This window comes from Gouania willdenowi, chromosome 21 (genome assembly GCF_900634775.1).
Source record: "Gouania willdenowi chromosome 21, fGouWil2.1, whole genome shotgun sequence".
Lineage (NCBI taxonomy): Eukaryota > Metazoa > Chordata > Actinopteri > Blenniiformes > Gobiesocidae > Gouania > Gouania willdenowi.
Window position 1 is genome coordinate 8,681,080 of NC_041064.1, and position 62,553 is coordinate 8,743,632.

Here is a 62,553-nt window from a genome sequence, read left to right on the forward strand (position 1 = left end):
AATTATTTTTGGAGTGAAAATAATGTTTTGAGGAATTGGACAGTTGGGATGATATTCTGTTGATAGGTCACGTTAAAGCTACAGGCCATGGTGATTTTTAACATATAAAGATGAGAAAGCCTCATAGATCAATAAATCAAAGATACTGAAATGCAAGGTTGTTTTATGATCTGAAAGGAATTAACAAAAAAAAAAAAATTATGATAAACAATGTGATTGTTGACAAATGAAAACGGCCAAATATGGCCAAATATGGATAGGTGTCATATCGTGAGGAATACCTTATTTACACAAGAAATTACAGCAAGAATGAAGTGAAAGTAACAGAATAAAAGTACTCACGTTACTGTAATTGAGTTGCTTTTATGGGTACTTTTTTTTTGAGTATATTTCTAAATCGATAATTTTATTGTACTTAAGTAGATTCTAAAAGAAGTAATCTGTTACATTTCTACACTCAGCCATTACTCAATAAATTATAATTTTTTTGTTTTAAAATGATCAACGGACATTGTGAAACTACAAAAAAAAATGAAATGACCAGAAAACATTAAAATGCATCACATCATAGGCAACCAAACAGATTAAATGTACTGCACCGCGCCAATGCAGACACTAAACTCTAAAACATTTGTTTTAGTGTGTGTGTATATATATATATATATATATATATATATATATATCAAACAAACTTTCCAGCAGCCATTTGAACATTCTACGTTTATGACTAAATTATCTTTGATTTAGTGATCTATGAGGCCTATTTTATGTAATTTTTTGTTGGAAAAAAATTGTCATTAGCAACTTTAAGCCAATGGCTCGAACCGTTCTCCCGTCAGGATCCATCATCGCTCCCTAATTACAGGCCACGTCCCAAAGATCGAGAAAGAATTTCAATGACTCAGCAATAATAGAGAAAATAACAGTCGGGCAAATTTGAAGAAAATATGTATTTTATCAGCAACCCAAAATGTCAACAGTTCAGAAAGCTTAAAAGAAAATTATTCACCTCTGCACTCAAAGATCAACAACCAAAGTGCATGTTCACGAAGTTGTACATGCAGACCAAACAGTGCCGTCATTCAAGTACTTTGAAAAGGATCCACGACAATTTTTGCCAAAACTCACCTTGGTTTAAATTTAGGATTAAACATTAGTAAAAAATAAATGAATCAAACTAAAAAAAACCTAAAGAATAAATCCAATTCAGAAAAGGAATGCATAACGGATATTATAAAAAGAACAAACTATTTAATCATATACGGTCATGAAAAGACACTGCCCTTTAAGATCTGCTGCATGATTAGGTTTAAACTTCAACTTCTGCTCATTCTGATAGCAAAGTGAACCGTAAAAGTGAAGTAAACTCTATGTAACAATAAACTCCTCCTTTAATTATCTGTAAATAGCTCACTAATGTAAATGTTGCGGATTGTCTGGCCACATTGCTCTAATTCTGTATACACGAACTTCATCATGGCAGCAATTTGCTTTATACATCACCTGAAAATGAAGAGCAATGGGGACCATGTCACCAATTACTGCACTGGTTGTTTAATAGGAAGTAAATCAGGATTCCTGGTGACCTTGTTCATTATGTAAATAGACTCAGGGTCTTTCTATTTGTCACAGTTTGCTTCCGAGGCCTTGTCACTGCTCTACTTGCTTAACAATTAGTCAACAAGTCAGGATTCAGTGTTTGGAAAGTACGCTACTTTCATAATGGAGAGGGGCATGAATATTAAACATATCCCAGCTGCTAAGCTTGCTGCACCTTACTCGCACTTTGCAGTTTAAATGGGTTTGCATTTCATTTGTAGCCTCGTTTAAAATGCAGTCTCTCTCGTGGTGGAACACCTGGTTTTATTAGTACAGTGTGGAAAAAAAAAAATCCACATTCAGCCATCTGCAGCAGTGGTGTCAGCACCTCAGTGGGTAACTATTCCCACCCCTACATCTCACAGAATCTGTGATGTTAGAAGAATGAGGGCTGATGAAGAAGAAGCCGAGGAGAATGATGGATAGAGATGATGAAAATCCCTGCAGGGAGGGGGGATGGGGGGGGGGGGGGGGGTTTACACTGCTCGAGGCTCCCTGGAGAAACAGTCTCTGAGCTGCAAAACCGAAGAGGGCGAGAGTAGTAAATCCTGTGTGTGCCACCTGTTCATTACCAACCAGTAAGGAGCAACCAGCTGTTCATATCCACTGTGCATTTGGGAAGTGTCGTTCTCATTTGCATTTAGGTAAAGCAACAGGCAACTTTTGATAAGACCAATATATAAAAACCCACCGTGGTGCTAGAAGTTTTGCAAAATAAAAGCGATATTTCTAAATATCGACAAAGTACAGTATAATTGTGCTTTGAACGTGTTTCCATTGAAGGTTGTTTTGGGAAGGAGCCTCACAACTTCTGGGAAATCTCATCCGGCAAGACTTTGCCGCAAGAACACGAACACTCCAAACCTCCTTATAACACTACGTATTTCTTTGTTGTTTCATGTCTAATGTGGCACTAATCATTTTAAGTATTGTATAATACTAAGAAATATCCCGGTCTTCTCTTCTGTTTACACGTACCGAGTCATGTTTTCTCGGAAAGAAGTGGTCATGTGACCATGTACGTCACGTTCTGTGGCGTGTATTTTCGAGTGTTAAGTGTTTCCATGGCGCTTTTGTTAGAAATTAATTCTCATGAAAGCGTAAAAACGTTTTAGCAATATTTGAGCATTTTTCCAAAATGTAGGTGTTTCCATTACCAGTTTTTATTGCACTACTTAGATTTTGCGCATTTCCAAGGGTAATGGAAACACATGTAGAGAAAACATAAATCATTGTGTAAAATAAATACACAAACAATATTTTTCCCAGTGCTTATGTTGCCCGCTTGTGTTCACCTTTGTTGGGAGTGGTTTATTGGTGCAGGGAGTGTCACTGGGTGTGCACTAGCAATTAAGCACAGGTGACTTATACAGGTGGGATGGAAGCATCTGAGTGCATTTTGGCACACTTGGACACATTTGGACGCAACCTTTGTTCACTTGGGCGCAACTGGACGGAGCTTAGACGCACATTGGTACATCGTAAAACATACATTAGACGTGGAGTGAAGTCGGAGCTACTGGAGCCCGCAGAGCAAAGCTTTAAGGTGTGTGTGTGTCATCAGTCACGTCCCTGGTCTTAGCCCACAGCGGTTTAGTTTAATTTTGTAAAGGAACAGCCGCAACGGCTTATATTGTGTTATTGCAGTCATTTTTTTATGTTAAACATTGGAAAAACTCAAAATTCTTACAAAACCCTTAAATTTTCCTCAAATGATGACATCATATTTTCCTTTATTAAATAGAACTTGGTAAAAAAAAAAAAAAAAAAAAAAAATCTCGGAAATGTTAAGTGGAGATTCTGTTGGGACTGATATATCACTTATTGCTTGGTAATTGTATTTTATGTATAGGCAGAAGTGCAAACTATGGCCCAATAATGTTGGCTCACTTAAGATCAAACTGCTCCATATTTGACGCCTGAACTAAAATGAGTTTGACACCCCTGGATTAGGGTTTGTAAGACTGATGAGTGAAACCAAACACCGATTAGCAATCAAATAATATATCAAAAGGGCAATTTTTTATCATGAACGTTACAAAAACGGTCCCAGGAAGTGCTGGTAAGCTTTTTGGTCCATACACTTCCATCACTGTGAAGCAGTGCTAAGATTTGTGTCAAAATCCAGGGGGCGTGTTTGGGTGAACTAGACCTTTGTCAATACACAATGTTTTGTAAGGGATACAGCACCGACTATCCAGGTGGAGTCTGGCCGAGGTTGTCAAGAGTTCAGTTTTGTCTCCTGCATGCAAACTGAGACAAGGTGAAAGCGCAATAACTGTATGAATGGAAACACACTGACCAAGCACAAACTGAAATAGTGCAGAGTCAAGAAAGGCCATAAAATTCAACCATGACAGCACAGAGGGGGAAACATGCATTCTGCACTGACACACAGGCAGGACACGGGGAAGGACAAACCCAACACAGACACAGGGAAAGAACTAAACACAAGCCTATCATTGGCTTTAATGAAAGATCGGATTGGCAGATAATTGCTTATCTCGATTGTTCAAGTTTGCATATTCTCCCTGAATGTCCATTAGGGGTTGAACGACTTCATACTTTTTAAAGGTCGACTTTATGTGCATACTAGTCGAGTCGACATCAACAAGTCGATGACGTAACCAAGAGCCGAAGCCGAGCGACAGCAGAGTGCCAGTGTAGTGCCAAAATCTGTGACCCAAAAAAATTTGTGACCGCAGGGGGCAACAGTTCCAACCCCTGCGGCTTCTCGGCTTCGGCTTCCTTCACCGAAGCCGGTCTTGTGCCAAAATCTGTGACCCGAAAAAAAGCTGTGACCGCTGCGGCTTCTCTCGTAAACCTCTTTGAATCTATTAAGGAGCTATTTACTCCCCCGTAAAAATATGACGCTCCGGTGGGAAAGAATTACAAACATGTATAGGGGGGAGTAAATGTCTGCCTAGAAGCCGCAAGGGTTGGAACTGTCGCCACCTCCGGTCACAGATTTTTTCGGGTCACAGATTTTGGCACAACAGTGGTCTTCTCCCGCAAACGCAGCCTCCGTCCTGCGCTGTTGATGTTTTCCAGATCTGCTTAATACACAGACATGTTACCACTACAGCTAATGTTAGCTGTAGTATCCGTCTACCACCTGCAGTTTGAGCACAAACCAGGAAGGAGCGAGAAACGCTTGATGTTGTGCTGCCTTGACGTGCAGGGGTACGAGGACCCTCGTTTGCTGCGTTGCGCCCCGATCTTGGGCAAAAGTCAGGTACTGCGACTAGTCGACGTCACGTGGACAGAGTCGCGAGACAACACTAAAGTAGACTAGTCTGTTCAACCCCTAATGTGCATTAGATTTCTCCAGATTTCCTACTTAAACCATGAAAACATATCCGTGAGGTGTAACGTGTAACGTACACTTTCCCAACTCCGGAATAGTATACGAACAATACAAACGCTGCCTATGTCAGAATTTTACCAGTTTCAAAACAGCTTTCGTGGAACACCAATACAGGTGTTCTGTAAGCAAAGTCTGTGTGGTAATGCACACCTTAAGTAGTCATGGAATGTAATTAAGAGGATGGGATTCATCTATGATAGCACAGAGGGGAAGAGAGAAACATGCATTCTGCATTTATACACAGAATGGAAAGGGAACACCAAACACAAGGAAGGAATCAAACCAACAAATCCCAAAAACAAGACGAAAACCAAACACAGTGTCAATAAACAGGTAGAACACAAACAATAAAATCAAACACTAAACAGTCCGTCATCTAGAGCTTGTTACATGATCTAAACCACAGACACATTCATAGAAGCACAGCATACACAGACTACATGTACTTTGCTGATGTTCCATATCAGGGTTTTACCAATGAAATAAAAGCAATTGAGTGTTTGCATTTTCATTACACGGTCTGATCTAATCCCTTTATTAACTCAAGGGTTGGTTTGGGGCAAAGTAGGATCTTAACCAATCAAAAACCCAGCTTTAACTCCTTTAACGAGTAACATAACAAAATAAAACAATCAGGAAGCACAAGTCTCTGCCAAGCGTCAAATATCCTCTTTGACAGATATTCACAGCTACCTGGATCAATGATCTGATCAGTGTACCATGATCGATTGTATTTTAAAGCTTGTAAGAAATGTCTATCCCTATTAATAACGGTACAGTAGGTCCAAATGTATGGGCACCCCCATTTAATCTAATCCAAAATTATTCTGATTTGGAATCAACTTGATAGGCCTATTGAGGAACAAAAGTGGGTCATTTTCATAAAGATTCATCAATTACAAACCAAAATTTTTACATTTTGTAGATGACAATTGTTGAGATTCATTTTGATTATTTGTTTTAATTGGTAGCCTACAGTACCGATAGGTTTGAAAGTGTCAGCATTTTGTGCTTTTCATAGCCCAAATGGCTCAACACTGCTATTTCCTGGTACAGCAGAGACACTGAACTCACTCCTGCGCTGTATCACGGTGAAGGCCACACCCTCTCCCGAAGGCACACTGCTTATCTGCCTCTGCCCCTCATATCAGTGTATGGATGTGTTTGAGCATGCGCAGTCAGTTCCCCAATATGAAAACCATTTACGTAAAAAGGAAGATTGCCACGCTGCCTTTGGATGTAACCGTGCTATGCTAAATGCTTTAAATACTGTACGTTCACAGTGCATTAGTGAATTGATACAACACTGTCGCTGCTATGTTCTCGAGCTAAAAGCAGGATAACACTACAGGCAAGATGACAGCGCTAGAGATGATAGACATTTTCACAACTTTCTTTTGAGGACAAACGACAGCTTTTAAAAGATGGGAGACCAATACCCGAGCTACCAGACCTTCAGAAAAGGAAAGGTCAGAAAATGTTTTGTACTTTCCACAGTGAATGGTACAAAAGGAAAGATTGTGGATGTGGATGCGGATGTGGATGCACCTCATTGAACCGGCCGTTTTGCTTCCCATATTTGCTGTTTATCATTTTCTCGTGCTTCCAACACAAACAACGGATGCGCTGCCGTGTCATGAGACACTGTATATCTGGTTGGGAGAGAATGGAGGCTACAATTGAATAATTGTTTAAGTTTCTTAAATGGTGTTTCACAATCTTGATTTTGTTAGATTAACACTTGTCAGCAGAAACATATGAAAATGTAATTGGTGTCAACATTGGTTGTCTCGATTTGCAGCGCCCTGTCTACCCAACCCTAGTGCTCACGGCGCATCACTGTCGGGATCACCTCCAAAATATAATGGAATCTTCCATAGCGTAGGGATTGTGACCCCATTCGGGGTCGCCTGGAATTTAAATGTAGTTGCCTGAAATGTCTAGTAATTGAATAAAAATAAATATTACTAATTAAATATGTTTTCTTATTAAATTCCTATTTTTTTTTAATTACAACAGAACACACAATCTCAAACAATTATTCTTTACTTTCACTTTCTCAAATATAAACCGACAGTAGTTCAAATAAAATACAGTATAAAAATGTCTGTCACAATTTCTGCATTTGTAACACTAACAAACGTGATTAAAAAAAATAAAAAATAAATAATTCTAGAAAGTAAAAAAGTATTTGGGGTTGTCAGCAAATTGTGATAGAGAAATTGGGTTGCGATGCAAAAAAGGTTGAGAACCACTGGCGTAGGGTCTATTTTCGGCTACATTTTTGTCAAAATTTGTTAAGTGCTTTTACTGTAATTCTGCTAACAGACAAACAAACTAACAAACAAATGAATAAACACTTTTTGGCAGAGGTAATAAAACTTCTGATGATTTCCAGGTTTAGCAAAATGCATTAAACTCCAGTAAATCTGCCCAAAATCCCTCACTATATAGTACAAACATTAAAAAGTAAGAATATGAAAAAGTACCCAAGTAATGTTTTGGATAATTAATACCTTCATTATTTCATTTGTACATGTTAGTCCTATATTACACCACAAAATCCGGTCTATTGCAGTTAATTTATATGCCAAAGTGTCCCTCCAGGCATGCTCTTCACTTTGGTTCTATTTGCATGTCTAAGGCAGGAGAGAGTCATTAAAACGCAACCAACCTCAGCGACAGTCTCAGCGCTGAGTACCTCCCTGGAGGTGCTGAAGCATCGACAGCCTTTAGAGAGAGCAAATCACGGCCTCTACAGGCCTCCCTGTGGGAGGAGAGAAGAGCTCTTATTCTAAGTTGGCGGAAAATGCCAGCACCCACAGGGGCACAGTTACATTCAGGAGGGACACAAAGTATCATCATCATAGAGAGACCCACAAGCCACCAGTAAAAGCAAGCCTGGCGCAGGAAATTCTTGCTTATTCACCATTCGCCATTGAGCTGACTCATCCCCAAAAGCAAAAGCCCATGAATCCCTTTTCCTGTGCATGGTTGTTTGAATGTCTGAATCACACTGCCACGTAATGCAAGATGTGATGCTTTTAATGGGACTACAGGGGAAAGTGGATGGGATGAGATGATCCACAGCTAAAGAATTGCTTTAAGGACACCCTGGAACTAAAGCACATGTTAAAACCTGGAGGTTGGAATTTATAAAAATGTTTATACTCCTCATCTACATCAATGTTCACACTTTGTCCCTTTTCTTAACTTGGAATTGAATTAAAATGCACACACTGACAACATTGGAGACTAATGCTATTCATTATTTCGTTATTTAGATTTTGTTATGCAATTACATTTGACTTCAACAGGACGACAGTGAATCTGTGTATTGTTTTGTTCTTTGGAAAAAATAAACAGTTTTGTTATTTTTGTTTTACTCATTTAAAACCAAAATGGAATTACAGAAAAAAACAAAAACCAGATAAGCAACATTTTTCTGTTTTAAAGTTAAATTGAGAAAATCACAATTTGTTGTTTTGTTTTTTGTGATCTTTGGGTTTTTACAGAGAAATTATGAGGCAAGAGCTACATGTTATTCCAGCAAGACTTTTTTGAATAATGTGTTTAGGTTTAATTTATTCAAACAACTGTTGCTTAGGAAATCCACTTTGATCTCCAGACATGACATGAGCGATACATGTTTTACACCATGGTAATGCTATCTGAGCTCCACAAAACCTTGGTTGTGCTTGGGCTTTAAAATAAAAGCTTATGGGAACCAGTGGTGTGTTCAGGGACAACTCCTAAAACTGCACAAACTGCACTTCAATGCCGTCATCTTTTTGTGCATTTTATTTACGGTTTAAACTGTACTGGTATAAACAAACTGCCATTGTTTTGTCTTGTGTCTTTATTTGAGGGTGTTAAAGCAAATCAAACGATTCATATTTACAAACACGAAGCACAATCGCCTTTACCCTGTCAAAGCTATGCATGTTTAATTACTTCAATGAAACAAATACAATTATTTTATTGCATAAATGAAACCACCTAAGGAAGGGGAAGAAAAACTTTATTAAAGGGAGAATATAAAAAGAAAAGGCAGTGTTACACCTTGGTGAGGGGGAAAGGAATGGGGAGAGGGAGTCAGGGTAGGGAAGGATCAACTATTTTGATTGTGATTAAAAAGCAAAATGCTACAGTTGTGCATATTGTGTTGTGGGGTGTATTCAATTAACCCTGTCTAGTGACAAATGTGGAGAAATTATTTTACATTTATGTTAGAAACGAATGAACCATTCACGGATTATAGTGGAATCAAAATTTGTGATGACACCGTTTGATTAAACAGATTTCTTAAACATTTTCTTAGTTCCTCAGATTTCAAACATGCTTTCAAATGCTGTCGTTTCATCTTAAAAGATTCATTTATTTACGTTTTCTAAGCTAAATGTAAGGTAAAGCCTCAAAATGATATATCATGGGAATAGATTTTACAACAACAATTTCAACCATGTACTTTTTTCTTTTTGAGCCTACACTATGACTTTATCTAATAAAAAATATCACCTCCAGCAGCTTTAATTTCTAAGAACTTGTGTTAATTTACAGTCATTATACGAGCATGTGTGTCTATGTTGACAATATATTGTTGCACAACTGTTGAGACACAAAGAAAAGTGACCAAAATTAAACAAACATACTGTAAAAAAGGCTGTTGATATCGCCGTAGACACACTGAAGAGTTTAGGGCACACGTGTCAAACTCAAGGCCCGGGGGCCAAACCCGGCCCTTTAAAGTATCTAATTCAGCCCATAGCAGAAAGCTATGGGCTGTCAGAGAAACCAGAAATCATTGTGTAAATTACCAACTTTACTCAGTTGTCGATATCTCCAAATTAACACATTAATTCAATGAAACTCCACAATTATAGCAGGGCTCACATTTATTCCCGCTTATATCACATGATGGCAGTCATTTTTAATCACTAATTATTAAAATAACTACATTTTTCCAAAAACTTGCAATTTTCTTGAAGTTATTCCACAAAATACACTCAAATTACGTAAAAATGGGTCACAAAAAAAATCAAATAACATGAAAGTGAAGATCCTGTCGGGACTGATATCTGTTACTTATTGATTTCATATTAGTGCAAATTAGAGCACAACATTGATTACATCTTCTGCCAAAACTCTGCGGCCCACTTAAGATCATCTGCTCCGTTTTTGGCCTCTGAACTAAAATGAGTTTGACACCCCTGGTTTAGTGGAACCTAATAACAGGTATTCATGAATTCTATCACAAATAAAGAGGCTCAAAAAGAAGCAATAACTGATGAAAAACTGGGCTTTAAAAAGGTCTAAAAAATGCTTTTTGGCTTCACAGTGAAACATGTATGATGAATACCAATGGAGAGATTTTAATTAGAGAAACCTAAAGGGAGGGAAGGTTAAGGAAAAATCCAGACTATCTGCACTTTTATACGTTTATCACATTTTTTAAAAAATGATTGAACGTCTTTGAACGGATTTTGCAGGAATCTTTTGGAAAGTAGTGTGTGGATCAGTCTGAGAGACACGGATTCACATTATTACACAGTCAGATCAGCGGGGGATTGCAGGAGCTCAAGTCAAGGATTACATTTTCACAGGAAAAAAATGTAGCCAACTGCTTGTGCTAATTTCAAATTTAATACTGAGAGAATGAGTGTTCGATGTATAAAATCCCCTCCTAGAGACATTAACGCAAAGTCTTCACTTTATAAAGCCCGGCATTATTTCCATGAAGGAAGAAAAATGTATGCTCCACTTAACACAAGTATTCACTTCCACTTCCTTCTGGCGCTTTCTTTTTTGTTTTTCATTCCATTCTCTTACTCACATTACTTCCTTGTTCGCTAGCATTCAGTTTGATAAGTTAGCATGAATAGCTGTAACTGTCTATAATAGCTAAGACCCGCTAGCACACCATAAATGCAGTGCTAATGGCAAAACCATTATAACATTCGGTGCAGGCTTTGCTGTAGTGAATGTGTTGCTGCAGGAAAACATGAGGTTGGGGGGGGGTTGAGGGAGGTGGAGTGGGTGGATAAAGAGCTCCCTTTCCATTAGCTGATTGAAATGAAAGTCAGTCCACTGCACTGACAATTGTTTGGCTCCCATCAAATTCAAGTGAGATATGAGCATCTCCTCTGGTGGGGGGGAGTGGTGGGGGGGTGGGCGAGGGAAAATGTCATCTGAAAGCATTGTCCCACCAATGACACTAGTTTCCCATTTAGCAGTGAGACATGGGCCAGTCTGTCAACAGGAGTGGTTACTCATGTACATTTTCTCAGACCGTGTGATGGTTTGAATCTTCTATGCCATGTTTTCCATGAGCCAGAATGAAAAGGCCTAATGGACCATAGCGTGGTTGGGTATCTGGACGACATGTCTTCGACAAGTCATCGCACATTAGGATGCAACATTCAGTCAAGCACAACGTTAGCGTTAATAATCAATATATCCATATATACTTTTCCTGACTGTGTTGTGAGAGAATTACAGAGGACGTAATGTTTTCACCAGCGTTTGTTTGTCTGTTGGGAGGATTAAGTACGTTTTGACAACATTTTAACCATATATAGAACTTACACCATGGAATATTCCAATACTGTTTTGAGGGGATGCAGAAGAATAAACTGATTCCGGATTAGTTCCAAAATGGAAATATCTTTATCTGGCATCACAGGCGAAGTTTCAGAAATTAATATCTCGGTTCATAATTGACCAATCTTTATAAAATTTGTCAGGTTGGTTCCTCAATTACCTCAATGAGTGTCATCTGGATTGATCTGGTCTGCGCATCACAATTCATCACAATTTATCAAAAAAAAAAAATGGAGGTGCCAATTCCAGATAGCAAAATTCTTCTGGTCCACATCTGGCCTGGTGAGTCCACACCTGGAAAGTTTATCTGGCCCACATACCGCATAGAATGATGGCGCTTGGGTGATCCGCTCCTGTTTGCCAAAACCTGGCCACAACCAAGTCATCACAATGCCAGATATCAGACAAGAACAGACCAAATAAATATGGTACGACTTATATAAGGATATATAAGAATTAGTCGACACAAATTTGCCGTACATCAGCCAAAACTGGCCCAAATATGTTTCGAGATAACTAGCCCACATGTGCTGCATCAAAGGTGGGCCACTTCAGGCTCACATCTGTTTTGTGTGGGCCAGAAGATTGCCAAAAGTGCAATATAATTGAAGGACGGGTCCAGAATCGTATATGTATATTTGGACCTACTGTATCTTTGTAATTGTGGATAGAAATTTCTTAGAACCCTGTAGTGTAAACAATCATGGTACCCTGATTCAGATCACTGATCTAGATAACTGCCAATATCTGGCAAAGAGGAGATTTGGTGCTTAGTGGAATTTTCACAGTGTGCTCTTGTTTTAAGTCTTTTTAAATGAGGTTAACAGTTAATAACTTTTTGTAAAGGTGGGCAAGGGACGTATAAAGAAGATCTGTAGAGCCATAGATTGAAAAACTTGGAGGGCAAACATAAATTTAGACATCATAAAAAAATATCTCAAACTCCAAATGATGCATACATTAAGCAAACTATTTAATGTCCCTTACACTTACTGGGCTCTATGGTGGGTAATGACGACACAGCTCCACTAGTGGTGCAGTCAATGAAAGCAAGTCAACAGGATGACAGCAGATTGCCCTTTGTGTTTTTCACCTGCTCCATGATTCGTGTGACAAAGTAACTCCCAAGTTTATACATGCAACAAGGAGTTTGACAAGGCCCTGATTGCCACGGGTTCTGTTGTGATTGCAGCTTTGCAAGCGTCTGCATTCCAAAGAACTGACACACACACACACACACACACACGCACGCACGCACGCACGCACGCACACGTCAGTTCAGCTTGCTTCGTCATACAAACGGAATGACTTAAGGCTGTGTTCAGATTTAATTTAATCTAATCACTGCGATCATATACACATTTGGGGCCTTGGAATTCTCTCAAATAAAAAGAAAGCCATTTCATCTAATATGATGCTTTCCAAAAAATAGTTGTACCCTCAGTAGTTAAAAGTCATCAAGTGTAAGGTTTACATCAGTAATGTCACCATACATATGTAAATACATAATTCACTGAACACTTGATCTGTTTAGTAATAAGCTTTAATTCTATGATTTATTCCTAGAGTATAATAATATATATATATGTAAATAATTGAACAGTCTACATTATATCAGTTCATGCTTTATTCTCTTTTGTAGAAGGAAATGTGTTAAAGTCCAACTATCTAATTAGAGAGTAAAACAACCTACTTGATTTTCACACAAATATAAATTATATATTTTGGACAAATGTTGAACATTGTGTATTTCAAGAATGAATTATGTTAAAATATTATTTTCTGGAAAATATAATTCAGTGATCAGCTCAATACAATATCTGAAAAACAGGTTCAGTTTTTGCCAACATTTATTCAATGTTTTATCATCTGAATTACAGACTGTCATCAGTGTCAAATTGAAAGCAAATGACCTGAAATATAAAACAGATATTTTATGAAACAAGACATCCTGGTTGTCAGGATGGAGTATTGGCTTCAACCTATTGGGAGATAGAGGTCTACTATGTAAAAAGTTAAAAAAAAAAATAAAATTAACATTTAATCTATATGTTTGGACTTAACTTGATGCATTTATCATGTGTTCATGTATTAAATGCACATTGCTTGAATATCATATTTCCATAGTTGTGATTACAGGGCTAGTTAGAGGCAGAAATAACACTCTCGAGACTCTTTACAAGGTTTCAATTTCATCCAAAGCAACGTATAACATGAGCAGCTAGGGTTAAGGGGCTTGCTCAACATCCCACAGTGATGACCCAGGCTGGAATTCAAACGGTGACCCTATGCTTATAAACCTGCTTCCTTAACTATTAATCCACCACCCAAATAAACCCAAACAAAAGTAGGCAGGACACTGGGCCAACCCCACGTAAGGTCGTCACATTGTGCATCCAACCTCTAAACTACAAAAACTTTGATTGTTTCTGATCCAAGGGCGACATTATGAACATTCATGTCAGCATTTAGAATAATGACCTCTAAGATAATAAATATTGGAAAGAACAGTTTGTGTTTTTGTTATTTCTCATACATTTTTGTGTGTTTTTGTACACTTTTCTGTCATTTGTTGTTTTATGTATGTAGTTTTGCATATTGTTGCTGTTTTGTATGTTTTTGAAATGTCATTTTGGAGCTGTGCAAAATTACAACAAGCACCACATGTGGCCCCTTGGTCACTAGTTTCCAAAGTCTGCTCTGAACCTAAATGCACATGAAAACAGGACTAGCAACCAACTCCAGTCCAAACTATAATAACAAACTCACAATAAGTTGTCTTCTTCTTCTTCTTCTTCTTCTTCTTCTTCTTCTTCTTCTTCTTCTTCTTCTTCTTCTTCTTCTTCTTCTTCTTCTTCTTCTTCTTCTTCTTCTTCTTCTTCTTCTTCTTCTTCTTCTTCTTCTTCTTCTTCTTCTTCTTCTGTTCCTGAGCTTTATATATATCCACCTTTCCGTCCCTCTCCACCTGATTACTGATTTAAATCAGGTGTTGAGGTGAGAAAGGAGAGAGGAAGGTCAGACTGAGAGCAGGCACAAGCAGATTAATACAGTGTTGCATACATATACAGCAGCATTGATTTATTTTATGGTCAACTGGAACGCCAACAGTTCCTACATCAAATATAATGTTAAAACAACGACTTTTAAAGTGATAGAATGATTTTTTTTTATATCCAAAAAATGATTCCTACCTTAACCTTTTTCTGTTGAGTTTGCATGTTATCTCTATGTTTGGAAACTCATCACTTCCATCACCAAACCTATACATGCTTGGGATATTGTGTTGGCAGAAAAGTACATTCATTGACCACTTTGTTTCTAACCTTTAACTCCAATGGACAGAATCATGTGGAAACCCTGAGCTTCTCCTTTAAAGTCAGGAGCATCTTTCTGTTAGCATTCAGCTATAGCAACATCCAGTTAAGATGGACAAATATTTACCTCGTCTTACTGGTTTAGAACCATTACAGTGGGGAGAGAAGGCAGCATTACCTACTGTATGTAATACTCCTGTGTAACAGAGAGTAAAATCCAACTTCTTTAATCTGCTTACACTGGTGTGAAGAGGAGACAATAATAATAATGATAACCACTTCATTTATAGAGCACTTCTCAAAACACTGTTACAAGGTGACATTTGTAAAAGAGGGAACAAATGATGGGTGACAAAAGCTATCAAAGAACAAAGAGGGATTCAAAACCAAAACAGAAATAAACAGACAAAAAGAATAATAAAAAGCAATGGAGCATAGTTTAAAAATAAGGTTTTTTATTATTTTTATTTTTGGAATATAAATGTGAAGGTGTGATTTAAAAAGAGGTCAGTGATTTGGCAAGCCTTAGATTATCAGGGAAGGGGTTCATCAAATAAGCAACAATATTGTCAGACCTTCAAACAGAACTATTCCCAATTCTCTTTGTGCTGGTTTGAATGGTGATGATAGGCAGAGGTGTAAAGAGTACTGATATATATCCTACTCACGTAGAAGCGCTGGTACTTGATTGAAATTGTACTCAAGTACAAGTACAAGTAGGTCATACATAAAATACTCAAGTACAAGTAAAAATTTGATCAATTAAATAGTACTCAAAGTAAAGGTTACTAGTTATTCCCCCCCCCCCCCCCCCCCCCCCATGTTTATTTCTGGTATTAAATCTGGCCACGGGTCCCTTGCATACAGTAAACATCTCGTGTATAAACTTAAAAAGGAAGAGACCAAATCCACAAAGGCATCTGTATAAAATAAAAGGTTTGTCAAAATGTACAATTGTTTTTGAAATAACACCAATAAACACCATTCAAAATAAAATCTATCAACTCTAAATCTGAGAAAATAACCTCCATTCAATGTCTGTTTCGGTGTGGTACATTACATTTAATCTGGTTGGTTGGCTATGATGTGATGCATTTGAACAAAAAGTAATAATTTACACAGTAACGGCTGGGTGTAGAAATGTAACAAATTACTTACTGGTTATAAGTTTAAAATAGTAAAAAATTACCCACAGATGTTACAAAGTGATTAAATGCATCACTGGAACTGCATATTTGTTAATCCCAATAATGGTACAGCAGGTGTCGATGATTATAGGTGTAGATGTTATACGTTTTAGTGAGAATTCAACCTGCACCCTGGGCAGTGACAGGTGTTTAGAGCAACATATGGTTCCTATAAAAGGTCCCAATCCTTAATGACAAGCCTGGAGTTGATGAGACGTTGATGATTCCCTTGTGGGGATTATATTAATGAAGTGATGGGATCGACTTCTGTGTCTCACCCAGTCATCTGTGCTTAGACCATATGTGTCAAACTAATGGCCCGGGGGCCAAATTCGGTCCTTTGGAGCATCCAATTCTGCCCGCACAAAAAAAGTAAAAATAAAAGAGAAAACATTCAACATTAAATGAAACTCAACAATATTTGCAGGGTCTCACAGTTTTCCCGGTGCTTATGTCACATGATTGTAGTCAGTAACAGTTAGAAATCAGAAGTAGATCTGTCAGGGTGCCAGAGCTTAAAGCAAATTTGAGTGAAAAAGAAAAAAATCAATGCAAGTTCAAAATTAAAAATAAAATCCAAAGTTTCGGTCTGACCAAAAGCTTGGAAATGAATGTTAAACAGTTGGAAAAAACTCAAAATTCTTACAAAACTCTTCAATTTTACTCAAATCATTACATTATATTTCCCTTATTTTAATATAAATTGGTCACAAAATCTAGGACATTTAAAGTGAAGACCGCGTTGGGACTGATATCTCTCACTTATTGCTTGGACATTGTCGTTTTCTTACATTTTATGTATTTTATGTATACGTAGAAGTGCAAACTAGGGCACAATAGTGTTGAAATGACTTGATCAAACTGCTCCTTATTTGGCCTCTGAACTAAAATGACTTTGACACCCCTGGTTTAGACTCTGCAGACAGAGAGAGGCAGTGCAGTGGCCCCTATGGGCTTCCATCTGTAAAACAAATCCGACCCTCATGCTCTGCAAAGCCAGGAGGGAGAGATGTCACTCTGCCTTTTGCACAATAGAATACAAATAGGTTTGTGTAAACAGTAATGACTGAAGTGGGGAGTTATAGCTGCAGGTCACGTGTGAAGACTGCACGTATGCATATGCACGTTCACCGCCGACATAATGAGACAACCGTCCAGCAGGAAGGGAGAGACTCCATCCTCCATGTGACATATCTACTTTCCTTCCCTGACACTCATTTTGGTTGTTGTTTTTTTGTTTGTTTTTTTTGCTCTTAACTCGTGCAAGAGAAGTGGATGCGGTGCACGGATCGTGCGTTGTGTCCGTGCGTGTCAGAGCAGAGGGGAGGGGAGGGGAGGGGAGGGCGCTGTGCTGTGCGGTGCGGTGCTCGGTGCAGGACGCAGGAGACAGTCGCTCTCCAAGGTGCTGAAGTCGGATCTCTCTGTCCTCTCTCTCTCTCTGCGCGCGATCAAACCACGCGTGTTCCTCTTCAGTGTAACGGGTTTTATTTTTGGAGGGGTTGATTTTGTTGGGGGGGGGGTTTAACACTATCCAACTTTCCTCTGTGTGGATTTGTCTTGGATGTATCACGCACTCAACGTGTGCAACAAGAGCGACTACGTGCGTGTCCAATACTGACCTGCGACATTGACTGCATGTGGATTCTCAGGGAACGCTTTTAAATAAGGATTTCTTCTTTTCTTTCTCTTTTTGCCTCCTCCCTCGTGCTTTTGGACATAACTGCGATTTTACCAGACAAAATGTGATCGAACAGACCGACTTTGGATACTATTTTTTTCGAGATGAAAGAAGGGATTCAGATCCTCTCAAAAACTGGTGTTTCGATGCTTTTTGGGGGGGCATATGGGGGTATTTTTTATGGAACCTGGAGAAATGTGCCGTTGGTTTAAGTGAAGTCACCAAAGGCACATGCAGCTGTCTCCATTCTGTCTGTGAGGGGTTTCTTGGGAAATATCAAGAATATTGAAGGTGGTGAGTCTTTTCTGGCATTTATTTACCCACTCATCATGACCTAAAACTGATATTTACTATGGCTGTATATGATTACAGGATTATGATAGTGATTGGTGTTTCCTGCCAATGTAAAGCGACGCCTTTTTTTGCGCATTTTAACCAAGCTTCAGGGCATGAGATGATAAAATAGTGGAAGGTATATTCCTCTATAAGATAACGCCCAGTGCTACCTGTTGTCCTGTGCGTGAAGTTTTTTTGACATGTGCATGTTTGTGGGTGTTATTGGTAGCGACGAGACCACCCCACCCACCCTGGATAATAAATGCTTAGCATAACCCCTTCTTCTGCTGTTAAAGGTCCAGCTGTTGCTTTGACTTTGGAGGAAACATCTGCATGATCCGATGCACCACCATCACCACTCAGACACATTACAGTACCACCTTTTATAAGATTGTAATGTTAACTACAGGGTTTATTATTTGCTCTCAGGAATAATGACATTTACCTGTCAAGTAGAAGCAGAAACGGACTCAGGGGATGAAGTGATGATGAAGGTGGAGCTGGTTTATGCAGATGATCTAAACTGTTTGATCATCATTCTCAATGCATTTCACACACTTTCTTATTTATTTTCTCCACTGCAGTTCGTTTACCTACTTGATGATGGTGATGGTGATGAAGGGACACCGGACACATCCATAGGGAGTCTGGTGACGATGACATCCATGTGGTCGTGTTAAGTGTGGAGGAGGTGAATGTCGCGGCGGAGGATGGTCCGCGGTCTCCTTTTGGCCGCCCTGCTCCTGCTGTCGGCCCTGGGCTCTGCGTCTCCGGCCTCGGTGGGAAACTCTGAGGATTACACGGTGGACGAGGCGGAGCGGACTGGCGGGGACAACATGGTGTTCGATGACTACCGGGGCAAAGGCTGCGTGGACGACACTGGCTTCGTTTACAAACTCGGGGAGCGGTTCTACCCGGGCCACTCGAACTGTCCGTGCGTGTGCACGGAGGACGGGCCGGTGTGCGACCAGCCCGAGTGTCCCAAACTACACCCCAAGTGCACCAAGGTGGAGCACAACGGCTGCTGCCCCGAGTGCAAGGAGGTTAAAAACTTTTGTGAATACAGGGGGAAGACCTACAAGATCCTGGAGGAATTCAAGGTAAGAAATGACATTCTCCAACATGTTCATATAAAACAACTGATCCAGGCCTGTTTGCTCACTGACAGAATCACCTTAAATGATCAAGACTTCTAGTTCAGTGTTTCTCAAATGGGGGTACGTGCACCCCAGGGGTCGCCAACATGGTGCCTGCATGGACCATGTGAGGTGGCGTCAGGCCTATTCTGGAGCTCTCGTCACCAATGAGCTCCATCTAAAGCTTCAAACCCACACAGATACATACAGATGACAGATGTAGTCAGAGCCTCTAATGAGAGAGTATATTACATACCGCTGCATTTTTTGTATTAAATTACCCATTTTTAGAAAACAAAATTCACTGAAACTTGACGTGTTTTTAAGTGTCACAGATTTGGACGAGTATATGGGTTGTGAACGGTTCAAGAACGCAAAGTGGATCTTCAAAAAAAAAAAAAAAATTACGTAATGGTTAAATTGTACAAGTAAAAACATGTTGCATGTTTTACAATTATTTAAAGTTATTAGTGGCTCATAAAATAGGAACGTGAGGATTTCCTGCGTGTGAAACGTAACGAAAATGAAACAATGACATAAATAAGGGGAAATAAATTGTTGCAGGTTGAAACTTAAAGTAAAAACTTAGTATTTGATAAGTGCTTTTTAAAGTGGTAGCCCTTTGGACTATGAACTAGCTTAAAAGTAGCTTGCCATTTCAGAAAGGTTGGTGACCCCTGCCCTAGGGGTACGTGATGGCACTACAGGGGCTACTGCAGAGAGTAAAAGTGGAAAATTAACAAATAAATCATATATTGGTTGTTTTTAGGTTAAAAAAATTATAATCATAATGATGATGATTAAAATTATCCTGTTCTCCCTGTGCTACGTAGGTTTCTTCCGGGTACTCCGGCTTCCTCCCACACTCTAAAAACATGAGGTTGATTGAAGACTTTAAATTGCCTGTAGGTGTGAATGGTTGTCTGTGTTGCCCTGTGATGGAATGGTGCCCTGTCCAGCGTGTACCCCCGCCTAACTAACGCACTTTGTTCAATCCTGCTGTTAAAGTGGTGCTATTCATTATTATTATTATGATTAAAAAAGGTATAGAGACTGGGTTTTTATAGCTCTTTTATTACCATGGAAGCGGCATTAATATCAGCCACATTCACCCATTCAGACTCTATGTGTGACAGAACTGCTGTGCTGTCACATGCTGAGATGCTGATCTACCATTTGGAGGCATAAGGTTCGTCATTGGAGTCAAAACTCCAACAACTAGATCAGAAGGTGATGCTTCGAGCTATGGTCACATATTACATTTATTGTAGCATTAAGTTGGAAAGGAGTCTGGTTTCTAAATCAAATGAACTCATCTCATGTCTACAGTTGAGGAGCCCATAGTAACAGATATACTGTGCTCTACTAAAGGGAGCTCATTGGGATTCAATAGTAAAGATTATTGTGATCTATTCTTATTCAAAAACAAACTTTGAATTGTACACTTCAAGAAACAATATGTGAGTCACGGTTCCAAGGAATAATGCACATCATAAGTCAGTCAGTTATTCAGACTGAGATTCAGCACATTAACGTGCACTACACTATGTAGTGTTGACCTATGAGGGCACATTTTCACATTTTCACATACATATTTTAGATTTTCACATGTATTTTTCCAATTGTCACATTTTTTTTTTTTTTTTTTTTACATTTTCACGTGTTTTTCAGATTTTCACGTGTGCTTTCACATGTGGGGGTGGTGCTTTCCACACAGGTGGGTCGGGACCTCTGTGTGTGTGAATCTGAGCAAAACTGCGTTGTGTTTGTGTCAAAAATAGATTCATAAGCCGGCTGATCCACAGACTCAATACTTTACACAATTCACAGGAACAATTGAATCATGATAATTCATGATGAATACACACGCGCAAATTATAAAACACATGTGTAAATTGTGGATATATTCCTGGATTTGAAAAACACATGTGAAAATCTGAAAAACACATGAAAATCTGTAAAATACACGTGAACATTGTGGACATATTTGTGAATATTTTTGAGACAAATCTCACCCCATACTGTATATGCCGAGATGGTAAAATAAATAAATAAATATATAAAAATATATAAGATTCTGTGGAGAAATAGCAATATTTTTTCATATTGTCACCCAATAAAGCACAATATTTTGTGAGTCAATATTTTTTTTCCACCCTTATTTATATGGCTTTCATTTAGTCATTCATTCTGCATTTATAATTACCAGTAAAATCACACATTGTGTCTCCTAGAGCTGATCCTAGTAACAAACAGGCGTAGGGCAACTAGGTTCACATTCTACAAGATGCCAGTCTGTCATGGTTGAGGGTTCAATCCCAGTCTATACCTGTCTATGTGCCGAAGTGTCCTTGGGCAAGACACTGAATCTGAAGTTGCCCCCAGTGAAGTTGACCAGTGCCTTGCATGGCAGCTCAGTCCCAGTGGTGTGTGAATGAGTGGATGAGCTGATATGTAAGCGCTACATAAATCAAGTCCATTTACCATTTTACCATGGAGACACTACAACATGCACACGCACACGCACACACACAGATCACTGTTTTAATTTCAACAACTATTACAACAAAGCAAAGGAAATGCCTTTTTTTTTTAATCCCACACACACTTATCTTGTTTCATAATGTGTATAGTTGAGCATTTATTGCACATGTGTAATGCTGTGTTAAACAATGGCAGGGCGAGCAGCCATTCACATGACTTTACAGTGTTGTTTTACGATACTGTAAAGACGTCATTTATTGTTTAAGGGCTCCAAGATGGCTGCCTCCCAATGTGATGTCATCCCCAGTCTGAACATTCAACATCATCATTAACATGACACATGGGATAATAACAGTTTCTTTGATCCCATGACTGATGAACGCTGAGTCATCTCCGAGCAGATGAAGTATCCCTCTGTCTCGTGCACAGGGTCACAGCCCACATCTAACATTAGAGCCTCAGTGGCTGTTATGGAGCATATACAGCAGCTGCATGGGCTGATTATAAATGACACCAGGCAGGAACGTCTGTTTAAACTGTTGCTGCCGCCCAGAAGGAGAACTCCTCCTCATTCAAAGGCTTCACAAGTGTGGCGAGACTTAAGGTGATTGAAATGAATGATGACACATTGTGGCCTAAACAAGAAAATACAGTAGCTCTGGTGTTAAACGTGGCATTAATAGGATTTTCACCCCAAGTCTGTGGCCGAAAGCCTCCGATTAAAGGCATCTTTAATCTGTTATCAACAATATGGCTGCTGGACATTCATTTGATTTGATTTTGTTATTTAATGTAATCATTTGATTGATCTATACCAGCGGTTATCAAACTTTTTTGGCCCAAGAACCCCCTTTCTCTTATTTCTGAATCCAAGTACTATACCCCTTTGTCCGACTACAACATTTTGCTCAGAATTCTGTGAAAAACACACATTTTAAAGAATCTAATTTTGTAAATAAGTGGAATGAAACAGTATTTAGTGGCTCCTAAATTGATTTATTTCTATAGTTTTTATCATTTATGGTAATTTCCTGCCTGATGTGGGACCAAGACTGATCCTCATATTTTCAGTTCATGTTCTAATCAAGATCATTTCTATCATATTTTGTGTTTTTATTGTTGCTGTTTTTTCTTTTTATTATTCAGTATATTTTTCTTTTATTTTGTGTGTTTTTGGTATTATTTAAATTATTCTCTCTCCTGTGTGTGTGTGTGCGTGTGCGTGTGCGTGTGCGTGTGCGTGTGTGTGTGTGTGTGTGTTTGGTGTCGTTTGGTTGTTTCTTATGTCGTTTTGTATGTTTCTCTGTTATTTTTGTGTATTTTGTTTCGATATTGTGTATCTTTCTTTCACTTAGTGTGTCTTTGTTGTTGTTTTGTGTGTTGCTTATAATAGTAAGTATTTTTCTTAGTGCCCGTGTTTTTGGTGCAATTGTGTGTATTTTGTTGTTGTTTGTCCTTTTTATTAATCAGTATATTTTTCTCTTATTTTGTGTGTTTTTGTTGTCGTTTTGTGAGTTGCTGGTAATATTTACTATGATTATTATTTTTAACTAAAATAAACATTTTAAAACTCCATATTTTGAATGCTTTCATTCGTTAATTTTGCTCTCTGTCTCTCTTAAGTACCTCCTGTGGTGCCATCGTGTGTCCCTATGGGTACACATACCCCCATTTTAGAAACACTAATCTATGTTATTGTGTGATATCATTGCAGCTCTGCACATTTACACACTGCAATGATGACATTTGTTCAAGTTAAATTGAAATGTATCTCCGATTGAGGGAACAAAAATACGTTAATTAATAAAGCCCAATAACTATAGATACTATGCTCACTGGATCAATAATATTTTTAATTTTTTCTTTTTTTATTCTATTTTGTTTGCAATGAAAACAAGTTTCTGTTATTTAAGAATAGGAACATAAAATGCATGTATGTTCAATTTTGACAAAAGTGTAGAGTACGTGAGGTCAGCAGTTCATTAAAAGACCATTAAACGGACATAATAAAAAAGATAATCACAAAAAATTATAGTTTACTCAGTAATGTTTGGGTGTAGGAATGTAATGAATTACTTTAATTATTTTAAAACGGTACATTTAGAAACAGAAAAAAAAAGTTAAAATACAACTTAAAATAAAAGCAACTCAATTACAGTAACGTGAATACTGTAACTCTCAATTTCACCACTACATCAAAACTTCTGAAAGATTTAATTTGTATTTTTATTCAAATAAGCATCCAACTTTGCAGCACATGAAATCTACTTGATCCAAGGGCTGCTCGGTACCTCCTACTTATTAGGGTTGCCCCACTTCTGATACGGTACCATCATCGCTTATTTTGTAGTGTGGAATGTGTTCAATAGTCAACATTATGAGGAAAAACTGACACATTTATTAGAAGTGCTGTTTGTTGAAGTCTGGAATAGAGTGCTTTTATCTGAGATTTGAGATGCAGGCGATATCATCTGATAGTCATTTTATTTTTTGCTCATATACAACAAACATCCAATATCAATATCACATCGAGACACCCCTACTAATTATGGGTGAAACTTCTTTTATGGAAATGGCATATGTTTTAGGTTAAACCAAGAAAAGAAAGTCTGTCACACACACAGATAAACTACAACCAATGTCTGTTAAACTGACGTTTTCAAAATAAAACTAGCATAACCACTAATATATATTTCAGTGCTATTTTGGCTTTCACCTAAAAAGTCTGGCTCACATTTTATCAAAACACAAAGTGAATAAAGTGTTTTTGGACAGTGGGAGGTCATGTGGCTCGTAATGTGTGATGCATAAAGAAAGTCCACCACACAAACTATAAACTACACTGAATAGCTTTGAGATAATCCAGTGAAACCTGCTAATTTATTTGTTCAAAGTCGTTAATGCTAATGACTTGTATAACACGACGGCCACATTGACCTAAATATAGATGAGATCACTTTTGACTGTCAATTCTTGAAGACATTTAAAAGGGTTTTTCTATCTTGTTGTATTTGTTAATTATTATTATCATTATATGGAAGATTGATTAAAGCTCTTGATAAATAACAGTCTATAGAGCAGATGTGTACATTACAATCAAACACAAGTGATGCCCGTATAATATCGCATAAACAGAATACATATAATTATTAGGAATTAAGCTCAAGAAAGGTTTATAATTATGATGATGATAAATCATAATGTGTTGCAGAGCTAAACTCCTCAAATCACGTGTTGTTTTTGCTTTATTTTAATGTTAAAATTCACTTTAAAATGTGAGATTTAATAATTTCGTTATAATTAATGGAGCTGCTTCACAGAAATAATGCCACAAGTTCAAATTATTTTAGCTTTTAGTGCAGATTTTTATGTTTTCATAAAAACTAAATTTGTTTCTTGGGGCCAGCAGCATACAACAAAATAAATATTATTGGAAATATAGTGTTATATAAACATATTACAACAGAAATAAATAATTCTCCTATATTATGCATGTTTCCATTCAAATTAGAGAGGAATTGTCTATAGATGTATGGATGGTTGGATGGGTTTATATCCATATTCAACGTCTGAATAAAACAAACAGATGAAGACATTCCGTTCATTTTAATGGTAATACTTCTGCTTTATGTACAAAAACAGACGGACAGTCATAAATTGGTAAGCAATTAAAAATCATCCAACAACATAATCACTTCCTGCTACGTTTAACCACTTGATGATGTTTAAAGTACTTCAAAATATGATAAACAAACTGATAAGGTGAAAATGTTCTTTTACACTGGTGGGAAAATGCAAAGTAAATTTGACACTATTTGGCCCTGGTTCATCACCATAAAAGCATGATGAATAATCTCTGAGGTGCTGCCCTTTAAAGCTTGTATACCTAATATGTACAGATACAGTAGGTGTGTTTGCAGTGCACGTTGGACACAATCATTCTCAGTTCTGCAATGGAATGTTGTGAGGGAAAGCTTTTATAAAACATTGATTACTTCTCTCAAAATGATGTGACAGAACAAAGGAGGGGGGAGGGTGGGGGGTGGGGGGGTGTTTCGTTGATTCATAATAATCAGCTTCTGCAAGAAGATTTGTGAAAGTAAAGATTGGGAATCTTTGGTGACGACATGAAAGCCCTGAAACCCTGCAGCGTTCAGGGAAATCAAAGGCCATCAGCATCTGCCATGCAGACCCCTGTTTAGAGATGCCGACAGGTTAACCTTTGGTCTGGACTTCATTGGCATTTCCTTTGCTGGGAATGTGCTGCATTGTTCGGGAATTTACATTTTTGTTCTCTATAGCTTTTGAGAGGGAAAAAAGTCTGACCAGGAATAGTTTGAACACACCGAAGCTTCGATCCATGCGCTTTAGAATAAAGGCACAGTAACCTACATGTTGAAACGTGAGATTTGTCATTAGCTTAATTTAATTAAAGCTGCTGGCGATGAAAAGGCCTCATAGATCAATAAAATGAAGATCGTTTACTTGAAAAACAATGTAAAAATTGAAATATTACTGCTTGAAAGATTGTTTTCATCTCCACCGTAAACACTCTCTTATTGACATTGGCTGTGTTTGAAATGGCACACACGTACTATACACTAAAAACTCAATAAATACAGTCTACCATATGATTAGGATGATGACCGTGCCCACTGAAGTATACTTCAAACCTACAATGACAAAAACCTGAAGTTCACTGAGGCAAAATGACTTTGAAAGTTCTGAAAGCATTTTAAGTGAGAAAGTGACCAAGTAGAATATCAACATGTGCTCATTTCATCATTAAAACTCGCGGAAATACATTTCACTCCGACATTTTGGAGATTTTCAGAGACCCTTCATTGTGTTACTGACTAAACTTCCGGTTAACTTCAAAACAAGAGCCCTATTTACAAAAGAGTTAAAATTTAAAAACAAATGTAAGACAAGAAGAGATGCTTTTGTTTTGAAATTAGGATGTTTGATTATTAGCTTGAAGCCGGTCCCAGGATGATTTTATATTCCAGGACTACAAATCCCACAATGCAACTTTTCAGATTATGTCAATAAGCAGTGTTTACTATGGAGATGAAAACAAAGTTTCTAGCGGCAATTTCAACCTTTTAAATATTTTTTCACACAAATTATCCCCAATTTATTGATCTACGAGGCCTATGAATTTATCTGATGCAAAATTTATGCAAAAGACCATGACAAGGGAGCATTTCCTATTTTTAAAACTAGAACTAAACAATTTGACAAATTGAATACTGTATACCTGCAGATCAATATAAAATTAAAGCTGCAAGCAACGATGAACGGTATCACACGCATGTCGGAATGTGGCACACGTTGAGATGTGTTGCATGTCGCGGTGTGGCAGAAATGTTAATTTCCATTTTTAAGGATTATATCACAAAATTTCCTGCAGTGTTCTATGCAAATATGCCTATGATTTCCTTTTACCAATAGGTGGCGCTATGACTAGGAATGATGGTTGAGTTAAACCATAACTAATTTTTTTGGAATATAAATGAAAGCTCCTGTAATTAATTCGCATCTACTTACTGTAGCTCTACAAACTCTTAATAACTTCCATAAGTGTAGCACATCATCCAAGTAAACAGGCTGCTCAGAGGACTATTTCAATCTATAAAGATTCAACTTTATTGTCAAGATTGTTTTATAACACAAACAAATAAACATGTATGTTTAAAATAAAAACATGAATGTCTGAAGTACTTTAACAGTGCAGTATTGGATGCAAGATGTATCTCTCTATAAAAGCAAGGAATTTCTGTCTGTCTGTGATGATGATGTCATCACTGTAGAGAGTGATGAATTTCCTTTCATAACTCTTGATTTTTGAATCAATACCACTTGGGTGTGATAGCACTGTGCATAATATTATGTCTGAGACATTGTTTCAAATTTAGTACGTCAGTTGGAGACTTTGTGTAGAATGTCGTGCAAATATTGGCCTTGTGCGCAATATTGTTGTACAAATGTCAAACATGTTTTTTATCAGCTTGCATGTCTCATACTGAAATTCATCCCTCTTATTTTTGGTTCTGGATTTCTTGTCTACTGGTAAAATATTGTTTTGACTTGAACAATGGCAGTATGCATTTTGGCTGTCAAGCTCATTTTCATCACTCCTAATAACTGCACGGATAGCTTTCCCGTGACCCTGCTGTCCAGCCTCCAAGCCTTTTGCATTTGCCATTTAGCCCACTGAAGGATGTTTGACTAAGGCTTCGTCTCCATCTGTCTCTTTGTGACAAGTCGATTCACTTTAAAGCCCAGTCGAATAAAAACAGGGACAACTGGAGCCTTTTCTCCATCCAAACATCTGGCACTATGTCCAAAGTCTGTGCTGCCACACTGTTTTCTCCTGAGTCTGGGCTAAGGCGTGACTGATGATGTTCATGGTGGATCTCAGTGTAATAAATCCTATGCTGTGTTAATCAGTAAACAGTGTCGGGATGCATTAAAAACACTGAGAGCCTCTTCTGTTTTAAAATGATCTATTTTAAAGATATTTTTACATTTTTAGCCAGGGAAGGGAAAAATATCATTAGTGACTACCATTTTTTTTTAAGTAACAATAGTTAGACTATGACGAATCTAAAAAATGCATATGAACGAAAACCATCTTAAAGTTTCTTTTCAGCAAGGTATCCAATGAAAACTGTTGTTGGGTGGAAGGCGTTTAACAAGAAATGTAACAAGACCCGAATCGTTTTTTAAAAATCTAATGAGACCCGAAATGTAATAACTGGTCAATAATGTAACAACTTAAAAAAAGTTTTATTACATTATGGGGCAGCCAAAAATATGTTTTACTTAATAGTGTAATAATTTTATTAAATCATAAAGTGAGTCGATGATTTATTGATTAAAAGACTAATCACATCAATGTAGAGTAGTATCATACACAAACGCGTATATGTATGTATATATATATATATATATAGATTGATAAATGGTAATTTAATCTTTAAAAAAGCATAATGCACTCTTACGTTTTATGTTTTAGTCGACTATATCTATAATAAATTTAGTTGACTAAAATCTTAATGTCATTTAATTGACTAAAACTAGAGATGTGTATTGCCTGGCATCTGGCGATACAGTTTGTATCTCGATACATAGGTCACGATACGATACGATATATATCCTGATATTAAAGTATAAGGCGATTATTGCAATTTTTTTATATACATATATGACTTAGAAAACAATGAATCTGTAAATGTGTACACCTTCATGAGAACATTATGTATGAAATATATTTTATTGGCATATTTTACACGCAAAACGTTGGCTTTAAGATGTCATGTGCCAACAACTTAAAATAAAAAATAACATACAATCTGCCTGTGGCTTTTAAACCAACTTTAACTTTAGTGCAACACATTTTAGTGCAATTCAACTGAGGTATATGCAAAAAAGGTTAAAAAGTTAGTACTTTCGTTTTAGATTTCATTGAAAAAACACAAGCTTGTCAACATGCCCAGGTTTCAGCGAAACTTCTTTGTGCAGTTACAATGTCTGCTGCAGTGGAAAAGACTTTCCTGGTTCATTAAAGGTAAAAAAATATATATATATATTTTATTTTATCATTTTTAAGTGATATGGATGCATTTTGAATCGATCCGAGAATCACGCGACGTAATTTCACAATATATCGTCAAATCAATTGTTTTCTTCACCCCTAACTAAAACTATAACTGAAATACTCTGACTAAATGTTGATGACCAGTAAGTGGCATTTTAGTCAAAAATCTGTGACTAAAACTATATAAAAAATGTTGTGTCAAAATGATTACTGATGGCATCACTTGTCTTTTAATGATACATCTTTCTTCTCCAACTTACCCCGTCATTGGATGGCTTCTGTCCTAAACTGCAAGGTAACACCAAGAAGATGAAAACTCCACACAAAAATGTCCCTGTTATTGTAACATAGCAATGTCATCCACATTATAAAATGACTCATTCACACTAAAGCACAAAAGAACAATATAAAAACTTCAATTTGTGTCCATTTTTTACCTTTTAGTAATCAATTCTTCAAGCCACAGTTGTTAAGCAATTTACCTGGAAGCTTGCGTCAAACACAGATTCTTTGTTAATGCACGCTGGCACAAAACCTTCTGCCTCTACTTAGAGTTTCAAACTGACACAATAAAGTAATAAATCAGGGCTGTAAATGGAATATGTGCTTCCTCATCTGTATGGTACAGATATTTCTTGATGACACCTCTTTGAATTTTTGTTTATCTGAACAACTGATGAAATAATTTATATTATCTGACATGAAACTGCAACCTCAGTCTAATTTATGTTGATTTAAAGTGTTTGTCTCCACTTATATTTAGGATAAGTCATATTGCTGTATATTATTAATTTTTTGTGTGTTCTTATTCAACCTTGGTTTAACTTTTCCCCTTTTTGTGATCTAGTAGCTTCTCTCTCTGCATCTTTAAAGTGTAGATTGGTGTTAAAATGTCACAATGGTTTCTACCTATTCTGAGATTGTAGACATACTTATACAGTATGTAATTCATGTGGGAGCAAGAAAAATATCCTTCTCTATATTGTTACTTTTGGTTGTTTGCCGTCTGTAACACATTATGCTTTCTTTGATTATAAGAGTACAGGTACATCTAAAAAACATTTAATATCACGAAAAACTTGAACATTTTTTGTCACTAATCTCAGAAAGTGAAACCCGTATACGATATAGACTTATTACACATTGAGTGGAATATTTCATGCCTTTATTTCTGTAAATTTTGATGATTAAAGCTTACAGATAATGAAAACCCAAAATTCACTGTCTCAGAAAATTAGAATATCACACAAAAAAAACAGAAATGTCAGGCTTCTATATCATATATGGGTTTTACTTTCTGAGATAAGTGGGGGTGAAAAATTTAACTTTTTCACAATATAATTTTTTTTTTAGATGTACCTGTATTACTAGGATTACATTTACAAAAGTAAGTGCTTTTTTCTCCCTTCCATAATTAGCTTTTCCAGTCTTTTGTGAAAATGACAATATATTGCTCGTGGGTTGTTCAAATCAAAACAATATTTTTTAGTAACTGTTGTTTCGTTTCAGATGATTTCATGTGGAATAATCTGAGCAGTTCTGTTTCCACAGTCATTCACATACATTTCAGCAGCAGCTGCAGCTTCTTCACGAGTTAAGATTGAGCCATTTTTTTTCTCCGTCTGCCAAAAACGTTCTCTTCTCCGTTGTTGGCTTCTGTATCTTATCAGCAACAGTAGCAGACAAGGCTAAGAAAGTAGTTTATCAGACAATTGTGGTCGAATTTCATTGGAGCATTTAATCATTTTTTGTGTGTGTGATACTGAATAACTGTATTTTGGAGCCGATGGATCACCTCTATTCATAGAAAATGAGATAAAAACAGGACACGGTCCAGTTTCTCTGCTTTCGAGGATCACAGAATCATCCCAGGTTTCCTCACTACTACGATCGGTAAGCGGCAATCTGAGTTTTTTTCCCAAAAGGTCATCTCTTCAGGTTTCCCTCATGCGATGCTCACAGTGCATGGTTCACTTTGCAGTCCATGTTGCATACAGTAGTCTGTGCACGCAACTGCTGCCATACAAAGGCTACGCACAGTAAATGAGCACACTGTTTACAATGTACACCCTGTAGTTGAACTTGCGATGAACCAAATACTGAATATATTCAAGTATGCAGCAAGCAAAGTGTAACAATATCAAAACAGATCAAAGGTCATATAACATATTCACAACTTGATGATATTTTGTCCCAGGGAAACAGTCTAAAAGTTTTTAAAATATGTCTAACCAATTGTTTGATATTGAAAGTCTATAAAAATAATCGATGCATGAAGAAATAAAGTGTACTCACAGAATACAGAGTCAGAATGTCAAATAGTTAAATAGTTTTTCCCTGTAAATTCAGCTTAGAAGACAAGGAACTATGGGTGAATGATGATTTAGTGGTGCTTTCACACCGGTTTAGTCCCAGACTCAGTCCAATGGGTGGAGGACAGGTGATCATTGTATCACCTTGGTTTGGCTCGGTTTGCGTTCAGAGCGCAACTTGTGATCCGCTCCAAACAGCATGTAGTGCAGTTGCATGAGCTAACTACTTGTTAGTACTACTACATGGTCATGAAATTCCTGGAAAAGTTATAGAATTTGAAAAAACAATTTTCAGTCCTGAAAAGTCATGAAATAATTTAACTGTTTTGGAAAAGTTTTGGAAATATAGCTTATTTTTGCAGACCTGTATTCCACTAATACACTGGAAAGGCCCGCTCATTTTTACCCTCTAATGGTCTTGAATAGATCTTAGTGACTCAGAACTAAGTCATGGAAATTTGGTCAAATATTTTGGAAAAGTTTTGGAAAGGTTTTGAAAAATCGTTATGAAAAAAGTGTGGGAACCCTGCTGCTACCGTTACTGGAGTGGAGACTTCTCTAGGCAAAAAAACAGAAATGAGAAGAAGAGGTTCCCAACAATGTGTCAAAGTCTTCCGCAGCATTCAGCAATACAGCAGCAACAAGTTGCCATGCTTGTGGTGGTTTTAATGCCCTGTTTAGCACCTTCGCCAGTTCTTCCTGACCACCCACAAAGCCATGCGCTCTACGATCAGTTGTGTTCACGGTGCACCAAATCGCTCTAGAATTCGACTGTAAATGCTCAGAGACCAACAAAAAAATCGCGTGTTGTTTGCGTGTTCACACCGCCCAAACGAGGCGGACTATCCGCACAAACAAACCAGAGAGCGTTTGGTCTGTCGGTGTGAACACACCCTAAGTTCAACTCTAAAGCAGCAGATATTTTTTTGCAGCAGCTGCAATGAATATTGCTGACACACTCAGCTTTAAATCACATTTCTTTTGTCTTGCTTTTCTGATCTGGCTTGGCTTTTTGATTGGACAGGATGGATTATATATTGGTGCATTGCCACTAGGCATTGCTTGTGAAACATGGCACGGTTGGACTCGTATGCATGTTAAAGTATAGAACACATGAAAAGTAGTGCTTATGTTTGCACTGTGCGAGCGTCCCACTAAAATCAATTACAAGATTACAATTTTAGCGAATGCTTTTATCCAAAATGACGTACAACATGAGTAGTTAGGGTTAAGGGACTTGCTCAACATCCTATGGTAATGGCCCAGGTTGGATTTGAACCGATGACCCTCCAATTAACCACTGCACATTATGCCACCACCGACCTTATAAAATAGCTAATATCTCAACCTGTTGCTGTAAGTGCAGCTTTAAATAACGGTGTTCTCACTTTTTTTACCTTGGATGGGAAAACTACTTGACCTTTAGATATTTGATTTGACACATTATTTTTAAATGTTAGGGTAAAAGCTGCCAACCTCTGGGATGAATTTTAAAGGTCTTTTGTTTTCCTTGACATTATTTGTTCATTTAACAGTTTGTGGGAACAGAGGTTAGTGATACTGTCACTTTCTAATACAGTGTTTTCAGTGTGTAACTGTAAGAATATTCTAAAGGTGATTTTAGGCTTGACTGAAGAAAAGGCAATACTTTCCTGCAAAGATTCCAAGCTGAACACTTGATGATGATTTTTTTTTAATTCCGAAAATCATGCTAAAATCAGACTAAAAAACAAACTGTAAAGTTAAATGAAGTTTTACGTCAACACAGTTTTGGCTTTTTCTGTCTTTGTCTGACCTCACACAAAAACTCGGTTTGGATCTTCTTTACTTTGGACTGTTTTCCTTCATCTATGTCTGATCTATTTTGAAGCTATATTGCACTGTTGAAAGTAGAAATACAAACATATTTTGTATCACTGCATCTTGGGAAAAGGAGATGATGAAATCTACTATAAATAATCCAGAATAACTGAAGCACTACACAAAAAAAACAAATGGATGAACCACAGAGCGTGTGTTGTTGTGTAGTTTACATATACTCTGGTAGTATTATTGGTGTCAAAGCTATAGCAACTTTAACTTAGCTTTGCTAAGACTGAAAAGTAACAAAATCTAATGTTACTTAGAGTAATAGAAATTATCTATTGTACCATTTAACCGATAAAAGTGGGGGAAAAGCTTTTGTATTCGTTTTGCATGGGTCACTCTGTGCCTCGTACATCTACTGTACTACCTCCATTGGTTACCTATAGCAACAAGGCTAGCAAGAAACACTGTATTGCAGAAATTACGGAGCTTTGGTAAAAGCTGATGTACTATTTAAGTGACCAGGCCAGTTCTTCACTCAGTGTGGAGTGTTCAGGCCAAAGTAGCACAAAGGAAAACACATTAGGAATCACCTCAGTGTGTGTTTCAGACTCCTTTTTTTCAGCAGAGCTTTGATCTATAGTAGGAATATCAACTGACAAGCAAACATCAGTAGATTTGGATTAAGATTATTTCACTTGATTAGATTCATTTATACAATAACTCGCCTAAAACATTTTGTTTTCTTGCTTATGCCATACTAATCAGCTAACAAAAATATAAAGCATTGCGTCTCACAGACACAGTGGAGCCATAGAGGAGGACACGTCCACCAGGGAAATTTATTTGCTTATTTTTCAGTCGTTTTATAGAAACTCCACAGGATTCATTGGCTGAGGAAAGAGGTTGTGAGTGGGAGGGGATATTATACAAAGGAAAACTGGTTTATATTCCAACGTACTCATTTTGTATGCATTTTTACATAACTGTATCCTCATGGAATAAACAATGATAATTCCTGATATAAGGGGGAAAACAAAATGTTGATCGGTAACTGAATTCTTGACTCTGGTCATGCTACTTAAAAACATTAGCTTTGCCCCACATGGGCTCTGTCTGAAATGTCATACTAATCATACTAAGTCGGATGTCAAAAATAATATAAAGCGCATTCACATTAGGCAAGGCAAGGCAAATTTATTTGTATAGCGCATTTCATACTCAAGGCAACTCAATGTGCTTTACATGATAAAACATTCAATTGTTTAAAATCAATAAGAACATTTAAAATCTTCAGTAAAATCAATTAAAACCATCAGTAAAATCATCATGACATCAACAACATGACTAAAAATCTCTCTCTCAATCATATGCAGTAGAGAAAAAAAGTGGCTTTAACTTTGATTTAAAAATGTTCATTAGATATTATGTAAAGATTGAGTATGCGAGAAATACCTGGATGTATACTATATTGGGACATTTCTGAAGTATGCGCGGTGGGCACACTAGTCATACTCAACCGCCCCATGACGCGTTGCGAGCGGAACGTAAAATGGTCAAAACAAAAGCATTTCTTCTTGTCACATTTGTAAATAGGACTCTTGTTTTGAAGTTAAGCAGAAGTTTGGTCAGTAGCACAATGACGGGTCTCCGAAAATCCCCAAAATATTGGAATGAAACGTGTTTCAGCAAGTTTTATGGCTCAAATGAGCACATGTTGATATTCTACTTGGTCACTTTCTTGCTTAAAATTTTTATTTAATTTCTTTATTTAAGTAGGCACAATACATATTAATGAACATTCAAAAAAAATGTAAATATGCCAGATTGTAGCCAACGGCTAATTTCCATCTGTTGTAAGACAGGCTGATGTAATAAAATGTTACACCTAACAATAAGACATGGCGAGAGACAAAATATATAAAAAGATTACATACAGGACAAAAAAAATAGGGATCATAAAATACAGTAACATCTCATATAAATGGAACACTGGGACCAGAACAACTACACTCAAGAGCAAAGACAGGATGCTGTAGGGCCAAGAAATGTACAGGGGAAAGAAAAGCAGTTCACGTCCACATAGTCAGGGTTGGTCAATCACAGGAGTGCAACAATAAATTTACATTATCATAATAATTTATTTAAAGTGCCAGTGTGCATTGCAAATAGCCCTGAATGTTTTCAGAACTTTCAAAGGTGGAGAACCAACAGGGATATTTAGCCTCAATAAGGTTGAAAAGGGTTGAAAAAGTAGAAAAAAGTAGAAATAGTATGGGTGGGGATGAAGGGCTCGAAGGTTGAAAAAAAACCTGAAATTTCCAATAGAAATTAATGGGAAATAAAACATGTAATAAGTCAAAAAGTTTAAAAGTTACAAATTATAAAAGTACAAGCATACATCTCGGGAACTTTCTGAATTTTTTTATAGCTTATTTGTCAAAATAGGACAAACCGTGCAGCAGGAGTCAACACAGACGGAAGAAAATGATGCCTCCTGCATCCTCACTCATAAACTTACACAAATAGTTTGAATTAGTTAAGTTGCAGTTATAGGTTCACTATAGACCCCCTAATGGCCCACGCTGGAGGCAAAAACAGGAAAGGCCGCTGGCTGAAGCATAGATATATATAAACACTAGATAATGTAAGCGGAATTTGCCAGCGTAGCTCAACAGCGGCCATCTTACCTCAGACAACTGACGCTCTGACATTCTGACGTGATCTACGGTAGCTGTTGGAAGGTGAGTGATCAGCTTAAACAAAAATACCCTTAACTCGATGAAATACTGACGGTTTGCCTTATTACAAACCTTATTATACGTAGGTATGACATAGGATGCTTGTACATGTTGAAATTGCCGCTTGCCGTTTAAAAATTGGTTGAAAATTGAGCAAGTTAGGGTTATTTAAATAGTATATGCACCATTGACATCGATGTAATGAGCGGGGCCAGCTGTCTGAGGTAAGATGGCCGCCACGTTGATATGTCACCCCCCATTGTCTAACAGCACGGGTAAGTCATCTCGTGTTTAATATATATCTTTGGTGGTTTGCCTCCAGACTAAGCCCCGCCCAACAAAATACATCACAACAATGTAAACAAACAATCAAAGGGTCTATAGACCTACTCTGCTCAAAATGGTCCATGATCAGTAAAAAGTGTAAAGGGTAAGTAAATGTTCGTCATGTATGACCTTTAAGAGAGATGACTCTTAAAAGAAATGCCCATTTAGAGATGAAGAAAAAAAAAACCTGAACACATTGAAAGGTTGACCTTTTGTGATATGGAACCTGCTTATATATATATATATATATATATTTCCTCTCCATGTAATTCGATTAGAGCTTACTTCCCGGTCAAGGCACGTTCTGAAGTTAAAGTCAAGTATGAGGCAGTAGCAACGGGAAGCTGATTTATATGTGGTGGGAAAAGGCTGCAGACTGTTCCTCGAGGCACTAAAAAATGCAGTGGAATGCAAATACGACCAAATACCATGAGTGCCAATTTATAGCCTCCCTTATTAGTTCTATTTCTTCACATGCTCCGTGTTTAAAGAGGGTGGAAATGTGAGTATCATTAAATACGGGACTGTACATAATTTAATAACTTTCCCTTTTGTTCATCAAGGCTGTATTATGTGTTTAAGGATGACCAGTGAGGAGGATCTACACTACACAGATGCACTTATTGAATCACCTAACCCACTCTCAGTATCTCTCTGTGCGCCCTCTCTGCCCACAGCCGTCCCCCTGCGAATGGTGCCGCTGTGAACCAAATAACGAGGTGCACTGTGTGGTGTCCGACTGCGCCATCCCAGAGTGTGTCAACCCTGTGTACGAGCCGGAGCAATGCTGCCCCATCTGTAAAAACGGTAAACACACACACACACACACACACGTCAGTATTGATATTCAGCGCACATTCCTTTTTTGATGTAATTAAATGTTCATTTAACCAGTGACAGAAAGTTTATCTGTTGAATCACTGTTTGATGGCTGCACATTTTAAAAGATGAGGAAGTAATTGATGTTTTATGAATGAAAATTATTACCTTGGGCTCGTCGGACGCTAATGAGCAGTACTAGTTTTAATTATAGATGACACACTAAGCAGAGTAAACATTAGCCCCATTGATTAAAGATGGGGAAGGCGGGACTAATGGGTCCATGGAGAGCCTTTTATCTTCCAGTGGCCCCGACGCCCTTGTCACACACAGCCAATCCTCAAATTAGAATTATTGGATTCCAATGGTGCATTGACACTTTACAAGGCAAGGTGGGGGGGATTTCCCTTCTCCAGCGCCGATCCTGAGGGACTGATAGAGCATTATGAGTGAAGTACTGTAACCGTGAATTATGAATTGAGCTGGAAAGATTTGCAGCAGGAGAATCTGTGTACTGTTTGTTCTTTGGTTATTCCATTTAAGAAAAAAAAAAAAAAATCTAAGTAACAAATAAACAGTATGATTTTTTTTGTTTTACTGACTTAAAACCAAAAACAGAAATACAGAAAAATCAAAAACCAGACAAGCAGTGTTTTTCTATTTTAAGATTAAATCATCTGCTTGTGTGATATTTTTTATATTTACGTTAGTGTAGTGATTTTGGTGACACTGTAGTGAATATCAGTGACGTGATTAGATATTTTTGTAGTATTTGTTTTTATTGTTGCAGCGGTGTTGCTATTTGCAGACGCTCCCTGGGCTCTGAACGCACACCCGGCTGCACATTGACACAAATGTTATTTCTGCCGCTCAAAATACAGCTACTTTTAATAAAAATGTTAGCCGCCTCACACCGATGGTAAAGAAAGAGGTGTAATTTTAGTGTTGATGATGTTTCTTCCAATAGTTATTGATGCTGGAAGTCTGAATCTGTGAATATTGTGCCATCTTTACTGAACTGTGTTTCTACGCCATGTAGTATCCAAATAAACTGGTGACTGACTATTGACTGTGAGGCTGGTGTGAGGAATAGATGTTATAACTTCTACCATTTGACACTTTTGCAGAAACAATTATCTCTTTTTTGAGGGCAGTAAAAATATTGATTCTGCATGTTATATAATGCCGTGAGCCACTAACAGCAGCCGTCAACACACACGGAAATTGATTACAAGAAATGAGGAGCACCAGTAGATTACAGGCACCTTTGTTTCCTTTCATTACATACAGTATGTGCATGTTTTATGTAACATCCATTTTTTTTTTTTTTTTTGGGTGGATTTATTTATGCATTAATAATGATTCAATTCACCAGTTCATCAGTAATGTGACTTTTGTGACGTTTTTCCTTCTGTGGGTCCCGTCTGTGTGGTGAGCTTAAAACATTAAGCTCTCGTCCTCGTTTCCCTTAAATTTCCAAACATCACACAAATTTTTAAAACAGAAAAATGCTGCTTATCTGATTTTTCTTTATTTCTGTTTAGGTTTTAAGTCAGTAAAATAAACTAACCACACCATGTATTTGATATTTAGATTTGGTTTTAAAACAGAATAACAAAAGAAGAACAGTACACGCATTCAGGATGTTTCCTTTGAGTGACATGAAATCTAAATCCAAAACCTGATCTTGCCAAAAAAAATCACTTTATTTTGGCCTTTATTTTTTACATTTTTGCTGCACCTTTTCTTCCCATATTTCAGTTCAGAAGTTCAGGATTTCATTACATGTATCTTTTTTTTAACAAAAGACAAAATGTCCTTGAATGGATTTTGTTTGTGTCAAGGAGCTCACCTTAAAATTTTAAAAAAGCAATTTAGCCTGCAGCAGATCCTAAAGAGCCATTTTACCAACCGACTCCTCACATTTTCTTTCCCGCTGCAGCTTTTCTCCCCCGTTATCACAGTCGTTTGCTTTCTTTATTTTTACACACATGCAGGCATACACACACAGTTGCTATCTGCTATCTCGCACAAAGCCACCAATAGTAACAAGGTTGCGAAGGCTGCTAGCAGAGAACTAATCTAGGCTGACAGGACACAGTGACACCCTTGGCATTTCAGGGAAGGCCTGCCGTTTCTACGTTCCCCAAGGGTTCCTGATTCAGCTCTGCAAGCCAGATAAATCTCTATGGGAATTAATGTCGGAGATTTGTTCCATGAGGACAATGACGAAAAAGCCACTTAACTGTCATTTGGCCAGGGAACAGGGCACTGTGAAAGTAAGACATCCACATGTGCTCTAGGCAACAATAAAAACATGATATCACTATTTTTTTCCATCAATAACATTGATATGTAGAATAATAGTGGGCCTAATATGTGTCGTAATATGTGGGATCCCATTTATCAATAGAATTAAACTGAATCTGCTGATAACATTACAATTTAATGAAGAAAAAAGCACTGAAAAAGGAGAGCATGTAAAGGGCAGGAGTAGGGCTGCACAATTAATTACATTTTATTCGTGATCACGATTTTGGTTGCCACGATTAAATGAACCCGATCGTCTGCAATATTGACATTTAAAATACTGGCTCTGCACCCTGTAATAATGTACAGTATTATTCAGTTATCCTTTGGTACATTTTTAATTATTTTTCTTCTTATTCTCATTTTATTTGTTTAGAATAATTCTTATTTAAAGCTTCATTTTACATTGTAAACTGTACACATATTGTTTTTTTTTTTTTTTTATTAAAGTAGTGTAATAAAAACAGATTTTTTTTTTCCAAACATGACAAAAAAAATTGTGATTATAATTGTGATTACAATATTGGTCAAAATAATCGTGATTATCATTTTGGCCATAATTGTGCAGCCCTAGGCAGGAGAGCATAATAAACTTTACAGATTACAAGGTCATGAACTAGACTGGCTGGTATTCTCAATTTGTGACATACAAAGTGACTTAAGGACATTAAAGGGAACAACAGCAATACATTTTATTTTAGGCTAACTCAGATTTCAACAATTCAGAATTTCCCATACAGTAGATTTGTATAATAACAGTTGGAGAAGCAATGCACTCACCTGTGTATTTGTCTGTTCACTATTAGAATTTGAAATCCCTTTAAAGGCAATTGTTGAAATCAGTATTTTAAATGAGTTTCTCACATTGGGTACATTATAAAACTAAGCATAACATTTGTTGACTTTTATCAGGAAAAACGACTGCAACTATAGTGCAGAAACATGATTAGGTCTACTTTGAAAGAATTCCTATAATAAACACTGAAGATATAAGACACTGACATTATTATCACGTTGGCATTTCGGCTCAGTTCAGTTCGGTGCTCATCATTCACGTCAAATACGATGTCATGAAAGCATCATCCAAGATAAATAGGTCGTGTTAACAGGACAGTAAAAAATCACCACATTTATGTTGACGTCACATAGGCTACTGTGTATGTACATGTTCACAATTTGATCTAAAATCTGGTGAAAAGAAAATAAGAGAAATTGTAAATGATTCCCTTTATTCTTATATATATATAGGGTCACGGGGGGTCTACTGGTGCTTATCTCCAGGTCTCAACAGATGCTAGGTCATGTTACACCCTGGACACACTAGCCCTCTGCTAGTCAAACTAAAACAGTCGGACAACTTTTCACTTTAATGAGAAATTTAAAGACTCCAATCCATATTTTTGGATGGTGGAAGGAAACCAACGCAACAGCATTCAAACTCCACTCAGAAAGGACCAAAGTCTCCACCACAGGGCTCGAAACCAGGACCTTTGTGCTGTAGCGCAGACATGCTAACCCCTAAACTACTGTGTTTGATATTATTTATTGCATGATGCATTAAATCTTTGGAATAAAGTAGGTCCTACAAAAGTAGATTCCATTATTTTAAGTAAAGGTGGGGCTTAAATCTACAAATTCAAAACAATGAGGGTAGTTTAAAGTGGAATTTATTTATTTAAAGAAAATACCATGCAACCTTTATGTGATTACTTAGTAATTAAATACAGTCTCCTCTGTAAAATGTAGATAATTATTGTTTCCTGTTGTCAGAAGTGTGATAAAATGGCCTCTACAGCATAAAATAATCCTGTTTCAATAAATTCCCAAAAAAACATGTAGTATTTCATTGAGCAATAGTACTGTTAGTTTGTGGTGAATTTGTTCAAACAATACCCTAAAAAAGATCTAGGAACATTTCCCGATAATTTTTAAATCAATTCTTAAATCTTTCCAAGTACCCCCTGCAATGGGCTCCTGTATCCATAGGGGTACACGTACCCCTGTTTGGGAATCACTGAAATAGTGAAATATTTTTGGACTAGAAAAAATACCGAAAGAAGTTGTAAAAATAAGCATGCTTATATTTGACAACTCTGGACATACTGTACTTATACTGTATACTTAATATGGGTGTGACATGTTCAATTCAATAGGAATACAATAACAGGTAGTTACGCGCAAAACCACTTTTACCCTCGACGATACATGTTGTGATGTTTTAATATCACGATATATCATCCCACCTTTAATTATAAGTGATATGTTTTTGAATGAAGTTGAAAGTCACGATGGATTTTGATATTTCTATTTTTTTTTGTATTTAAAATAACTATTCAAAAAACAAGTGTCCAAAACCAACTGAACACAATGTACCCAACATATTTTACATAATCATAAAAGTATGATCTCATCATTGACATATGGATATTTCGAAAGGAAACAGTATATGCTTGTTTCATTGCACGCGTTCCTACTCCTGCCCTAAGCTATCCTTACTGAATCTCATTTCTTTTATATTCTTTATTCTGCATCTTTTATGTCCCTGTGTTAGTCTAAACCTGGGCTCGACTGTTTTTCTTTTATATTGATACTGAACCAATCCTCTACTTCACAGTCCTGCCTTCAGCTAGTCCTGTAGATATACAGCTCACCATCTGCCCTTGCTATAGTAAATAGGTTAGCAGCATTAGCAGATAGTATGTTGTGCTGATTAAAAAGCCATTCTCACTCTAAAGAAGCCAAAGATAACGAGTTGCTTTTGAAACAAACAGGACGGTCATGAACTGCACTGTTTTAGACGTTTTAATAACTCAAAGATCTTATTACGGGTGCATTTAAGCTGTAAAATAATGTCGTCGATGCCTTTGCTATTTATGAGCGCAGTAAATATTGACACATCTATAACTGAAGGTAGCACAATAAGGCTGTCATATGGCATAGATTATTCTTTAGGGTCCTGAACGACTTCAATGTTTCAATGTTGTTGGTTTGCTGTGGTTCATTAACATTTAAAAACACCGTTGAATATAGAAAAGCTTACATTTGCAGAAAGTTTAGCCCACACTGCACTAAATGCGGGAAGAAATCAGCACCATTATACTCCCCTTGACCCTGTACAGCTGACATGGGCAACTCGCGGCCCGGGGGCCTCTTGCGGCTAGTTTTATGTGGCCCCCAAAGTTCAAAATGACAGAAAAATACACAAAAACAAAAGCAAGAATACATTAAAAAATACAAAGAATTACAACATTTCAGGAAAACACAGATAATACTAATAAAACTAATAAAATATCTAAACTACTACAAAACCGAACTAAACAACAACAGTAATACACAAAATTACTCCAAATAACACAGAATGACAACAAAAATAATTAAAAAATATATACGAACAGCTTTAAATTAAAACAAGCCAACCCGCCAATAGTGGGTAAAAATGATCTTTGGCGGGTAATATTGTAGCGTTACTAGCCATTTTGGCTAGTGAAGAATGAAACAAATTCCATTGTTGCCAGATTGGGCTGTTTTCCCGCCAAGAAATTTTAAGGTTGTTGTGTGTGTTTAGACTTTAAAACGTAATGTGTATCTGGCAACCCTGCTGATTGTACTATTCTTAATTTTCCCATGAACACTATGTTGTGACGTGTCATACAACAACTGGCTATGTGCTTACGTTAGCATGACTGTTATGGTTTGGTATCGGAGAAGACAAACAGAACGGCGCAAAAAACAAACAAAAGAAGCTGAAATTAAGTTGTAAAATTAATTAGGAAAAAACAAACAAACGTGGAGATATTTATAGGGTGTTGAAAAACCTGAACTGCTGCTGCTCACAAAGGGAAAAATGAAAATGAAAGAGCATCTGAAAAGAAGAAGAAATTGAGGAGTTTTATTACTAAATGGATGTCGGATCGCGAGTGGCTGGTATTTGACCATTTGTTCACCTTTAAAATGTACACTATACAGTTTGTGTGGAGTGGGATTTGTTTACATTTGAAGAGCACGCATGTTAGTAAAACATTTTTTCTCTACAGTACATGTAATTCTTAGTACTGATTACTTCTATTCTTTCTAACTTGTCTGGTTGGCTGGGAACTTGAAGAATCTACTAGCCATGCTGGCTGCTGATCTAAAAAGTTAATTTAAAGCCCTGCTAACAAACAAACAAAACGGCAACAGAAATACACAAAAATTACAAAAAAAAAACAATAATAATGCAAAATCCCAACACAAACACATAATGACTCCAAAAAACATACATTTTACAGGAAAAATACACAAAAAGACAACCGAAAGGCACAAAATGCCTTAAAACTATCAAGACAACAACTAATATACACAAAATGACAGAAAAATACTGAAAACAAAAGGAATTAATTTAATACATTAAAAAAATACAAAGAATTCAAACATTGCAGTAAAATACAGTAAAAGACAAGAACAACACAGAGAATACACCAAAAACACTCAAAACGACAACAAAAATTAACAAAAACGAAAACAGTAATACACAAAATGACTCCAAATAACAAAAAACAACAAAAACACAAAAAATGACTCCGCAAACCCACAGTACTAACAAACAAAACAAAATGACAACACAGATACACAATATGTCTCCAAAAAAGCATACAGTTTACAGGAAAAACACACAGGACAACAGAAAAGCACAAACTGCCTTATAACTAGCAAGACAACAACAAACATACACAGAATGGCAGAAAAACACACACATTTAGGATGAAAACTGTTGTTTCCTGAATTAACGCTCAAATTGGTCATTATTCTAAATGCTGACATGAATGATGATAATGTGGCCCTTCTATCAAACAAACACATTTTTGTGGCCTACCTCTGCTGTATAGGAGAAAGCAGATATAGAAGACAAATGAAAACATGAAATCTAAAGTTTCTAAGTTAATATTCCACCTCCCAGTTGCTGTTCAGTAGCAACGCGAGGTTGTCGGGTAATGTATTCAGTTGAACATATCCTCTGGACAGGCGGCAATTTAGTCCATGACAAGACCAGACATATTCTCTGTCTCTGAAAGCACAGAGGAAACCTTATGATGGATCGACACGTTTTTGAAGGAGGTCAAACCTTCTCTTGAGTTTACAAAATGCCATTGGTCACAAATTGATCACAGACTCTGGACGAGTGACTGCACGCCCTTCACAGGGTGACAGGTAGCTGAAACTGTGTCCTTGTGTCTATAAATCTATCTGGCTGTAAACAATCGCATTTGGCAGCAGCACCGATCACCCTCTTTCCTCATCAACCTTTGCTGAATTTGTCCTGTAACCTGTGCCAGCTGTCCGGAGGCCGATCAATTACAGTTCAAACTTGGCAAGTGTTTCTCAATGTCTCCTCCTAGCACAGATCATAAGGTTTGGACAGGCCAACATAAAGACTTAGTGACACTTCTTCACAGCACACTTCAATTCAAAATGTCATCAGAAGCTTGCAGGATGTAAGAGTCTGTTTGTGAACTTTATTTGACTATTTTTTATTAAATTCCTCTGTAAAGGTTATGAGAAATCGTTTTCAAAACACTTGAAAGCATGTTATGAAGGTAGACATGTTGCATAATGTGAGAGCTTGAAGAATGAGATAAAAAAATGTATTATTTGCATGTTGAAATCGATTTAATTTAATTTGTTGATAAAAACTATTTTTATTTTGCAAATTCCAGTTTGTTTTTTTTCATATTGTTATTTTATTTTTTTTCCACCGCAGTTTTTTCGGACTTTTTCGCGTTCCGATGTGAGCCAGTCGCCTCTTTGTTTACATTTGTTTGCCCTTCGAGTAGCTGTATGTGTGCCACTTGCCATTTTTTATTTGCATTATGCTGACATGCTAAGGGAAGAGTTTATTGTTTTTTTAATTGTAATGTTATATGTCATAAAATATGTAGTGATGTGATTCCTTAGTCAGAAAATTGAAGCGACTGTGAAGTTGCTGTTGCACTTTTGCTGAAACCTGGATTAAAGCTTGAAATTGTTGAATGACATGAGTCTCATTTACTTTTTGTTTTGGGATTGTTCTATTCATTTTTCACAGCAATAAAGTTGCACTTTTGACAATATATCTGATGTCTGCAGTCATTTTTAAGTGCATTAAAAAAAAAAATCGAAACTCAAATTTTTCTTTAAAAAATCACAGATTTTTTTTAGGCTAAATCGCCCAGCCCTACTTGTGTCAAATATCGTTTACAACCACAACTATCCAGTTGCAACTTCTCGAATCTGCCGCTACAGAAACACAAACGACTTTTCTCGGGTAAATCTGCTCTGCAACGCATTTTGCGAGACGTCAGTAGCAAAACAGATTTGTGCTTGTAGAAATGGCCCCCTCACATACATGTTCATTGTTTTATTGCTTCCGATTGTTGATTTTGTAAAATACATTCACCGCTTGGCCACTGCATAATCTCCACATAGCGTTTAGCTGAATTTAAACAATTAGAATCACTCTCCGTGACTCTTTTTGTTCATAAATGACTCTAACAACCTTTTTCAAAGAATCTGTGGAGGCACATTTCAGCATCCTGCCTTTACAGTGAACAACAATGACTTTGTTTTGGTCATAGCGGCAGATTGGAGAAGTTGTAAGCGGAGAGTTGTGGTTATAAACGGTATTTGACGCAAGTAATTAAAAAACATGCAAATAATAACTGTTTTTCCCATCATTTGTGAAATACAATTTATTTCACGTGTGTGGATTCTTTTCATACACGAGCTCACATCACATTCTACAAACTCTCACATTTTGAAACGTATTGACCTTCATACATGGCTGTGATCTTTGATCTACAAAGGCATCAACGACTAAGACTAAAATATGGTGATATGATGAAGCTGCGGTTAGTGCTGAATGATGATGTTTCTCTTGCTTTTGTTTTTTTCGTGGATGCAATGCAGAATTTCTGCTTTAACGTAGCGCTTTGCAAAGCCAGTATTATGTTAGTCTACTATGAACAGTGTAGGATGTGTTGGACAAAATTGGAAACAGTTTTCTGTGATTTTGGCATGAGTGTCACGCAGCATTTGAAGGTTTATTGGCTAAACATCAGTTATTTCCTGTGTTGTGTTCCACAACAGCCCAAAGGTGAAGGTGCTCTGTTGGACTGAGATATGCTAAGTGTTCATGGAACCAGTTTAAAGGCTTTTTACGATATGACTACTAGTTGTTATGCTGGAAGTCGACTTCAGAAAATGGGCAAACTGTATCTACAGAATGCAAAAACACTTCCGTATCATTTCACTACTGCCACGAGCCTGACGTGGATACAAAGAAAAGGAATCAACAAGTGGCAAATTATGGGTTCTTCTTCTATGATTAATGCATGTAGCTAGGTTTACTGTAAAAGATCAGTGGGCAATAGTAACCTGTTGGACTAGAACTAATGGTTAGAGACCCAGGCTTTTGACTTAAAGGTCACCGGTTTAAATCCCACATCTGACAGGAGCTGGATAGAAGTAGATGAAAGGAGCCATTTGCCCTCATTCTGATCCCTATCACTGTAAGCCCTTTAGCAATGCCCTTAACCCCCAATAGCTCCCCAGTCACATTCTGCTTGGAGATGGATGTGCTTGTATGTATATGAATATAAGATCACTTTGCCAGATATTGGCAATTATCTGGATCAGTGATCCTGATCAATGTACCATTATTGTTATTAACACTTCAAAGGCTTGGGAGAAATGTATATCCCCATTATTAACAATACAGTATAGGTCCAAATGTATGGCCACCCCCATTTATTTGGAAAAATCACGATGAAATTCACAATCAGGATTGGATCTGGATGAAATTCGGTGAGGTAGTTGAGGAACCATTCTGACATAACTAAGTCAAATTTCATAAAGGCATAAGATAAAATATCTCTATAATACAATGTTTCTCAAATGGGGGTACATGTTCCCCTAGGGGTACGCGATGGCACTACAGGGGGTACTTGAGAGAGAGAGAAAGAGAGAGGACATTAAAAAGAAAATGAAAGCATTAAAAATAAGGGGTTTTATGATGTTTGTTCTTTTAATTTGAAAATACAAGTGTCAGTCTTGGTTTCAAACCAGGTGGAAGATGACCAGAAATGATATAAACTATAGAAATAATTCTATTCAGGAGGCCCCAAAAAATGTGTTTCACTCCACTTATTAACAATGTGTGTTATCACTTATTCATCCATCATTACGCTCTATAGTTATAGTCAAATATGTCAAAATGTTGTGGTTGGACAAAGGGGTACATGGAATCAGAATTAAAAGAAAGGGGGAACCACTGCTATAAGATATAGATCCAGAATCAGTGTATTGATCCGGATCCCCTCAAAAATCTAATGGAATCGTCTCTGGCATGAGGTTAAAATCTTTGATTTTTACAATTTCAAAAGCCTTTAAGTACTTTTGATGTAATCCTGCTAACAGACAAACAAACAATGAAATAAACACGTGAAAATATTACCTCATTGGTAGAGGTAAAAAAACAAATGTTTGATGTAGAGCTTTTCCAAACTGTATTTCCCTTTCTTGTTTCAGCAGCGTAACAAACAAGTCCAATAGTTTATTATGCCTTCTTCATTCACTCGTGTACAGTATATTTCTCGTTCTAATAACCTACTTATCCATTCCTCTCAAAAACTACAACCAATTACCAAACGTATCCCACAATTAGACTTTATATATGTGTAGATACTGTATATAACAAACCAGTCAACCCAGTAACGATGTAGCCTCTCGACCTCCTTTATTTGACCTCATTAACATCGTACCACAACAGGTAGTTATTTATTCATTCATTCACTCCTACAGGCAATCTAGAGACTGTAATTAACCTAACATACATGCTTATAGAAGGTCAGATGAATCCAGAGTAAACCCACATAAATACAGGGAGAACATGCAAGTATTCACACCAAGGCCAGGTGCTTATTGTGTAAGAATATCCAGCATTAGATGTAGATGTGTGACTCTTGAAAACAAAGTTGAAAAGGCTTTTGGTTTGAATAACTACAGGCATATAATAAAAAAACATTATTCATAAATACAGCAGATGGAAAAAATAAAACCACAATTCTGCTCCAAGGTTGACAAAAAGTCCCGTTCTAGGTTAAACGCTAAAAACATGACGTCAGTGACAACGTGACTCAGTGGACCTATTTGAAATATTTATCCTAATGAAGCTTAATGACTTTGAGTTCTCTCAAAATTACCATAAAGACATTTACATGCTTTTCCCCCACTGAGGACATGCATTACTAATGACTTAAATGATTAACATTGTATGCACTGTACGTGAGAGCAATGTGGGATTTAGCTCGGCCTTTATCCTATTACCATTTTGATACATAGGGAAATAGTCATAGATCTTCAATAATAAGTTAATTATTTCACTAAATTGTGCTGTTGATAATTTTGAGTCACATGACATGCTGAGTGCCCTGCAGGTGAAAGAATAAACCATGACAGTAACTTACTGAGGAGACTCTTTGGAGATAGTGGACATATTTTTTTTTTATTTCTGTAAAAACTTAAGTCACTTTTTTTTTTTTTTTTAAAGAGATTAAAAAAAATTGAAAAAAAAAAAAAAAGGGAGAAACAAGCAGGACAAGACAAATAGTTTGTATCTTAAAGTACATGCTGCAAATAGTGAGACATAGTTTGTTGGCAAAAATATATAATAAATATATGAAAAGACATGACATTTTCTGTCTTTTAAGAAAAACTAAATAAACAAAAGAGAGGATTTCACGTCATACTGTATATGACGATGATTGAAAGCCGCGGCTCGTGCGTAGCTCTCTTTGTGAATAGCAGTTACATCATGAAGGAAAGCTGAGACGTCATTTAACTAGATATTTGAGTTGAAATATATCGTGGTTTTGTACTAACCACTATGATCTGAAGAAGCCGTTGGTAGAATTTCCAGCGGCAAAGATACTTATGTTCTTGGCGTAGCTGGGCTTGCGTAAGTCATCAGGGCAGTACGCTAAATGGGCGGAGCGTGTTACCAGGGCTCCTCCCGCCAGACCCTACTGCGCAGACTCAGGCTCCAAATGACGTCAAATTTGCAAAATGGAAGCGCCTCTAAGCGCTGTATTTTGGCTTCAAGAACGTTGAGTGGGAACAGCTACAGTGCACGCCCACTGTAGCTGAGGACACACTCAGTGATCATCTAACTGTGCTTTTTATGCTGTTCTGAGAAGTAACAAAAGCAGCGACTCCTAAAACAAGTATTTTCAAACAAAATAAGCTATAAAACTATATATACTGTATATACAGTATATTGATATAGGCAATATTGTCATTTTTCTTATCGCCAAAATAGAAAACTCAATATATCTTGATTCTAGATATATTGCTCAGTCCTAAGGGAGAATATGAAAAGAGAGGGCACCTCGGTGAAGGGAAAAGGAACAGGGGAGAGGGAGTCAGGGTAGGACAATGGACAATGCTGAGAGTGCAATGTGATGCTACATTTGTGCATATTGTGTTATGGAGTGTAATCAATTAAGCTAGTCTGGTGACAAATGTGGAATTGATTATGGGTGGGGCTTCTGGAGCAGTTAAGACACGCTCAGTCTATACTATAAAATCTTCAATGAACAATTTATGGTACGCTAACTAGCTACTCTCTATTCACACTTCTCTCAATCCAACCTACTCACTGTGGATTTTAGAGCCCACAGGTGCTTGTTTATATAAAAGGGGCGGGGCCAACTGTGCTTGTTTGTGATGCAAGATGGTCCCAAAACATCACATGATCTTGTTCTCAGCCAATAGCAAAAATCAATTATAATAGCCGGGTTGTAACCCATAGAGGGCAGTCACTCTGACATTTTATAACAAAATATACCAAATTTAAATACTTTGACTAAAATGTTCAGAGTTGGACCAGAATCAATCTACAGCACGACATCATACCCAAATACATTTGTATTTAGCAGAAAAAAGCGGTTTAGGGGTTTAGTTTCTATAGTATATTGATGGTGGATTGTGAACAAATCTAATTCAAAGACATTCATGTATTTGTTGTTGTTGTTACATGAGGTATCCTAGCAGCAAACCAATTAATACAAGCAGCCTTTGATGTTCCTGATTCAGATGGATGATGAACTAAGAAGCTGCACAATCTAAATAATGATCTTTTCTTTAAAACTGTGTATTACAAAATGCTTGGGTGGAAGAAAATCAATATGAAAATGTCAATAACGGGTCACGTTTAGGTTGAGCATATTTTCATTTATCAGGCGGCTGTGCCAAAACGAAGCGTGGCATCGCCGTTTCAGGTCGACTCCCGATAGTGTTTCATGGTCTTGTAGCGAGCCTTAAAGTGAGCACGTACTAAATCAAACTCACAGGGTCACTAAGATGTCCATGAACAATAGCTGTGAAAGCTACTGTGTCTCCCAGAGTTATGGGACATATGAGTTTTTATGACTACTCAAAGAGAAGTCTTGTACCTGGCAGATTTTTACGGGTGCTGAGTTTGGAGAGCAATCCAAAGTCACCGCGGCACCAATTGAAAAGCTGATTGCTCCGTTTGAATGAATTAAAGTGGGGGTGAAATTTGCAGCACTTTCTGGCTCATCTGTCTGAAGAAATAGCTTGCCGTCTGTCAAAAAAGACACAAATTGAATAAAGTAATACAGGCAGGCAGTATTTACCTGTAAATGCTTTATTTGTATAAAAAAAAATAATTAAAAAAAGCAACGCTCAAGGTATCTTTGAAAATGTCTCCACAAATGTACCAAAGATAAGCTGTTTATGAGCTGAGATTTGAGCCACTAGAAACTAGTGAATACCAACTATTCAAATTCAGTTTCTAGTGTCACAAATCTCTGCCCATAATCTGTTCCTCTACCTGCGATATGCTGGCAGGAGATTTTTCAGTGCACTGCACTAATTATTAAAACAACCTTATCAACCAAAAGAATAAGGAAGATTCTCTGGCCTTTTCATATAGAGCAAAGTAATTAAAGCCATCCTCACTGGTGCCTCTCAAAGTAGCTCTCTTTCCTTCTTCTTCTTCTGTTTCTCTCACTGTACTCCAGCCTTTCTGCACTGCCAAGCTGCCGCTGCAGCCTGGCAGCCTTCTCTGCTCATGGCGCATTAGGATGCAAAGCGCTGGATGTCGAGGGAGAAGGGGAGACTAACAAAAGAGCTTTAGTGTTGCAAAAACAAGCCCATCGGTGCATGCCCGTGAAAAGATCTGTACGTCTACTCTGACTCCCATAACTCCCCTTGCAGCTCTCTTTCCGCATCACTCGTCCACCCATGTGCAGAGAGAATCTCTCACCAGAGACAAATCCCTTTCTTGTCGTTCTCGTTCCTTCTTCTTTCACCATTTCTCACTTGTTTTTTTTCTTTTCCCCCATGTGGCAGGTCCAAATTGCTTTGCTGGAACAACAATCATCCCGGCTGGAATTGAAGTAAAGGTGGACGACTGCACCATCTGCCGCTGCCACAACGGGGACTGGTGGAAGCCGGCGCAATGCTTGCGGCGGGAGTGCCTTAACGGCCAGTCGTTGTCGTAGAGAGAAACTCTGCAGAGGACAATGGAAAAAAAGCTCAGGCAAGGCTCTGCCGGCTGCGCCATTTTATATGATTGACAGGGCAGGAGCACAATTCTTAAGGAACCTCAAATGCTGTCGAAATTTAAGAGACGGTCTCACACACACACACACACACACACACACAGAGAGAGTTTCAGTGAGAACCAGACTGCACGTTTCTCCTGGATGTTCTCATCGTCCAATATATTTTCAAAGGATGACTTGCTTGACTTGCTGCTCTCATAAAAAAAAAAAAAAAAAGTTTTTAAAGCTCCTTGAACTCTTTCCTAACTATCGGTAATGTTGGATTACTCGTGTGGATTTTTGTACGTCATCAAGCTTGTTGTCTGTTAAAATCACGCAGGTGTTGGGGGAGAAAAGAGATCAAAAAAGAAGAAAAAAAAACTATCCTTAAGCACAGTTTGAAGAACTTTGTGTGAGTGGTAACATCGGCGAAAACATTCAAAACATGTTGTTGTGTTTCACAATTTCCCTCTGAAACCATGTTTACAAAATGCTCATAACACAGAAATGGACACTTTACTTAAAGTTTTATACTTCAGGCTGACATTACGCTGACGTGTCATTAGCATGAATACGGTGTTACAGTATGAAGGCTGTCATTAAGTGTTGTTCACTAAATTATGACACCTTTGGAGTAATGTTGGCATTTTTTGGGTTAGGTGGAGAGATCTAGTGGGGTTGGGCTGGGTAGGGTTAGGGCAGGGTTGGGTCAATTACATTTTTCAATTACAATTACATCTTCAATCATCCATGTTCAATTACATCTCAATTATGCTTACAATGACAGACATATTTTTTCAATTTCCTTTAAAAGTCAATTACAATTATGTTCTCAATTACTAAAGTTCAAATTCAATGAACCACAATTACCGAGCCTGAAATAAAAAAAAACCCATGAAACGTATCCTTCATCATGTGTTAGCTTTCTGTTAGCATCTCTTGTAACGGTTCAGTTCCACAGTGGTGTTGTCATCAGTGCCAGCTGGGAGCCAATGCAATTTTCAAGGGGGCGCCATTGAGTCATTTTGCCATTAACCTGTTCAATTCCACCAAAATCTAAAATTTTTCACCAGTCCTAATATGCGTTCAAATTTTCATGAGTTTTTGAACGTGTTTAGGTCCTTAAAAATGCGATCATTTCACCATAGATGAAAATAATAATAATAATAATAAAAATATGCATTACAATAGGTTCCTCATTATCCACCTCCAATTATATGAACTCAATTACAATTCAGTTATGATTACAACAGCAACAGACTTTTTCCAATTAGAATTAGAGTTGTAATTATGCCATAATTGTAATTAATTATCAATTATGCAATTTCAGTTATAATTGACCCCAACCCTGGTTAGGGGATAGGGAAACTATCAACACTTAACGTCAGCCTTTATGTATAAAACTTCTAGTAAAGTGTTAGCCAAAAATGTCTGTCATAAGTCATCCAAACACTACATGAGTCTTAGCTCATTTATTTCTATATTTATGTGGCAGATTGTCATTTATTATCAAGCGGAACACGAGACGGGCAGAAACTCTTAGTTGTAGTTTTTATATTTGAATCAAATAAGAAAAACAAAAAGTCCTGCAAACACTCCATCAAATGTGGGCAATCTTTTTCAGCATAAGTGGTGTTATAGTTTTTTTTCTTAGAAGTCCATATTCTTCTAAATATTCCATCTAACTAACTGCTTGAACTTGTTATCAAAGCAATTAGCGAGCCCAGAGCAGCCTGCTTTAATTTCCCTTAATCAAGGAGTATTGTGTGATAAATCATCCAGCTGGGTGCTTGGAGCTGCTGCAGTCTGCATGCTGGGCACACTCTGGCTAAGAACCACCGACAAAAGGAGAATTCACACACACGTACTGTCCATGTGAGCATGCACAAGCACGCCATTCACCCACAATCTCAGACCCAGTGTGTAGATCTGCACCAGGATAGAAACTCAGCCAGTCGAGCTGGTTAACAAAACAGTTACACTAATTTCCATCAATGATGTAATAGATTCCCTGACTCCTTGTGTAATACACAAAGCTGGCCACTGGGGCGGCGCTACACTAAAGCTGTGTTTGAAATGGCATACTCCGTACTATACACTACAAATAAAAGAATATACATTCTCTACTATATACGGTACTATAAGTATATATAGGATGATGACCGATGATGAGCGTTCCCACTGAAGTACACTTCCAAGTTTCCCAAGTTGCAAAATAGGAAGCCCACTGAGGCTAAATATCTCAGTTAATTCTCCACCTCTGAGATTTGTGAAAGCATTTTAAGTGAGTGACCAAGTAGAATATCAACATAGAAAATAAATAAACAGAATAAACCTTTCTAGATCCTATAATTCACACATTGCAGCACCACCATAGAATGACAAAAGTGTAAACAGTAAGTGCAAACGTAAATAACAACGTAGGATAATAGTGCAAATATACAACTGTGGGATGGACATAAATTTGAAAGAAGCGAAAAAATAAAATAAAATGTAAAACCAGCTGACAAATGAAGGAATATCCTTAAAACATTCGTATACACATCTAATTCGCACTATTCTGGAATTTTTGGAGACCCTCCATTGTGTTACTGACAAAACTTTGGTTAACTTCAAAACAAGAGCCCTATTTACAAAACAAAAGGACAACAAGAAGCGATGCTTTTATTTTGAAAAGAGATGTTTGATTTTTAGCTTGAAGCCGGTCCCATGACGATTTTACATTACGCTCGCAGTGCATCATGGGACGCACTACATTCTAATTTTGACATCAGACTTGGTATGAGTAGTAAGCCTAGTAAGACATTTCGAACACGGCCTAAGACACAAGCTAACGTATGGCTCTGACTTTTTCCTGAACCACATTGGTTTTCGTGTCGCCCAGTCTAAAAGTAAAGGCACCCAACTGAGGACCAAAACACCATGTTTTGGAGATGATTAATTCTAGTCATTAATCTAAAGAGGAATATCCATAAACTCACGCCATTCATCACCAGAGTTCTTTCCATTTGCAGAAAATCCGCTCCCGTTAACCTTTTAGACCCCATTCGTAGGCAGTGATGGATGGGCTGCTTAATAGCAGCTCCCAGCGCTCTGTAATGAGACAGAAAAGAACATAGGATAAAGACCAATGAGTAAAGAGGCGCATTACCTCAAAAGGCACCGAAACTGGGTTTGGAATAATTGCACTGTCGACAAAGTCTAGCTGCAGACCTGCAGCACACGGTGAGCAGAGACATCAAGAATCCAGATGATATGTGTGAGACTGAGTCCCGGTCTGTAGGTGTAACAATAGGGTTTGGGTCATTGTCATCATTAGTGCTACATTGATTGAGTATCGTTCATTGTGAAAGGACAGACCTCATCTATCTGGCTTCAAGTCTGCAGCCCTCATAAAACAAAAGTGGCACAAATGGTTTATCGGCCGCAGCCATTTTAGGATTATTACAGGAGCTTCATTCATCATAATTATGTGAATTGCCACCTAATTACTCAGCTTACACATGTATCCAAAAGACAGATTTTTTACTTTACCGTGAAAGACTAAAGCGAGTGTGCCAGTTTGAATGGAACTCAAAGGCATCGCTGCCACCACAGATGCCTTATTGCTGCCATTCAGATATGATTTGCAAAGCACAGCCTTTGGCATCATTCAATATGAACAGGCCAGAAAGCTTTAAGAGGCACTTTGTTTCACTTCTCGGCACAATGGTTTTCTGTAATCTTTCATCCCCTCCCCCACCAAAAAACAAAAAAAAACGACAACACTTTGTCCTACGGCTTTCCAGAATAAGATGGCAGGGTGTCAAGAAGTTAAAGAACAAGTGCAGTTCAAAGCCAGAATGGAAATTAATCTGAAAGTTGATCTGGGGATCAAATGTTAACTATACATTCTAAATTAATTGTACAGGTGGGAAAAAAACTATATGAACAAACCAGAGCAAACCAAATATCCACTTTGACAGATATTCACAGTTACTGTATCTGTATCAGTGATCCTGATCATGGTTCCTCAATCATTTACACTTCAAAGGCTTGCAAGAAATGTACATCTCCATTAATATTACATACAGTAGGTCAAATGTATGGGCGCCATCATTTTTTTTGGTTGAAAAATTGCAATTAAATAATGAAGATTCAATCAGGGTTGATCCAGATAAAACTTGGTTTGATAATTCAGGAAGTGACCCGACATAACTGAGTCAAATTTAATAAAGATTGCTCCATTACGAATTGAGATAGGAATTCTTGAAATTTCCATGGTGTAAGCTCTATCTTTGGTTACAAAGTTGTCAAAATCTGTTAAGTACTTTTGACGTAATCCAACTAACAGACAAACAAACAAACAAATACCCACCAGTAGCTTAGCGGAGGTAAGTACGTTTAATACTTTTGGCGAGACTTTGGCTGTTTTCGAAATGTCACACTTCGTGCTATGCCCTACAAACTCAATGAGTAGATATTGTCTACTATTTACTATAAGTATGATTAGGATGATGACCGTTCCCGCTGAAGTAAATTTCCAAGGTTTCCCAAGATGCATTTTGAACCTACGATGACATAAATCTTGATGCACACTGAAGCTAAATATCTCTATTGATTCGCCATAGGGATGTAACGATTAATCGTAAGGCAGTTAAAAATCGATTCATAGATAGGTTCACATCGATACTCTGAAAACTTAATTGCAGTACTTTTTTTAAACAGCAGCTATCTATTTATCCTTCTCTTGTCGAGAAGTGTTTGTGGTGGGCGGAATCTGCTACTACTTTCTTTCTGGCCACCTTCTACTCTTAAACATGTTCATAAATGATTCCTTACCCCTTTAGCACCAAAAGAATATCTGTAATATTACGTGAATATCTGTAAAAGTCACGTTTTTTCTATTAGCTCTGTCTGCTAGCATAGCATCTCTTCTTCACTGCTAGAATATCTGCATGCCAACCGACCACTGGTTTACCAGCGCCCTCTGCTGGTCCAAACAAATATCTGATGTAAATACAGTGCAATGTATGGTTTTTATTTTAAAGTCCAATTGTTAAGGCGCAAAATACATTTTCAGTTGCACTTTTTAAAAGAAAAAGAACTATTATGCAGTTTTGCATTGTTTACTATAGAGCCAGAATTTTAAATAATAGGCTTCTTCTTCATTTGTATTATTCCTTTATTTATTTCATTCAAGATTTATTTTTAGTTAAATTGCATTGTTTTGAATAATTTATCAAGGGATTCTTTTGACAATAAAAAATAAAAATAAAATAGTCCAGTATTTTCTAGTTTTTCCCCCAAAAAAATAAAGGAATATTTCATCATTTGTCTCCAGTCCCATTTTGTAAAATAAATCGCCGAGAGAATCGTATCGTGAACCCAGCATCGTGAATCGAATCGTATCGGGAGTTGAGTGAATTGTTACATCTCTAATTCGCCATCTTTGAAAGCGCTGAAAACATTTGAAGCGAGAAAGTGAAGAACTGGTAGAATATCAACATGTGGTCATTTGATCCATAAAACTCACAGAAACACATTTCATGCCGACATTTTGGAGATTTTTGAAGACCCGCCATTGAGTTACTGACAAAACTTCCGGTTAACTTCAAAACAAAAGTCCTATTTACAAAAGCTAATGTAAGACAAGAAGAGATGCTTTTGTTTTGAAAGGGGGATGTTTGACTTTGACCTTGAAGTCAATCCAAGGACACAATGCATCATTGGACAGTTGAGTATGACAAGTGTGCCCACCACGCATACTTCAAAAATGTCCCAACATAGTATGAATCCAGGTATTTCTCACGTACTCAATCTTTTCATACTATCAGTTATTGTGTAAACGCACTACATACTCATTTTGACGTCAGACTAATTGTGAGTAGTACATTAGTATGCTATTTAAAACACAGCCTTTGTGACTGCTTAGAGTCTATCTACAGGATCAAAAACAAGAAAATCTTTTGATCTGATTTGTTGGAAAAGAGTCAGAAACCAGTATCTGTAAGGTACAGCGAGTAGTTCATGGCTGACACACAATAAATACCCAAACATGTGATCAGAACAACTTCTCTGACAACCTTAAGCTCTGCGTGTGGTTGAATGAATGATTCAGTATATTGATTAAACAGCATCTCAATCGTATCAGTGCAGCATAAAAGAGGTCTCCACTGTGTGCTCCTCAAAGCATCTGTACAGGCAAACAGGAAGGGGCGGGTTCTGCTTCTCCTTGTAAATAATGAAGATTCACCCTTTCAAGGGCAGATCAGCTGCAGGCTCTCTCTTCATTTTCTGCCAAGAAACTTTTTGTGTCTGACTCCATCTGTCCCTCCAGCATCATTCACATCACAGGCTTGTACGTGAGGCATTTTTTTTTTTTTTTTTTTTGTAAAGTACATAGTTCACGTTGTTCTGAGACACCGACTTACTGTAGCTGGAAAGATATTCTCCTCGTTCTGTTTTTCGGGTTTTTGTTTTCGTCCACAACAAACTGTTAATTGAAGTGTGCCTGAAAACTTAAGACTCAGTACTATTTGAGGAAAATGAGAAATGCTGGTCGCATACAATCAATTCTCCTTTTCTCTTAAGGGGCACCCAGGGTCTGTTTGTATGGGACTCTATTGAATTTGAGCAAGGACATCTCTGATTGTCTACGTTGGCAGATTGTCTAGCTTAACTGTACGACAAAGGGTCCAAAACGTCACAGGAAAACAACCCTTGGTGCTCCTTGTGTTGTTAATATGTAAATAACTTTGAAAGTATAATGTGTATTCTGAAAACCGAGATGTAAAAACAGTAAAAAGAAGTATGAGAAATATATATATGTACGCGTTTTTATTTTTCAAATGGAAATTTGGCCTCCTAGTCTCTCAGTCTACTTCCTCCCTCTCACCTAAAACACCTGATTCAGACCAGTAATCAGGTGCAGAGGTAGGAGGAGCTTCATAAAAGAGCTGAGAGGACCAGAAAACCCATTGAACAGCAGCAGACACATGGGGATCACTTCCTTCTGCTCAATACTTTTTTTTTTTAGAATTCAACCAATTTAAATTTAGTTTTTTCAAAAATAGCTGTTGAAAACATACACATCTAATGTTTGATTTTTAAAAAAATCATGAATCTATATATTTTTTCTTGCTCCATGCATTTTACAGCATGCTTGTCAAAAAAAAAGGTTCTTTTAAAATAAAAGACAAGTCCAACATGAGAGACAATAAGTGTTAATTAATTTTTGACCAGCTGTCCACGACCCACTTTTGGGTCCTGACCCACCAGTTGAAAATCCTGGTTTAGAGGGTGGACAGTGACACTGAGTGCGACAGCCTTGTAAAGCAGAGATGAGCAACTCTATCACAGTGGGGGGCCACACAAATGTGATTGTATCTGATCTGAGGGCCACATTATCAACATTTGTGCCACAATTTGAATAATTTTAGGGCCACTTTTTGTATTTTTGTTGTTTCTGTATTTTCCTGGCATTTTGTGTATCTTTGGAGCTATTCTGTAATGTGTTGAGTTTGTTTTTTTTAGTCATTTTGTTTAACTGGATGTTGTCTCTGTCTTTGTTGTCATTATGTGTACTTGATATTTGCTGAGGATTTGTGTGTTTAGGGAGTTATTTTGTGTATTATGTTGGGCTTTATATTCCTTCCAACTTCTTGAAACACAATTTGAGGGGATATGTTTTGGGGGCTGCACAAAATTAGACCACATGAGGCCCCCGGGCCGCCAGTTGTCTGTCTGCTGTATAGGGTTGGCCCAGTGTCCCCCACTACTTTCGTTCCGTTTGGCCGGTTCCTTTTGTTTCTTTGAGTTGCTACTTTTTAAAGAATTTTGCTTTAATAAACACTTTGAAGTCGTTATTTCTGTTTGACCTACTGTTTATGTTGTGGCCCCTCAAGCCTTTGATAAAACATCCTAGAAGCGGCCGTAATTTAATTGGGGACTTGTCCGGGATCACTTTTTCAATAGGGTTATCCTCCCCAAAATTGACATTTGGCTTTTTTGATAGGTGCAATATAGCTAGTCAAATGTTAACTATACGTTCCAAATTAGTCGTACTGTGCAGGTGGAACAAAAACTGAAATTACAGGAGCAAACCATCGAGTACCAAATCTCCTTTTTGTCAGATATTCACAGATATCTGTATCAGTGATCCTAATCATGGTAGCTCAATCATTAACATACGAAATTTACATCCCCATTAATATTGATACAGTTCATCCTAGAGGGGGCCATAACATAATTAGGGGCTTGTCTGGGATCACTTTCTCAATGGGGTTACCTCCCTGAAAGTGATATATAGCTAGTCAAATACAAATTTTGTGTACAATATTAGTAATTTTTGCTACAGTGGCATTGTGAATGTGTTGAGGTTTTTGTTTTGTTTTTTAAGGGTAGATATGGAGATTTAGATTTTATTCTGATGTATTTCAGAGTTCATGAGTTGATAGCAGTGTTTGCATGTAAGGTGAAATTCATTTGTGAATGCAGCCGCACAATTTGTGTAAGGACAAACAACAACAACCCCGACGACGCAGAGAGAGGACGCCACAAACTCCTGGGAATGTATTTCTAAAGTTTTTCTCGAGGGAGAAAAACAAGGAAAAGCAATATTTTCTGGCTGCTTTTTAGAAGAATGCACGCCGAGTTCAAGGACATTGCTTACAGGTATGTCCCCCTGCATTGCATTTCATTACAAGTCAGCACAGGCTTCCACCTCGTCCACACACACACACACGCTGTTAATTGCCTTCTTCCACCTCCTACTGTGGACAAGAAAAGGGAAGCAATTTTATGCGGCACGTAACAATCAATAGCAATTAGGTGCATCCCTGACTAATCCTGGAGAAAACGGCATCCTGGGAGATGGCCAGTAGAAGACCTCCTAAAGCACACATAACTGCAAAAGTTTGGCTTCTTCCCCATCGCTAAGCCTCCACCCACTGTGACAGAACGATCAATGGCTATGTTTTTCCCTATTCTGCACCCTATATGGAACTTCCATCAGTCTTTTTGAGGAACGCGTCTACCTTGGTATCAAACTGACATTTTCAATTAGATAACTATCTATTCCATTCAAACCCAGACATGCAGAACAATGGTGGTAACACTGCTTAAAGGGATCCTCCACTGCTATTACAAATGTGACCTAAAACCTTTGAAATGTCCTTATTAGAAGATCTATGTCTGAAAAAAAAAGCATTATTTTTGCACCATATTTGTTTTAACTTTTTAAAATGGTACTACTTTACCGTTTTCGAGCCGGTGTGCCACCATGTTGAAATGACGTCATTGATGACGCCAATCGCCCTTTTTAGTACATTGAATTCTATAGGAGTGAAGTATCATTTAGCAGCTTTTTCAGTCAACATTTTTGTTAGGCATAGATCTTCTAATACTGACAATTCAAAGGTTTTAGGCCACATTTGTTATAACAGTGGAGGATCCCTTTAAAAACATTGATTTACTCTTCTGGTTTAAAAAAAAGATGGATTTCTAAGTTACATTATTTCTCGATATTTTATCAAAATTTTAGCTGCAAAATAGTGCAACAGATGGTTTTAAATTAGCTGATTGTGCAAACTGACGCCGAAGCTAAGATACAACAAATTGCAATCTATAAAATCTCTTGCGGAATATTATCACTCAAAGCAGAAGTGTCGAGCTAATTTTAACTCGGGGGCAAAATACAGACACGTTTGTGGTCAAAAGGGCCACAGATTACAGATTATAGCAATAATGTGACTTAGTTTGCTCTTCCACATTTAAATAATATGTAAAATATGGACTGCACCGACAATATCTAAGCAATAAGTGACCAAAATTTTAAAAAATGCTTTGATGAAGGACAGGGCTCCTGGAGCCAGTAGGCTCCGCCCACTCTATACTATAAAACCTCCAAAGATCAATCTATGCTATGCTAATTAGCTACTCAATACTCACTATACCTCTGAGTGTCAACCCATAGAGGGCAGTCACTCTTACATATTTTATGAAATATTCGCAAAATTGAAATACTGTGTTTGAAATGGCACACTCCATACATACACTACAAACTCAATGAGTATATACTCAACTGTCTACTATAAACTAAAAGTATGTTTAGGATGATGATCGCTCCTACTGGGCTATACTTTGAAATTTCCCAAAATGTATTTCGAACCAACAACCACCTGAATCACACAGAGGCTAACTATCTCCATTGATTCGCCACTTTTGAACGTTTTGAAAGCATTTTAAGTGAGAAAGTGACCAAGGAGAAAATCAACATGTGCTCATTTGATCCATAAAACTCACGTATACAAATTTCATACCAACAATATGAATAGTGTGCATACCGTGCATACTTAAAAAAAAATCCCAAAT

The 62,553-nt window shown here is 37.3% G+C and overlaps 1 protein-coding gene and 1 long non-coding RNA gene across 3 annotated transcripts; one reads left to right on the forward strand and one right to left on the reverse strand.

Annotated features, from left to right (window-relative positions):
- Positions 1–17,448: 17,448 nt before the first annotated feature.
- Positions 17,449–52,489, forward strand: vwc2l (von Willebrand factor C domain containing 2 like). Of its 2 annotated transcripts, none has more exons than XM_028436540.1 (4): positions 17,449–18,039; positions 18,666–19,181; positions 37,168–37,297; positions 52,007–52,489. In XM_028436540.1, the coding sequence occupies exons 2-4, from the start codon at positions 18,777–18,779 to the stop codon at positions 52,156–52,158; spliced, it is 687 nt and encodes a 228-aa protein (XP_028292341.1). In that variant the 5' UTR covers positions 17,449–18,039; positions 18,666–18,776; the 3' UTR covers positions 52,159–52,489. The 2 variants fall into 2 exon arrangements, with proteins under 2 accessions (XP_028292341.1, XP_028292342.1); XM_028436541.1 differs by having other exon boundaries at positions 17,449–18,036.
- Positions 23,200–27,401, reverse strand: LOC114455351 (uncharacterized). The gene is made up of 3 exons (XR_003672675.1): positions 27,388–27,401; positions 26,293–26,295; positions 23,200–23,330 (listed from the first exon to the last, which is right to left on the reverse strand). It is a non-coding gene; the product is annotated as an uncharacterized LOC114455351 (long non-coding RNA).
- Positions 52,490–62,553: the final 10,064 nt, after the last annotated feature.

Bases quoted from the DNA above. Each gene is read 5' to 3' on its own strand.
- vwc2l (XM_028436540.1), top strand. From the start codon at position 18,777: ATGTCGCGGCGGAGGATGGTCCGCGGTCTCCTTTTGGCCGCCCTGCTC. The intron at 19,182-37,167 runs GTAAGAAATGAC...CTCTGCCCACAG, and splicing joins AGATCCTGGAGGAATTCAAG to CCGTCCCCCTGCGAATGGTG. The intron at 37,298-52,006 runs GTAAACACACAC...CCCATGTGGCAG, and splicing joins CTGCCCCATCTGTAAAAACG to GTCCAAATTGCTTTGCTGGA.